This window comes from Mauremys reevesii, linkage group 12 (assembly GCF_016161935.1).
Source record: "Mauremys reevesii isolate NIE-2019 linkage group 12, ASM1616193v1, whole genome shotgun sequence".
Classification (NCBI taxonomy): domain Eukaryota; kingdom Metazoa; phylum Chordata; order Testudines; family Geoemydidae; genus Mauremys; species Mauremys reevesii.
In genome coordinates, this window is record NC_052634.1 from 24,110,924 (window position 1) to 24,170,854 (window position 59,931).

Consider the following 59,931-nt stretch of genomic DNA (forward strand, 5'->3'; position numbering starts at 1 on the left):
TCCCCTCCCAAAACCAGGAGCAGTGTCGGGGTGTGTTTGGGGCGGGGGCAGAAGAGGGGGATGGGCGGCACTGGGGAGGGGAGCTTGGGGGTGTTGGGGCGGGGGCAGAAGAGGGGATGGGCGGCATCGGGGAGGGAGCTCGGGGGTTGGGCACGGGGCAGAGAGGGGATGGGTGGCACTGGGGATTGGGTTCTCGGGGGTGTTTCGGGCGAGGGTAGAGAGGGGATGGGCGGCACTGGGGGAGGGGAGCTCGTGGGGTGTTTAGGGGCGGGGCAGAGGGGATGGGCGGCACTGGGGAGGGGAGCTCGGGGTTGGGCACGGGAGCAGAGAGGGGATGGGCGGCACTGGGGAGGGGAGCCTGGGGGTGTTGGGGCAGGGGCAGAAGAGGGGATGGGCGGCATCGGGAGCTCGGGGGTGTTTGGGGCGGGGCAGAAGAGGGGATGGGCGGCACTGGGGAGGAATCCTGGGGTGTTTGGGGCTGGAGCAGAAGAGGGGATGGGCGGCACTGGGGAGGGGTCCTCGGGGATGATGGGGCGGGGCAGAGAGGGGAAAGGGAGGTCGGGAGGTGTTGCGGCGGGGCAGAGAGGGGATGGGCGGCACTGGGGAGGGGAGCTGGGGGTGTTTGAGTGCGGAGCAGAAGAGGGGAGGCGGCACTGGGGAGGGGAGCTGGGGGTGTTGGGGTCGGGGTCAGAAGAGGGGATAGGCGGCACTAGGGGAGGGAGCTGGGGGTGTTTGGGGCGGGGGCAGAAGAGGGGATGGGCGGCACTGGGGAGGGGGAGCTGGGGGTGTTTTGGGGCGGGGGCAGAAGAGGGGATGGGCGGCACCGGGAGGGGAGCTCGGGGGTTGGGCACGGGGCAGAGAGGGGATGGGTGGCACTGGGGATTGGGTTCTCGGGGGTGTTTCGGGCGAGGGTAGAGAGGGGATGGGCGGCACTGGGGAGGGAGCTCGGGAGTGTTTGGGGACGGGGGCAGAGGGGGGATGGGCGGCACTGGGGGAGGGGGAGCTCGGGGGGGGTTGGGCACGGGGGCAGAGAGGGGGATGGGCGGCACTGGGGGAGGGGGAGCTCGGGGGTGTGTTTGGGGCGGGGTAGAGAGGGGATGGGCGGCACTGGGGAGGGGAGCTCAGGGGGTGTTGGGGCAGGGGCAGAAGAGGGGATGGGCGGCATCGGGAGCTCGGGGGTGTTTGGGGCGGGGGCAGAAGAGGGGATGGGCGGCACTGGGGAGGAATCCTCAGGGGTGTTTGGGGCTGGGGCAGAAGAGGGGATGGGCGGCACTGGGGTGGGGTCCTCGTGGGGATGATGGGGGCGGGGCAGAGAGGGGAAAGGGAGGTCGGGGAGGTGTTGGGGCGGGGGCAGAGAGGGGATGGGCGGCACTGGGGAGGGGAAGCTCGGGGGTATTTGGGGGATGAAGAGGGGATGGGCGGCACTGGGGAGGGGAGCTCAGGGGGTGTTTGGGGGTGGGGGCAGAAGAGGGGATGGGCGGCACTGGGGAGGGAGCTCGGGGGTGTTTGAGTCCGGGAGCAGAAGAGGGGAGGGGCGGCACTGGGGAGGGGAGCTCGGGGGTGTTGGGGTCGGGGGCAGAAGAGGGGAGGGCGGCACTGGGGAGGGGAGCTCGGGGTTGTTTGGGGCGGGGTCAGAGAGGGGAGGGGCGGCACTGGGGAGAGGGGAGCTGAGGGGTGTTTGGGGCAGGGGCAGAAGAGGGGATAGGCGGCATTGGGGAGGGGAGCTGGGGGTGTTTGGGGCGGGGCAGAAGAGGGGATGGGCGGCACCGGGAGGGGAGCTCAGGGGTGTTTGGGGCGGGGTCAGAGAGGGGAGGCGGCACAGGGGAGGGGGAGCTGGGGGTGTTTGGGGTGGGGGCAGAAGAGGGGATAGGCGGCACTGGGGAGGGGAGCTGGGGTGTTTGGGGCGGGGGCAGAAGAGGGGATGGCGGCACTGGGGAGGGAGCTGGGGTGTTTTGGGGCGGGGCAGAAGAGGGGATGGGCGGCACCGGGGAGGGGAGCTCGGGGGTGTTGGGGCGGGGTCAGAGAGGGGATGGGCGGCACTGGGGAGGGGAGCTCAGGGGTATTTGGGGATGAAGAGGGGATGGGTGGCACTGGGGTAGGGGAGCCTGGGGGTGTTGGGGGCGGGGCAGAGAGGAGATGGGCGGCAGTGGGGAGGAGCTCTGGGGGTTGGGGCGGGGCAGAGAGGGGATGGGCGGCACTGGAGGAGGGGGAGCTCGGGGGTGTTGGGGCAGGGGCAGAAGAGGGGATGGCCGGCAGTGGCGGAGGGAGCTCGGGGTTGGGGGCGGGGCAGAGATGGGGATGGGCGGCAGTGGGGAGGGGAGCTCAGGGGGTTGGGGGCGGGGGCAGAGAGGGGAGGGGCGGTAGTGGGGAGGGGAGCTCGGGGGATGGGGGCGGGGGTAGAGAGGGGATGGGCGGCACTGGGGAGGGGAGCTCGGGGCGGTTGGGGGGCAGGGAGGGGATGGGCGGCAGTGTGGGAGGGGAGCTCAGGGGGTGTTGGGGGCGGGGCAGAGAGGGGATGGGCGGCACTGGGGAGGGGAGCTCAGGGGTGGGGGCGGGGCAGAGAGGGGATGGGTGGGGTGGGGAGCTCAGGGGGTTGGGGGCGGGGCAGAGAGGAGGAGGGCGGCACTGGGGAGGGGAGCTCAGGGGTTGGGGGCGGGGCAGAGAGGGGATGGGCGGCAGTGGGGAGGAGCTGGGGGTTGGGGGCGGGGCAGGGAGGGGGATGGGCGGCAGTGGGGAGGGAGCTCGGGGTTGGGTTGCTCAGGAGCCGCCTCGCGAACGCTTCAAGGCCACGTGACGCCCTCTCGGAAACTCCGCCTCTCCCGAGACAGCCAATAGGAAGAGGAGGCAGAGCCCTGACCAATGGGAGCGCGAGAAGAAACCTTCCCGCCCAGTTCCAGTGTGAGGTTGGGGCTGCAGTGACCAGAGCCCCAGCAGGGTGCATGGGGCTGCAGTGACCAGAGCCCCAGCAGGGTGCATGGGGCTGCAGTGACCAGAGCCCCAGGAGGGTGCATCGGGGTGCTGCAGTGACCAGAGCCCCAGCAGGGTGCATCGGGGGCTGCAGTGACCAGAGCCCCAGCAGGGTGCATCGGGGGCTGCAGTGACCAGAGCCCCAGCAGTGTGCATCGGGGCTGCAGTGACCAGAGCCCCAGCAGGGTGCATCGGGGCTGCAGTGACCAGAGCCCCAGCAGGGTGCATCGGGGGCTGCAGTGACCAGAGCCCCAGCAGGGTGCATCGGGGGGGGGCTGCAGTGACCAGAGCCCCCAGCAGGGTGCATCGGGGGCTGCAGTGACCAGAGCCCCAGCAGGATGCAGCGGGGGCGGCAGTGACCAGAGCCCCCAGCAGTGTGCATCGGGGGCTGCAGTGACCAGACCCCCAGCAGGGTGCATCGGGGGCTGCAGTGACTAGACCCCAGCAGGGTGCATCAGGGGCTGCAGTGACCAGAGCCCCAGCAGGGTGCATTGGGGGCTGCATTGACCAGAGCCCCCAGCAGGGTGCAGCGGGGGGGGGCTGCAGTGACCAGAGCTCCGAGCAGTGTGCATCGGGGCTGCAGTGACCAGAGCCCCAGCAGGGTGCATCAGGGGCTGCAGGGACCAGCGCCCCCAGCAGTGTGCATCGGGGGCTGCAGTGACCAGAGCCCCAGCAGGGTGCATTGGGGGCTGCAGTGACCAGAGCCCCAGCAGGATGCAGGGGCTGCAGTGACCAGAGCCCCCAGCAGTGTGCATCGGGGCTGCAGTGACCAGACCCCCCCAGCAGGGTGCATGGGGGGGGGGCTGCAGTGACTAGACCCCCCAGCAGGGTGCAGCGGGGGGGCTGCAGTGACCACAGCCCCCAGCAGGGTGCATCGGGGGGGGGCTGCAGTGACCAGAGCCCCCAGCAGTGTGCATCGGGGGGGGGGCTGCAGTGACCAGAGCCCCCAGCAGGGTGCATCGGGGGGGGGCTGCAGTGACTAGACCCCCCAGCAGGGTGAATCGGGGGAGGGGCTGCACTGACCAGACCCCCCAGCAGGGGCGCTGCCGGCCGTGGGGTTCCCTGCAGTCTGGTGCCATTCACAGGGAGACCCGCAATAGCCTGACCCCCCACCCCTGTCCGAGCTCCCGCCCTGCCCCCCAGCCCACTGCCTCTTGAGCAGCCCCTCCTGCGGTGTCACCACTACCCCCCCGGCTGTGTCCCCCCCTCAGCTTCCCAGCCCCCCAGCTCCCCTCCGGTGGCCCCCCCACACTTCCTCCCTGCAGCCTGCCCCATTCCCCCCCTGAGTCCCAGCTTCACCCCCCGACATCTCTCCAACCCACCTCCCCCCATCGCAGCCTCTGCCCCCCAGTGCCCCGGCCCTGCTCCCCGGGGGGCTTGAGAGGCCCCCACCCCCCGGCCGCTCCACTCCCCACAATGGGCAGCTGCTGGCGCTGAGGAAGGGGGGTCTGGGCCAGGCCAGGTGCTGGGCCGATCCTGGTGAAAGAGAGACGAGCCGGCAAGGCTGAGAGGCCCCTCCCTTGTCTGGGGGGGGGGACAGGGGCTCCCACAATTTGGCCAGTGTCACCCTCCCCCATCCAGAGGAGACGTCCGCTCCCAGCAGGCCGTGCTCCATCTCCACCCCGCAGGGGGGAGCCCCCAGTCCAGCAGTGCCCCACCCCGCCCCATCAGCAGCCAAGCCGAACCTGCCCTTCTCCCCTGCGAGGGCTGCAGGACTCCCTGCCCCGCAGCACCAGCCTCCCCATGTCCCCGGGGTGGGGTGGGGGGGTGGGGGATTCCTTCTTCCCATTGCCCAGATCCCACCCCCACCCCGGGCTGCCCAGACGGGAGCCAGGGGCTGCAGCAGTTGGCTGCTTCCCCAGGGCTACCAAGGAGCCGCCAGGAGAAGGGACGAGATTCTCCACGGCGCTGCAGCCATTCACACTGGGACCCGTCTCACACGGGGGAAACTGAGGCACCAGGGAGGGCGAGATGGGCTGCACCAGCTCAGATTGGGAGTCTGTGGGAGAGTCAGGAACAGAACCCAGGAGTCCTGGCTCCATGGGCAGCTTGGGACTCCTCCACTTGGGGAGGCTGGGCGGGCCCGGACTGTGGCCCTGCCCCAAGGCCTGCTGCCACTCAGCCTCCTCCTGCCAAAGCCCCGCCCACACGCCCCCTCCACCCCGCCCACACTCCCCCTTCAGCCCCGCCCACACGCCCCTTCAGCCCCGCCCACACGCCCCCCTCAGGACCCCTTTGTTCCACTTCCCTGACCCCCCCTGCCCACCTCTCACGTCTCTTCCCTGAGGCCCTGCCACTTGTGCCTCTTCGCCCCCACCCCAAGGCCCCCCCGCCTGCCTCTCTGCCGTTTGCACCCCCGGCCTCTCCCCCCACGGCCCCATGTGGCCGGATGGAGCTTGGGAAAGGGCGAAGTGAGGATGGGGCCTTGCGGGGGAGAGGACGAGTGGGAGCAGGGCCTCTGGGTGGAGCACGGGCCAGGTGCCTCCCCGGGCCCCTTATACCCACCGCCCCTGCCTGGCTCCCGGCCTCCCCGGCTCTAACCACTAGACCCAGCGGCACTGGGACAATTTGTATAGTGGGAGGTGCTGAGAGCCAGTGAACAAACCTGTAAACCCTGCACAGGATGGAAACAACTTCAAGCCAGGGGGCACCACGACTGGCCCCCACTCCCTTCCCAGTGCTAGCGGTGGGACCCGGATACCCTGGCTCCCAACCCCCACTCTAACCACTAGCCTGCACTGCCCTCCCACAGCTGGGGAGAAGAACCAGGAGTCCTGGCTCCCAGCCCGGCCGTGGGTGGAGCAGGACGTACTGGCCATGGGCTCAGCTGGGCATCACTTACCATTAGGCTGGATGGTATCCCAGTGCTGACCTCCAGACCCACAGCTCTGCTGGTGCCCCTCACTCCCGACCCGCAGCCCCTTGGTTCCCCCCAGCACTGACGGTGCCCCTCACTCCCGACCCGCAGCCCCTGCTATCCCAATCCTGATCTCCAGACCCACAGCTCTGCTGGTGCCCCTCACTCCCGACCTGCAGTGACTGGGCTTCCTTCAGCTCTACCGGTGCCCTTCACTCCCGACCCGCAGCCCCCTGGGTTCCCCCCAGCTCTAGTGGTGCCCCTCACTCCTGACCCGCAGCCCCTGCTATCCCAGTCCTGACCTCCACACCCAGAGCTCTGCTGGTGCCCTTCACTCCCGACCCGCAGCCCCCTGGATTTCCCGCTGAGCTCCCCAGTTACTGCGCTGCCAGTGCCCCTCACTCCCGACCCGCAGCTCCTACTATCCCAGTCCTGACCTCCAGACTCACAGCTCTGCCAGTGCCCCCTCACTCCCGACCCGCAGCCCCTGCTATCCCAGTCCTGACCTCCAGACTCACAGCTCTGCTGGTGCTCCTCACTCCCGACCCACAGCCCCCTGCGCTCCCTCCAGCTCTGATGGTGCCCCTCACTCCTGACCCGCAGCCCCTGCTATCCCAGTCCTGACCTCCAGACTCTCAGCTCTGCTGGTGCCCCTCACTCCCGACCCGCATGGGTCACCCCAGGAGCAGGGTAAAGCTGCAGGGTGACAGTGGGGTTGCTGCCCCTGTGAACAGCTGCTGTAGCACCGCCTGGGCAGGACAGGAGAGCCAGTTATACCCCAGCCTGTATCGGGGGATGGGAGCACTCACACCCTGGGCACCCACCCACCTGAGATCTTCTGGGGGGGGACAGTGGCACCCACACACTCAGGATCTTGTAGGGGGGGACAAGGGCATCCACACTCCGGGATCCTCTGCAGAGGGACGGACACCCACACATCCAGGATTCTGTATGGGGGGCAGAGGTACCCGGACACCTGGGCGGGGGATGGGGGCACCGAAACATCCGGGATCTTACATCAGAGGACAGCGGCGCCTGCAGCTCAACATGAGACAGGGGCGGGGGAAGCAGGAGCATTTCCCAGTTCCAGGCTGTCCCCGTCTGGCCAAGGCACAGAGCTCACAAGCAGAGTTTAAAGCTCCAGCTGCCAGACAGCAAAACAAGCTGGGCTCCGTGGCTGGTGCCTGTGATCTAGCACCTGGGGAGACTGAGACCAGTGGATCGCTTGAGCTCAGGAGTTCTGGGCTGCAGGGGGCTGTGCCAATCGGGTGTCTGCACTAAGTTCAGCATCAATATGATGATTCCGGGGAAGCTTGGGGTCCCCAGGTTGCCTAAGAAGGGGTGAACCGGCCCAGGTTGGAAACAGAGCAGGTCAAAACTCCCCTGCTGATCAGTAGTGGGATCACACCTGTGAATAGTCCCTGCAGTGTAGCCTGGGCAAGGCAGTGAGACATGGTGTCTTTTTATACAGACACCCCCCGCAGAGCCTGCAGGGGGGATGGGAGCACCCACATGCTGGGGATTCTGACTTGGGGTGAGGGACACACCCAAGCAACACGGATCTTGAAAAGGGGAACAGAGACACCCACAGATCCCGGCTGGGGGCAGGCAGGGAAACCACACATGGGAGCTAGTTCATGGGGTGGGGGACAGAGACACCCACCGGAGATCCTGGATGGGAGCACCCACATGATGGGGATCTTGAACTGGGAGGAGGGAAGCACCATGTACCAGAGGTTCTGAAGGGGGAACAGGGACACCCACACACCAGGTGTCTTGCAGCAAGAGCTGCGGTCTTCATTTACACCCGGCAGTGATGGGGATTTAACCATTTCCTGCACAGAACTTGTTCCACTAGATAATTAGCCTCACGGTTAAAAAAATGGTAATTTCCAGTTGGCGTTTTGTGACATTGACTGCAAACCAAGGGGGTCGTGTTCAACCTTTGTCTGGTGAATTAAAGAACCCTTTAAAATAAGATATTCCCCCCTCTGGGAATTTTTAAAACTGTGTATTTAAAATCAGTGACTAAATCCCCTCTTAACCTCCAGTCAATGAAATCAATTGAGTTTCTTCACTCTCTCGCTGTAGACAGAAGAGACCAATGCACATTTTCCCTGTTTTTAAAGGCAAAATTCCTGATCTTTCCAAGGGGATCTTCTGCTTCAGATGTCAGTTTGGGGAAGGATTTGGCTTCCTGGGTTATAATCTGCAGGCTCGGTTATAATCTGCGGTCTGAAGGGTCAAATTTAGATGAGGCCGTTAGTGCTGCCCCCGTGTGGCCGGAGAGGGGAGCTCACAAGCAGAGTTGAAAGCTGGAGCTGGAACGGACCTGGCTGGACACGTGGGGCACAAAGGCTCTCACATGGGATCCTCGCTGTGCAGCAGGAGGCGGAGGGAAGCTGGTTGTCAGGGCTCAGGGCTGCACCCTGCCAGGCTGAGCCGGTGTCTGTGCTAAGCTCGGCATCAATCAGGTGATTCTGGGCAGTTTGGGGTCCCCGGGCTCCCACAGGAGGGTGAAGCAGGTCACCCCTGGAGCAGGTTAAAGCTGCAGGGTGACAGTGGGGTTGCTGCCCCTGTGAACAGCTGCTGTAGCCATGGGCGCCGACTTATATGGGCTCCTGGGGCTTTAGCCCCAGGAATATTTACAGTCAGGGGCTCTGCTCCACCAATAGGTGGAGCTAGGTTTCGCCCCTTTTAAATCCCAGCCGTGGCCGGGAGTCAGAGGGCTCTGCGCTGCCTGCAAGCGCGGGGAGCACAGAGCCTTTTAAATCCCAGCCGTGGCCGGGAGTCAGAGGGCTCTGGGCTGCCTGCAAGCGCGGGGAGCCCAGAGCCTTTTAAATCCCAGCCGCCGCCAGGAGTCACAGGGCTCTGGGCTGCCTGCAAGCGCGGGGAGCCCAGAGCCCTTTAAATCCCAGCCGCGGCCGGGAGTCAGAGGGCTCTGCACTGCCCCAGGGCAGGAGCCCAGAGCCCTTTGAATCCCAGCCGCGGAGGCGGCTGGGATTTAAAGGGCTCAGGGCTCCCCGCAGCTGCCAGCAGCCCAGAGCCCTTTGAATCCCAACCCCTGGCCGCTGATTGCCCCCTCCCCAGTCCCTTGCCCCAACTGCCCCCCAGGACCCCCCCCCCTATCTAAGCACCACTGGTCCTTGTCCCCCGATGACCCCCGCCCGTGACCCCTGCCCCTAACTGCCCCTTGGGACTCCAGCCCCTATCTAAGCCTCCCTTCTCCTTGTCCCCAACTGCCCCTCCTGAGACCCCACCCAACTTCCCCCCAGAACCCCTCTACCTGTCCCCTGATAAACCTCTTAGACTCCCATGCCTATCCAATTGCTGCCTGTCCCCTGATTGCCCCTCCGAACCTCTGCCCCAGCCCACCCCTGCTCCTTGTCCCTTGACTGCCCCCGGAACTCCCTACCCTTCTCCAACCCCCAAACCGCTTACTGTGCCACTCAGACCAGCGTATCTGGCTCCATGCAGCTCCAGACAGTTGCTGCCATGCTCCCCCATGGAGCCCACAGCCCTCTCCCACCCCCAGCACCTGCCTTCCAGATTTGAACACCTCAAAATTCAGGTGTGCTCAAGCTCGGTTTGGGCAGCTTTTACTTCATTTCTCCCAAATCAGTTTCCCCTGCAAGGTGCCAACTGAAGGTGTTGGAGAACAGAGAGATCGGGTGGCTTCCTAATGCCTGGAAAAGAGACAAAGGCCGGAGGAGGGAGTGTCAGAGCCTGTGCGGACTTCTGGGAAGTGCACGGTGTGGAAGGGGATGCTGTGATGCTTTGGAACAACTCCATACAAAGCCAGTCAGGACTCTGGGGGAGCCTCCTCTCTGAGCAGACTGTCTCCAGGGCAAGAAGCTTACACCTTCCTGGGTCTGACCTCGGAGCATTCAGCATGTCCTTCCACATCATGCACTTTCCACAGCAAGTCTGCCCAGGCTAGTCCTGGGGCAACCAGAGGTCCCTGCACCCTAACTCCGCAGTCAGATGTGACTCTCAGCCAGACAGTAAAACAGAAGGTTTATTAGATGACGGGAACACAGTTTAAACAGAGCTTGTAGGTACAGAAAACAGAACCCCTCTGTCAGGTCCATCTTGGGGGGTGGGGTGCCCAGAACCAAGTTCTGGGTCTCTCCCCATTTCCCCAGCCAGCTCCAAACTGACACTCCCTCCTCTGGCCTCTGTGTCTCTTCTGGACAAGGAGGCCACCTGATCTCTTTGTCCCCAACACCTTCAGTTGGCATCTTGCAGGGGAAACTGAGGCACCCATACAGTATTCAGAGAAAATATTAAGGACATTCCCACTTCATCACAACAGGTGTAACAAAATATAATACTGTATATTGAAGTAGGCAAGTGCTGCTTCTGACTTTCCACTTTTAATTGACCTTTGTAATCTTGTGGCACTGATGCTTTGTAGCTTCATTTTATATCGGCTTACAGGGCGGGAGGAGTGGGGGGGCACCACCATTTTGGGCCCCACCAAAAATTATACAAACCTGCTGCCTATGGCTGTAGCACCGGCTGGGCAGGACAGGGAGAGCCAGTTATACCCCCCGCTCCCCCAGCCTGTATCGGGGGATGGGAGCACTCACACCCTGGGGACCCACCCACCAGAGATCTGCTGGGGGGGAGAGTGGCACCCACACACCCAGGATCTTGTAGAGGGGGACAAGGGCATCCACACTCCGGGATCCTGTGCAGAGGGACGGACACCCACACATCCAGGATTCTGTATGGGGGGCAGAGGTACCCAGACACCTGGGTGGGGGATGGGGGCACCGAAACATCCGGGATCTTTCCTGGGACGACAGCGGCGCCTGCAGCTCGAGATGAGACGGGGGTGGGGGGAGCAGGAGCATTTCCCAGTTCCAGGCTGTCCCCGTCTGGCCAAGGCACAGAGCTCACAAGCAGAGTTTAAAGCTCCAGCTGCCAGGCAGCAAAACAAGCAGGGCTCCCTGGCTGGTGCCTGTGATCCCAGCTCCTGGGGAGGCTGAGGCCGGCGGATCACTTGAGCTCAGGAGTTCTGGGCTGCAGGGGGTTGTGCCGATTGAGTGTCCGCACTAAGCTCGGCATCAATATGGTGATCCCTGGGAAGCTCAGGGTCTCCAGGTTGCCTAAGGAGGGGTGAACCGGCCCAGGTCGGAAACAGAGCAGGTCAAAACTCCTGTGCCGATCAGTAGTGGGGTTGTGCCTGTGAGTAGCCCCTGCAGCATAGCCTGGGCAAGACAGTGAGACACGGTCTCTTTTAAGACCCCCCCCCCCGCAGAGCCTGGAGGGGGGGGATGGGAGCACCAACACGCTGGGGATTCTGACTTGGGGGGAGGGAACCCCCTGCACACGGATCTTGAAAAGAGGAACAGCGACACCCACACACCACAGAGGCTGGATGGGGGCAGGGGAACCACACACGGGAGCTAGTTCATGGGGTGGGGGACACACCCATATGCTCCATTGCACCATTCTTAATGAGAAGAACGGGGGCATCCGCACAACACGGATCCTTAACGAGCTGGGGAGACACCCACACACTCCACTATTAACCAGGAGGGACAGGGGCACCAGACACCCCCGGTAGTGTGGAGAACACCCACATCAAATGGATCCCTCATGGGGGGTAAGACAGAGGGTATTATAATGGGGCCCAGCGCACCCACACACCGGGGATTGTTAAGGGTTGAAGGGACAGGGACACCCACACACACTGAGATCACGTCCTTGGAGGAACACAAACCCTCCACAGAAGGACCTGGTCTGTTCCATGATGGCAGCCCAGCCTGGGTGAGTCAAATTCTCCTTTTATACAGGCACGTCCCAGAGATCCTGACTAGGGGGAGAGAGACCCATAATGGTCTAGGGTGCACCCACACACCAGGGATTCTTATGGGTGGGAGGAATGGAGACAGCCAGACACACTGAGATCACTTCCTCCCAGGAGCCGGGCCAGACAGGGAGACACAGTCCCCCTTTACATATCTGCCATACAACCTTCCTCCCACTCCCTCCACACAATGTTCTTATTTCGAGGTGAAGCCAGGGAAACCACATGGAGGATTCTTATCTGGGGAACTGGGGGGACCCACTTACCACCAGAGATTCTTAAGGGCAGGAGGAACAGGGACTCTCACCTCTGCAGCATGGGGGTGGGTCGCCTGCTGGGATCATCTGGGCATATTTCACCTCGTCAGCTCCCTGCCATTGCCTTGGGGGCCCCTTGTTCGCTGCCTCTGGCACCCAGTTTAGCCTCCTTCCTGAGGGCTGAAACGCTTTGATCTATCTAAGATCTGTGGGATCAATACGTGTCATGGTGTAATTCTGTGTTATTCAGGGGTCAGACTAGCTGAGCTAATGGCCCCTTCTGCCCTTAAACACCATGAAAACATTTCCCTGGTTTCTCCTTGTGCCTGACAGACACCACGGTGAGGGGCCTAAGAGAAGATCCTGCACACAGCGCTCTGGCTCTTACTTTACTTGGGGACATCAGCGCTTTCCTAGCAAAGCTGCTGCTAAAGCGCTAGATTTGGGGAACGGTTCGGCTCCGATTCAGAGATCTGCCTGCGGGGTGTGAACCTGCCACGAGGAGTGGGAAACGCTACCAGCAACGGGAGGCGTTGGCTGAGCTCCATGCTGCCCCCGTGTAGCCAAAGATTAGAACTGAGCAGCGGAGTTTAAAGCTGGCGCTGGGAGGGACCTGAACACGCGGGGCATGAAGGCTCCTGCTTGTAACGCTTGTTGGGTGGGCAGCTGAGTGTAGCTGATTGCTGGAGTTCAGGGCTGCACCCCGGGGTGCTGAGCAGGTGTCTGTGCTCAGGTTGGCCTCGCTATGATGGTTCCTCGGAAGTTTGGGGTCACCAGTCTCCTAAAGAGAGAGGCCAGGTCAGCCCACGAAAGGAGGCCGGCAAAACTCTGGTACCAATAGACAGTGGGACTGCCCCTGTGAAGAGCCACTGCAGCCCCGCCAGGGAGACCCGGTCTCTATTTATGCAGCCCCGCCCCCCCCCACTCACCCATTCCTCAGGACAAGGGTTGTGCTCAAAGATCTGTGCCCCGTGTTTTTACCTCTGTGTGAAGTGTGCAGTGCAAATAACCCTCAGCGCAAAAGGTAAGTTCAAGGCTCCACTTCCACCGGCTCAGGCAAGATGGTGCAGAGGCGCCCCTGGATGGCTGTGGGCCTGGGGAGGATGGCTTTTGATTTTTCGGCCTGACCGCTACGGGCAGCCAGGCCAAAAGTCAGATGGCCGGCTCTCCCGGCCACCCAAATGGACCCGACGCCGGATCATGCTCCCCAGCCCAAGCCACAGAGGAAGGCTTAATCCTCGGCACCCCAACCTAGGGGAGAGGCTTCACACTCCGCCGGCGCAGGGTGACCTTTGGGACTTCCCTGGACACCATCCTCCCACCGCCCACAGCCAGACCCCCCAAGCCCACACTCGAGCCCACACCTCCGACAGGAAGGAGCAGGAGGACCACTCCGCCCAGGGACACCACCACTCAAAGTCAGCTTCACTTGCTTCCTCTTCTACCCCTTTCCTCCCAAGTTATGCGCGCCTCACGGGAGCCGGCCCTGGGAAGACGCAGGCACGGCACTCTGACTGGCGCAAGCCAAACGCCCACACCGAGAGTTTAGCACGGGCTCTTGAGGCACTGGAGGAACCCCATGCAGACGCACTGAAGGAGCTAAGCTTTACGGCCAAGGGCCCTACCTGTGCAGAAAGCCAACTTGCTTGTGAAAAAGACGCCTCTTTAGGCTCCCCTTCCAAACTTCCAAATGCCTCCAAATGGGAAAACACACACACTGAAATACCCAAACAGTCCTAAGGCTGGGGCCAGGTGAAAAAGAAAAGCAAGGAAAAGATTTCTAAATGGCCACCCTGCCAGAGTCGTACAGCTCATAAGTGAAACCAGTGGGAGGACATTACACAGAAAAGGGAATGGAAAGCTGCCCAAATTGAGATGCTGTGAAAGCTACAGCCCCATCGCTACTCCTACTCTGCACACTTCTTGCAACAGCTGATGAACGGCCAGGTGGTTTTCGCATCCAAGCCCACACCAGGGAAAGACCTTGAGAAGCTTCCCGTGGCTTGCCTGGTTCAGCTGGTCAGAGTGTGGCACTCGTGGAGGCAAGATGTTGCAGAGGAGCCCCTGGGTGGCTGTGGGCCTGGGGAGGATGGCTTTTGATTTTTCGGCCTGACCACTACGGGCAGCCAGGCCAAAGTCAGATGGCCGGCTCTCCCGTCCACCACGCTCATCAGGAGCCCTTAGTCGACAGGCTCGGAGAATGCGGGCATCGCCCCACTACCTCTCGCATGCAAGCGAGCGCTCTGCCGCTTGAGCTAATTCCCGCAGCTGGCCTGACTCTCAGGCACCGGGCAAAAGGCAAGGGCTCTGTGGCCTTAAGCTGGACACAGCCTGAAATGGGGAGGGGCTTGCTACCCAGAGCTGGGGAAGGGGTCCGAGTCCCAGCCACGCTCCTCGGCACAAACACCAACGCTCCCTCCTGGAGTGTGTCTGGGCTGAGAGTTAGCCCTGAAACAAGCACCAAGCTTCAGAAGACAACACAGGGATAGATCACTTGACGATTGCCTGCTCTGGCCATTGACTCTGAAGCGCCTGGCATTGGTTACTGTCAGAAGACGTGATAGTGGCCTAGATGGACCATCGGTCTCACCCAGGAGGGCCGTTCTTATCTTCACCACTTTCCTCTAACCCAAGCAAAGCCAGAAGCAGGCCCAGCTCAGCAACTCTAGCAGACTCCTGGCCTCTGGCCCAGCATACAGCAAAACGACCCTGCCTCCGCCAGGATAGACAGCCACCGACTCCCTCTTCCAGACCAACGCAGCCCTTCCCCGCTTTGGCTGTCTCCAAGCTGTCTGCGTGCTCTGCTCTGCTCCACGGCTGCCATGCTGCCTGAGACCAGGAGGCTGCGAGGTCTCACGGTCTCAGCTGAGCTGGTATCGCGTGCCACCCCGCCCATCTCCTCATTCTCTTCATGGACCCCTGGGATGTGAGTAATTCTGTATTTGAGTGGCTCTCCCTCCCGGCCAATGAGCTTGGCGTAGACTAGCAGGGAGGGAGGAGGAAAGGGATTGTGCTCCAGTGAGAGCTCAGAAAGAAAGGTGCAGGTCCCCCACTAGAGCCCAGCACAGCAGAGCAAAGCAGAGCAGAGCAGGCTGGAGAATGTGTGTCTGGGTCTGACTACTTCTCCCATACTCTTCCATTTGAGCTAACTTCCCCCAGCTGTCGCCAACCTCCCAGTCAGCGCAAGGGGGAGAAGGGCCGGGGTGGAAGAGCTTTGTGCTCCGCAAGGGCTGGCCTTTTGGGAGGCCAAGCGGGGAGAGGGATGGAGGCCACTGGAGGAGCTGAGCCCGCTGACTGTCCATGGCTACTAAAAGAAGGGCAAGAGAAGGTCCCGGGGCTGCCTTGCCGCTGGAGAATGCGGGCATTGATCCCGCTACCTCTCACATGCGAAGCGAGCGCTCTACCACTTGAGCTAATTCCCCTACCTTGGCAGGTGGTGTCTCGATCCATCCATTCGATAACGGAGGCCACATCATTCCCCGCGCCAGCCGGTGACTCCTTCCAAAAGGGTCAGGCAAGAGCAGGCACCCCATAGGCCGGCTAGCTCAGCTGGTTAGAGCGTGGTGCTAATAATGCCAAGGTCATGGGTTCAAGCCCTATGCTGGCCACTCGGGGTGCAGGAGGGAGAGGGTGGCTTCTGGTCTTTTGGCTGACTGCTAGGGGTGGCAGAGGCCAAAACCAGGTGGGCCGGGAGCAGGCAAGAGCCCTGCTGGGCGCGGGCGCAGGCGCCGGGCAGGAGGAGGCTCCGGACACCTCCTTGGGCTCTCCTCCCTGGGCTCCTTGCTCCACCTGCTGCCTGAAAGGAACTTGGGCCCGGGGAGGAGACTGGTGAGCCCGGCCGGCTGCCTTCCAGGCTCATAGGAGGCCAGGCTTGAGCTGCCCGGCCCGCGAAGCCAAAATCGCAGGCCTGCCGGCTCACCCCCATTTCCACACAGGGTTGACCTGATGGCCGAATTCTTGCCGGCTGCCAGCTCCACCCAAATGGACCCGACGCCGGATCATGCTCCCCAGCCCAAGCCACAGAGGAAGGCTTAATCCTCGGCACCCCAACCTAGGGGAGAGGCTTCACACTCCGCCGGCGCAGGGTGACCTTTGGGACTTCCCTGGACACCATCCTCCCACCGCCCACAGCCAGACCCCCCAAGCCCACACTCGAGCCCACACCTCCGACAGGAAGGAGCAGGAGGACCACTCCGCCCAGGGACACCACCACTCAAAGTCAGCTTCACTTGCTTCCTCTTCTACCCCTTTCCTCCCAAGTTATGCGCGCCTCACGGGAGCCGGCCCTGGGAAGACGCAGGCACGGCACTCTGACTGGCGCAAGCCAAACGCCCACACCGAGAGTTTAGCACGGGCTCTTGAGGCACTGGAGGAACCCCATGCAGACGCACTGACGGAGCTAAGCTTTCTGGCCAAGGGCCCTACCTGTGCAGAAAGCCAACTTGCTTGTGAAAAAGACGCCTCTTTAGGCTCCCCTTCCAAACTTCCAAATGCCTCCAAATGGGAAAACACACACACTGAAATACCCAAACAGTCCTAAGGCTGGGGCCAGGTGAAAAAGAACAGCAAGGAAAAGATTTCTAAATGGCCACCCTGCCAGAGTCGTACAGCTCCGCAAGTGAAACCAGTGGGAGGGACATTACACAGAAAAGGGGAATGGAAAGCTGCCCAAATTGAGATGCTGTGGAAAGCTACAGCCCCATCGCTACTCCTACTCTGCACACTTCTTGCAACAGCTGATGAACGGCCAGGTGCTTTTCGCATCCAAGCCCACACCAGGGAAAGACCTTGAGAAGCTTCCCGTGGCTTGCCTGGTTCAGCTGGTCAGAGTGTGGCACTCGTGGAGGCAAGATGGTGCAGAGGAGCCCTGGGTGGCTGTGGGCCTGGGGAGGATGGCTTTGATTTTTCGGCCTGACCACTACGGGCAGCCAGGCCAAAAGTCAGATGGCCGGCTCTCCCGTCCACCACGCTCATCAGGAGCCCTTAGTCGACAGGCTCGGAGAATGCGGGCATCGCCCCCCACTACCTCTCGCATGCAAAGCGAGCGCTCTGCCGCTTGAGCTAATTCCCCGCAGCTGGCCTGACTCTCAGGCACCGGGCAAAAAAAGGCAAGGGCTCTGTGGCCTTAAGCTGGACACAGCCTGAAATGGGGGGGAGGGGGGCTTGCTACCCAGAGCTGGGGAAGGGGGTCCGAGTCCCAGCCACGCTCCTCGGCACAAACACCAACGCTCCCTCCCTGGAGTGTGTCTGGGCTGAGAGTTAGCCCCTGAAACAAGCACCAAGCTTCAGAAGACAACACAGGGATAGATCACTTGACGATTGCCTGCTCTGGCCATTGACTCTGAAGCGCCTGGCATTGGTTACTGTCAGAAGACGTGATAGTGGCCTAGATGGACCATCGGTCTCACCCAGGAGGGCCGTTCTTATCTTCACCACTTTCCTCTAACCCAAGCAAAGCCAGAAGCAGGCCCAGCTCAGCAACTCTAGCAGACTCCCTGGCCTCTGGCCCAGCATACAGCAAAACGACCCTGCCTCCGCCAGGATAGACAGCCACCGACTCCCTCTTCCAGACCAACGCAGCCCTTCCCCGCTTTGGCTGTCTCCAAGCTGTCTGCGTGCTCTGCTCTGCTCCACGGCTGCCATGCTGCCTGAGATCAGGAGGCTGCGAGGTCTCACGGTCTCAGCTGAGCTGGTATCGCGTGCCACCCCGCCCATCTCCTCATTCTCTTCATGGACCCCTGGGATGTGAGTAATTCTGTATTTGAGTGGCTCTCCCTCCCGGCCAATGAGCTTGGCGTAGACTAGCAGGGAGGGAGGAGGAAAGGGATTGTGCTCCAGTGAGAGCTCAGAAAGAAAGGTGCAGGTCCCCCACTAGAGCCCAGCACAGCAGAGCAAAGCAGAGCAGAGCAGAGCAGGCTGGAGAATGTGTGTATGGGTCTGACTACTTCTCCCATGCTCTTCCATTTGAGCTAACTTCCCCCAGCTGTCGCCAGCCTCCCAGTCAGCGCAAGGGGGAGAAGGGCCCGGTGGAAGAGCTTTGTGCTCGCAAGGGCTGGCCTTTGGGAGGCCAAGCGGGGAGAGGATGGAGGCCACTGGAGGAGCTGAGCCCGCTGACTGTCCATGGCTACTAAAAGAAGGGCAAGAGAAGGTCCGGGCTGCCTTGCCGCTGGAGAATGCGGGCATTGATCCCGCTACCTCTCACATGCGAAGCGAGCGCTCTACCACTTGAGCTAATTCCCCTACCTTGGCAGGTGGTGTCTCGATCCATCCATTCGATAACGGAGGCCACATCATTCCCCGCGCCAGCCGGTGACTCCTTCCAAAAGGGTCAGGCAGAGCAGGCACCCCGTGAGGCCGGCTAGCTCAGCTGGTTAGAGCGTGGTGCTAATAACGCCAAGGTCATGGGTTCAAGCCCCATGCTGGCCACTCGGGTGCAGGAGGAGAGGGTGGCTTCTGGTCTTTTGGCTGACTGCTAGGGGTGGCAGAGGCCAAAACCAGGTGGGCCGGGAGCAGGCAAGAGCCCTGCTGGGCGCAGGCGCCGGGCAGGAGGAGGCTCCGGACACCTCCTTGGGCTCTCCTCCCTGGGCTCCTTGCTCCACCTGCTGCCTGAAAGGAACTTGGGCCCGGGGAGGAGACTGGTGAGCCCGGCCGGCTGCCTTCCAGGCTCATAGGAGGCCAGGCTTGAGCTGCCCGGCCCGCGGCCAAAATCGCAGGCCTGCCGGCTCACCCCCATTTCCACACAGGGTTGACCTGATGGCCCGAATTCTTGCCGGCTGCCAGCTCCACCCAAATGGACCCGACGCCGGATCATGCTCCCCAGCCCAAGCCACAGAGGAAGGCTTAATCCTCGGCACCCCAACCTAGGGGAGAGGCTTCACACTCCGCCGGCGCAGGGTGACCTTTGGGACTTCCCTGGACACCATCCTCCCACCGCCCACAGCCAGACCCCCCAAGCCCACACTCGAGCCCACACCTCCGACAGGAAGGAGCAGGAGGACCACTCCGCCCAGGGACACCACCACTCAAAGTCAGCTTCACTTGCTTCCTCTTCTACCCCTTTCCTCCCAAGTTATGCGCGCCTCACGGGAGCCGGCCCTGGGAAGACGCAGGCACGGCACTCTGACTGGCGCAAGCCAAACGCCCACACCGAGAGTTTAGCACGGGCTCTTGAGGCACTGGAGGAACCCCATGCAGACGCACTGAAGGAGCTAAGCTTTACGGCCAAGGGCCCTACCTGTGCAGAAAGCCAACTTGCTTGTGAAAAAGACGCCTCTTTAGGCTCCCCTTCCAAACTCCAAATGCCTCCAAATGGGAAAACACACACACTGAAATACCCAAACAGTCCTAAGGCTGGGGCCAGGTGAAAAAGAAAAGCAAGGAAAAGATTTCTAAATGGCCACCCTGCCAGAGTCGTACAGCTCCGCAAGTGAAACCAGTGGGAGGGACATTACACAGAAAAGGGGAATGGAAAGCTGCCCAAATTGAGATGCTGTGGAAAGCTACAGCCCCATCGCTACTCCTACTCTGCACACTTCTTGCAACAGCTGATGAACGGCCAGGTGCTTTTCGCATCCAAGCCCACACCAGGGAAAGACCTTGAGAAGCTTCCCGTGGCTTGCCTGGTTCAGCTGGTCAGAGTGTGGCACTCGTGGAGGCAAGATGGTGCAGAGGAGCCCCTGGGTGGCTGTGGGCCTGGGGAGGATGGCTTTTGATTTTTCGGCCTGACCACTACGGGCAGCCAGGCCAAAAGTCAGATGGCCGGCTCTCCCGTCCACCACGCTCATCAGGAGCCCTTAGTCGACAGGCTCGGAGAATGCGGGCATCGCCCCCCACTACCTCTCGCATGCAAAGCGAGCGCTCTGCCGCTTGAGCTAATTCCCCGCAGCTGGCCTGACTCTCAGGCACCGGGCAAAAAAAGGCAAGGGCTCTGTGGCCTTAAGCTGGACACAGCCTGAAATGGGGGGGAGGGGGGCTTGCTACCCAGAGCTGGGGAAGGGGGTCCGAGTCCCAGCCACGCTCCTCGGCACAAACACCAACGCTCCCTCCTGGAGTGTGTCTGGGCTGAGAGTTAGCCCTGAAACAAGCACCAAGCTTCAGAAGACAACACAGGGATAGATCACTTGACGATTGCCTGCTCTGGCCATTGACTCTGAAGCGCCTGGCATTGGTTACTGTCAGAAGACGTGATAGTGGCCTAGATGGACCATCGGTCTCACCCAGGAGGGCCGTTCTTATCTTCACCACTTTCCTCTAACCCAAGCAAAGCCAGAAGCAGGCCCAGCTCAGCAACTCTAGCAGACTCCTGGCCTCTGGCCCAGCATACAGCAAAACGACCCTGCCTCCGCCAGGATAGACAGCCACCGACTCCTCTTCCAGACCAACGCAGCCCTTCCCGCTTTGGCTGTCTCCAAGCTGTCTGCGTGCTCTGCTCTGCTCCACGGCTGCCATGCTGCCTGAGATCAGGAGGCTGCGAGGTCTCACGGTCTCAGCTGAGCTGGTATCGCGTGCCACCCCGCCCATCTCCTCATTCTCTTCATGGACCCCTGGGATGTGAGTAATTCTGTATTTGAGTGGCTCTCCCTCCCGGCCAATGAGCTTGGCGTAGACTAGCAGGGAGGGAGGAGGAAAGGGATTGTGCTCCAGTGAGAGCTCAGAAAGAAAGGTGCAGGTCCCCCACTAGAGCCCAGCACAGCAGAGCAAAGCAGAGCAGAGCAGGCTGGAGAATGTGTGTATGGGTCTGACTACTTCTCCCATGCTCTTCCATTTGAGCTAACTTCCCCCAGCTGTCGCCAGCCTCCCAGTCAGCGCAAGGGGAGAAGGGCCCGGGTGGAAGAGCTTTGTGCTCGCAAGGGCTGGCCTTTTGGGAGGCCAAGCGGGAGAGGATGGAGGCCACTGGAGGAGCTGAGCCCGCTGACTGTCCATGGCTACTAAAAGAAGGGCAAGAGAAGGTCCCGGGGCTGCCTTGCCGCTGGAGAATGCGGGCATTGATCCCGCTACCTCTCACATGCGAAGCGAGCGCTCTACCACTTGAGCTAATTCCCCTACCTTGGCAGGTGGTGTCTCGATCCATCCATTCGATAACGGAGGCCACATCATTCCCCGCGCCAGCCGGTGACTCCTTCCAAAAGGGTCAGGCAAGAAGGCACCCGTGGGCCGGCTAGCTCAGCTGGTTAGAGCGTGGTGCTAATAACGCCAAGGTCATGGGTTCAAGCCCCATGCTGGCCACTCGGGGTGCAGGAGGGAGAGGGTGGCTTCTGGTCTTTTGGCTGACTGCTAGGGGTGGCAGAGGCCAAAACCAGGTGGGCCGGGAGCAGGCAAGAGCCCTGCTGGGCGCAGGCGCCGGGCAGGAGGAGGCTCCGGACACCTCCTTGGGCTCTCCTCCTGGGCTCCTTGCTCCACCTGCTGCCTGAAAGGAACTTGGGCCCGGGAGGAGACTGGTGAGCCCGGCCGGCTGCCTTCCAGGCTCATAGGAGGCCAGGCTTGAGCTGCCCGGCCCGCGGCCAAAATCGCAGGCCTGCCGGCTCACCCCATTTCCACACAGGGTTGACCTGATGGCCGAATTCTTGCCGGCTGCCAGCTCCACCCAAATGGACCCGGCCGGATCATGCTCCCAGCCCAAGCCACAGAGGAAGGCTTAATCCTCGGCACCCCAACCTAGGGGAGAGGCTTCACACTCCGCCGGCGCAGGGTGACCTTTGGGACTTCCCTGGACACCATCCTCCCACCGCCCACAGCCAGACCCCCCAAGCCCACACTCGAGCCCACACCTCCGACAGGAAGGAGCAGGAGGACCACTCCGCCCAGGGACACCACCACTCAAAGTCAGCTTCACTTGCTTCCTCTTCTACCCCTTTCCTCCCAAGTTATGCGCCTCACGGAGCCGGCCCTGGGAAGACGCAGGCACGGCACTCTGACTGGCGCAAGCCAAACGCCCACACCGAGAGTTTAGCACGGGCTCTTGAGGCACTGGAGGAACCCCATGCAGACGCACTGACGGAGCTAAGCTTTACGGCCAAGGGCCCTACCTGTGCAGAAAGCCAACTTGCTTGTGAAAAAGACGCCTCTTTAGGCTCCCCTTCCAAACTTCCAAATGCCTCCAAATGGGAAAACACACACACTGAAATACCCAAACAGTCCTAAGGCTGGGGCCAGGTGAAAAAGAACAGCAAGGAAAAGATTTCTAAATGGCCACCCTGCCAGAGTCGTACAGCTCCGCAAGTGAAACCAGTGGGAGGGACATTACACAGAAAAGGGGAATGGAAAGCTGCCCAAATTGAGATGCTGTGGAAAGCTACAGCCCCATCGCTACTCCTACTCTGCACACTTCTTGCAACAGCTGATGAACGGCCAGGTGCTTTTCGCATCCAAGCCCACACCAGGGAAAGACCTTGAGAAGCTTCCCGTGGCTTGCCTGGTTCAGCTGGTCAGAGTGTGGCACTCGTGGAGGCAAGATGGTGCAGAGGAGCCCCTGGGTGGCTGTGGGCCTGGGGAGGATGGCTTTTGATTTTTCGGCCTGACCACTACGGGCAGCCAGGCCAAAAGTCAGATGGCCGGCTCTCCCGTCCACCACGCTCATCAGGAGCCCTTAGTCGACAGGCTCGGAGAATGCGGGCATCGCCCCCCACTACCTCTCGCATGCAAAGCGAGCGCTCTGCCGCTTGAGCTAATTCCCCGCAGCTGGCCTGACTCTCAGGCACCGGGCAAAAAAAGGCAAGGGCTCTGTGGCCTTAAGCTGGACACAGCCTGAAATGGGGGGGAGGGGGGCTTGCTACCCAGAGCTGGGAAGGGGTCCGAGTCCCAGCCACGCTCCTCGGCACAAACACCAACGCTCCCTCGCTGGAGTGTGTCTGGGCTGAGAGTTAGCCCCTGAAACAAGCACCAAGCTTCAGAAGACAACACAGGGATAGATCACTTGACGATTGCCTGCTCTGGCCATTGACTCTGAAGCGCCTGGCATTGGTTACTGTCAGAAGACGTGATAGTGGCCTAGATGGACCATCGGTCTCACCCAGGAGGGCCGTTCTTATCTTCACCACTTTCCTCTAACCCAAGCAAAGCCAGAAGCAGGCCCAGCTCAGCAACTCTAGCAGACTCCCTGGCCTCTGGCCCAGCATACAGCAAAACGACCCTGCCTCCGCCAGGATAGACAGCCACCGACTCCCTCTTCCAGACCAACGCAGCCCTTCCCCGCTTTGGCTGTCTCCAAGCTGTCTGCGTGCTCTGCTCTGCTCCACGGCTGCCATGCTGCCTGAGATCAGGAGGCTGCGAGGTCTCACGGTCTCAGCTGAGCTGGTATCGCGTGCCACCCCGCCCATCTCCTCATTCTCTTCATGGACCCCTGGGATGTGAGTAATTCTGTATTTGAGTGGCTCTCCCTCCCGGCCAATGAGCTTGGCGTAGACTAGCAGGGAGGGAGGAGGAAAGGGATTGTGCTCCAGTGAGAGCTCAGAAAGAAAGGTGCAGGTCCCCCACTAGAGCCCAGCACAGCAGAGCAAAGCAGAGCAGAGCAGGCTGGAGAATGTGTGTATGGGTCTGACTACTTCTCCCATGCTCTTCCATTTGAGCTAACTTCCCCCAGCTGTCGCCAGCCTCCCAGTCAGCGCAAGGGGGAGAAGGGCCCGGGGTGGAAGAGCTTTGTGCTCCGCAAGGGCTGGCCTTTTGGGAGGCCAAGCGGGGAGAGGGATGGAGGCCACTGGAGGAGCTGAGCCCGCTGACTGTCCATGGCTACTAAAAGAAGGGCAAGAGAAGGTCCCGGGGCTGCCTTGCCGCTGGAGAATGCGGGCATTGATCCCGCTACCTCTCACATGCGGCGGCGCTCTACCACTTGAGCTAATTCCCCTACCTTGGCAGGTGGTGTCTCGATCCATCCATTCGATAACGGAGGCCACATCATTCCCCGCGCCAGCCGGTGACTCCTTCCAAAAGGGTCAGGCAAGAGCAGGCACCCCGTAGGCCGGCTAGCTCAGCTGGTTAGAGCGTGGTGCTAATAACGCCAAGGTCATGGGTTCAAGCCCCATGCTGGCCACTCGGGGTGCAGGAGGGAGAGGGTGGCTTCTGGTCTTTTGGCTGACTGCTAGGGGTGGCAGAGGCCAAAACCAGGTGGGCCGGGAGCAGGCAAGAGCCCTGCTGGGCGCAGGCGCCGGGCAGGAGGAGGCTCCGGACACCTCCTTGGGCTCTCCTCCCTGGGCTCCTTGCTCCACCTGCTGCCTGAAAGGAACTTGGGCCCGGGGAGGAGACTGGTGAGCCCGGCCGGCTGCCTTCCAGGCTCATAGGAGGCCAGGCTTGAGCTGCCCGGCCCGCGAAGCCAAAATCGCAGGCCTGCCGGCTCACCCCCATTTCCACACAGGGTTGACCTGATGGCCCGAATTCTTGCCGGCTGCCAGCTCCACCCAAATGGACCCGACGCCGGATCATGCTCCCCAGCCTAAGCCACAGAGGAAGGCTTAATCCTCGGCACCCCAACCTAGGGGAGAGGCTTCACACTCCGCCGGCGCAGGGTGACCTTTGGGACTTCCCTGGACACCATCCTCCCACCGCCCACAGCCAGACCCCCCAAGCCCACACTCGAGCCCACACCTCCGACAGGAAGGAGCAGGAGGACCACTCCGCCCAGGGACACCACCACTCAAAGTCAGCTTCACTTGCTTCCTCTTCTACCCTTTCCTCCCAAGTTATGCGCCTCACGGGAGCCGGCCCTGGGAAGACGCAGGCACGGCACTCTGACTGGCGCAAGCCAAACGCCCACACCGAGAGTTTAGCACGGGCTCTTGAGGCACTGGAGGAACCCCATGCAGACGCACTGAAGGAGCTAAGCTTTACGGCCAAGGGCCCTACCTGTGCAGAAAGCCAACTTGCTTGTGAAAAAGACGCCTCTTTAGGCTCCCCTTCCAAACTCCAAATGCCTCCAAATGGGAAAACACACACACTGAAATACCCAAACAGTCCTAAGGCTGGGGCCAGGTGAAAAAGAAAAGCAAGGAAAAGATTTCTAAATGGCCACCCTGCCAGAGTCGTACAGCTCCGCAAGTGAAACCAGTGGGAGGGACATTACACAGAAAAGGGGAATGGAAAGCTGCCCAAATTGAGATGCTGTGGAAAGCTACAGCCCCATCGCTACTCCTACTCTGCACACTTCTTGCAACAGCTGATGAACGGCCAGGTGCTTTTCGCATCCAAGCCCACACCAGGGAAAGACCTTGAGAAGCTTCCCGTGGCTTGCCTGGTTCAGCTGGTCAGAGTGTGGCACTCGTGGAGGCAAGATGTTGCAGAGGAGCCCCTGGGTGGCTGTGGGCCTGGGGAGGATGGCTTTTGATTTTTCGGCCTGACCACTACGGGCAGCCAGGCCAAAAGTCAGATGGCCGGCTCTCCCGTCCACCACGCTCATCAGGAGCCCTTAGTCGACAGGCTCGGAGAATGCGGGCATCGCCCCCCACTACCTCTCGCATGCAAAGCGAGCGCTCTGCCGCTTGAGCTAATTCCCCGCAGCTGGCCTGACTCTCAGGCACCGGGCAAAAAAAGGCAAGGGCTCTGTGGCCTTAAGCTGGACACAGCCTGAAATGGGGGGGAGGGGGGCTTGCTACCCAGAGCTGGGGAAGGGGGTCCGAGTCCCAGCCACGCTCCTCGGCACAAACACCAACGCTCCCTCCCTGGAGTGTGTCTGGGCTGAGAGTTAGCCCCTGAAACAAGCACCAAGCTTCAGAAGACAACACAGGGATAGATCACTTGACGATTGCCTGCTCTGGCCATTGACTCTGAAGCGCCTGGCATTGGTTACTGTCAGAAGACGTGATAGTGGCCTAGATGGACCATCGGTCTCACCCAGGAGGGCCGTTCTTATCTTCACCACTTTCCTCTAACCCAAGCAAAGCCAGAAGCAGGCCCAGCTCATCAACTCTAGCATAATCCATGGCCTCTGGCCCAGAATACAGCAAAACGACCCTGCCTCCGACAGTATAGACACACACCGACTACCTCTTCCAGACCAACGCAGCCCTTCCCCGCTTTGGCTGTCTCCAAGCTGTCTGCGTGCTCTGCTCTGCTCCACGGCTGCCATGCTGCCTGAGATCAGGAGGCTGCGAGGTCTCACGGTCTCAGCTGAGCTGGTATCGCGTGCCACCCCGCCCATCTCCTCATTCTCTTCATGGACCCCTGGGATGTGAGTAATTCTGTATTTGAGTGGCTCTCCCTCCCGGCCAATGAGCTTGGCGTAGACTAGCAGGGAGGGAGGAGGAAAGGGATTGTGCTCCAGTGAGAGCTCAGAAAGAAAGGTGCAGGTCCCCCACTAGAGCCCAGCACAGCAGAGCAAAGCAGAGCAGAGCAGGCTGGAGAATGTGTGTATGGGTCTGACTACTTCTCCCATGCTCTTCCATTTGAGCTAACTTCCCCCAGCTGTCGCCAGCCTCCCAGTCAGCGCAAGGGGGAGAAGGGCCCGGGGTGGAAGAGCTTTGTGCTCCGCAAGGGCTGGCCTTTTGGGAGGCCAAGCGGGGAGAGGGATGGAGGCCACTGGAGGAGCTGAGCCCGCTGACTGTCCATGGCTACTAAAAGAAGGGCAAGAGAAGGTCCCGGGGCTGCCTTGCCGCTGGAGAATGCGGGCATTGATCCCGCTACCTCTCACATGCGAAGCGAGCGCTCTACCACTTGAGCTAATTCCCCTACCTTGGCAGGTGGTGTCTCGATCCATCCATTCGATAACGGAGGCCACATCATTCCCCGCGCCAGCCGGTGACTCCTTCCAAAGGGTCAGGCAAGAGAAGGCACCCCGTAGGCCGGCTAGCTCAGCTGGTTAGAGCGTGGTGCTAATAACGCCAAGGTCATGGGTTCAAGCCCCATGCTGGCCACTCGGGGTGCAGGAGGGAGAGGGTGGCTTCTGGTCTTTTGGCTGACTGCTAGGGGTGGCAGAGGCCAAAACCAGGTGGGCCGGGAGCAGGCAAGAGCCCTGCTGGGCGCAGGCGCCGGGCAGGAGGAGGCTCCGGACACCTCCTTGGGCTCTCCTCCCTGGGCTCCTTGCTCCACCTGCTGCCTGAAAGGAACTTGGGCCCGGGGAGGAGACTGGTGAGCCCGGCCGGCTGCCTTCCAGGCTCATAGGAGGCCAGGCTTGAGCTGCCCGGCCCGCGGCCAAAATCGCAGGCCTGCCGGCTCACCCCCATTTCCACACAGGGTTGACCTGATGGCCCGAATTCTTGCCGGCTGCCAGCTCCACCCAAATGGACCCGACGCCGGATCATGCTCCCCAGCCCAAGCCACAGAGGAAGGCTTAATCCTCGGCACCCCAACCTAGGGGAGAGGCTTCACACTCCGCCGGCGCAGGGTGACCTTTGGGACTTCCCTGGACACCATCCTCCCACCGCCCACAGCCAGACCCCCCAAGCCCACACTCGAGCCCACACCTCCGACAGGAAGGAGCAGGAGGACCACTCCGCCCAGGGACACCACCACTCAAAGTCAGCTTCACTTGCTTCCTCTTCTACCCCTTTCCTCCCAAGTTATGCGCCTCACGGGAGCCGGCCCTGGGAAGACGCAGGCACGGCACTCTGACTGGCGCAAGCCAAACGCCCACACCGAGAGTTTAGCACGGGCTCTTGAGGCACTGGAGGAACCCCATGCAGACGCACTGAAGGAGCTAAGCTTTACGGCCAAGGGCCCTACCTGTGCAGAAAGCCAACTTGCTTGTGAAAAGACGCCTCTTTAGGCTCCTTCCAAACTTCGAATGCCTCCAAATGGGAAAACACACACACTGAAATACCCAAACAGTCCTAAGGCTGGGGCCAGGTGAAAAGAAAAGCAAGGAAAAGATTTCTAAATGGCCACCCTGCCAGAGTCGTACAGCTCGCAAGTGAAACCAGTGGGAGGGACATTACACAGAAAAGGGAATGGAAAGCTGCCCAAATTGAGATGCTGTGGAAAGCTACAGCCCCATCGCTACTCCTACTCTGCACACTTCTTGCAACAGCTGATGAACGGCCAGGTGCTTTTCGCATCCAAGCCCACACCAGGGAAAGACCTTGAGAAGCTTCCCGTGGCTTGCCTGGTTCAGCTGGTCAGAGTGTGGCACTCGTGGAGGCAAGATGGTGCAGAGGAGCCCCTGGGTGGCTGTGGGCCTGGGATGATGGCTTTTGATTTTCGGCCTGACCACTACGGGCAGCCAGGCCAAAAGTCAGATGGCCGGCTCTCCCGTCCACCACGCTCATCAGGAGCCCTTAGTCGACAGGCTCGGAGAATGCGGGCATCGCCCCCCACTACCTCTCGCATGCAAAGCGAGCGCTCTGCCGCTTGAGCTAATTCCCCGCAGCTGGCCTGACTCTCAGGCACCGGGCAAAAAAAGGCAAGGGCTCTGTGGCCTTAAGCTGGACACAGCCTGAAATGGGGGGGAGGGGGGCTTGCTACCCAGAGCTGGGGAAGGGGGTCCGAGTCCCAGCCACGCTCCTCGGCACAAACACCAACGCTCCCTCCTGGAGTGTGTCTGGGCTGAGAGTTAGCCCCTGAAACAAGCACCAAGCTTCAGAAGACAACACAGGGATAGATCACTTGACGATTGCCTGCTCTGGCCATTGACTCTGAAGCGCCTGGCATTGGTTACTGTCAGAAGACGTGATAGTGGCCTAGATGGACCATCGGTCTCACCCAGGAGGGCCGTTCTTATCTTCACCACTTTCCTCTAACCCAAGCAAAGCCAGAAGCAGGCCCAGCTCAGCAACTCTAGCAGACTCCCTGGCCTCTGGCCCAGCATACAGCAAAACGACCCTGCCTCCGCCAGGATAGACAGCCACCGACTCCCTCTTCCAGACCAACGCAGCCCTTCCCCGCTTTGGCTGTCTCCAAGCTGTCTGCGTGCTCTGCTCTGCTCCACGGCTGCCATGCTGCCTGAGATCAGGAGGCTGCGAGGTCTCACGGTCTCAGCTGAGCTGGTATCGCGTGCCACCCCGCCCATCTCCTCATTCTCTTCATGGACCCCTGGGATGTGAGTAATTCTGTATTTGAGTGGCTCTCCCTCCCGGCCAATGAGCTTGGCGTAGACTAGCAGGGAGGGAGGAGGAAAGGGATTGTGCTCCAGTGAGAGCTCAGAAAGAAAGGTGCAGGTCCCCCACTAGAGCCCAGCACAGCAGAGCAAAGCAGAGCAGAGCAGGTCGGAGAATGTGTGTATGGGTCTGACTACTTCTCCCATGCTCTTCCATTTGAGCTAACTTCCCCCAGCTGTCGCCAGCCTCCCAGTCAGCGCAAGGGGGAGAAGGGCCCGGTGGAAGAGCGTTGTGCTCGCAAGGGCTGGCCTTTGGGAGGCCAAGCGGGAGAGGATGGAGGCCACTGGAGGAGCTGAGCCCGCTGACTGTCCATGGCTACTAAAAGAAGGGCAAGAGAAGGTCCCGGGGCTGCCTTGCCGCTGGAGAATGCGGGCATTGATCCCGCTGCCTCTCGCATGCGAAGCGAGCGCTCTACCACTTGAGCTAATTCCCCTACCTTGGCAGGTGGTGTCTCGATCCATCCATTCGATAACGGAGGCCACATCATTCCCCGCGCCAGCCGGTGACTCCTTCCAAAAGGGTCAGGCAAGAGAGGGCACCCCGTAGGCCGGCTAGCTCAGCTGGTTAGAGCGTGGTGCTAATAACGCCAAGGTCATGGGTTCAAGCCCCATGCTGGCCACTCGGGGTGCAGGAGGGAGAGGGTGGCTTCTGGTCTTTTGGCTGACTGCTAGGGGTGGCAGAGGCCAAAACCAGGTGGGCCGGGAGCAGGCAAGAGCCCTGCTGGGCGCGGGCGCAGGCGCCGGGCAGGAGGAGGCTCCGGACACCTCCTTGGGCTCTCCTCCCTGGGCTCCTTGCTCCACCTGCTGCCTGAAAGGAACTTGGGCCCGGGGAGGAGACTGGTGAGCCCGGCCGGCTGCCTTCCAGGCTCATAGGAGGCCAGGCTTGAGCTGCCCGGCCCGCGAAGCCAAAATCGCAGGCCTGCCGGCTCACCCCCATTTCCACACAGGGTTGACCTGATGGCCCGAATTCTTGCCGGCTGCCAGCTCCACCCAAATGGACCCGACGCCGGATCATGCTCCCCAGCCCAAGCCACAGAGGAAGGCTTAATCCTCGGCACCCCAACCTAGGGGAGAGGCTTCACACTCCGCCGGCGCAGGGTGACCTTTGGGACTTCCCTGGACACCATCCTCCCACCGCCCACAGCCAGACCCCCCAAGCCCACACTCGAGCCCACACCTCCGACAGGAAGGAGCAGGAGGACCACTCCGCCCAGGGACACCACCACTCAAAGTCAGCTTCACTTGCTTCCTCTTCTACCCCTTTCCTCCCAAGTTATGCGCCTCACGGGAGCCGGCCCTGGGAAGACGCAGGCACGGCACTCTGACTGGCGCAAGCCAAACGCCCACACCGAGAGTTTAGCACGGGCTCTTGAGGCACTGGAGGAACCCCATGCAGATGCACTGACGGAGCTAAGCTTTACGGCCAAGGGCCCTACCTGTGCAGAAAGCCAACTTGCTTGTGAAAAAGACGCCTCTTTAGGCTCCCCTTCCAAACTTCCAAATGCCTCCAAATGGGAAAACACACACACTGAAATACCCAAACAGTCCTAAGGCTGGGGCCAGGTGAAAAAGAAAAGCAAGGAAAAGATTTCTAAATGGCCACCCTGCCAGAGTCGTACAGCTCCGCAAGTGAAACCAGTGGGAGGGACATTACACAGAAAAGGGGAATGGAAAGCTGCCCAAATTGAGATGCTGTGGAAAGCTACAGCCCCATCGCTACTCCTACTCTGCACACTTCTTGCAACAGCTGATGAACGGCCAGGTGCTTTTCGCATCCAAGCCCACACCAGGGGAAGACCTTGAGAAGCTTCTCGTGGCTTGCCTGGTTCAGCTGGTCAGAGTGCAGCACTCGTGGAGGCCATGGTCACCAACTTATATGGGCTCCTGGGGCTAAAGCCCCAGGAATATGCACAGTCAGGGGTTCTGCTCCACCAATATTTGGAGCTAGGTTTCTCCCCTGCTTGGAGCGCCCCCGCCTCTCATTTCCCCCGCCGCCGCCGCCACCAGGGCTGGAGCTTCCCCCCGCCCTGGAGCTTCCCTGCCTGAATGTAAAGAGCGTGCAGCGCGCGTCTCTCTCCCTTGCTGCTGCTGCCGCCGCCGCCTAAGGGCTACAGCATAACAGTAGTGCAAGCTGCTGGTGCTATAGCACCTCAGGAGCGGGAGGGGAGTGGAGGGGGCCGTGCCGTGCTTGGCAGCCCTCCCCTCCCCTGCCCCTACCTGGAGGAGACGCGAAGGGGACTTCCGGCCAGGAGACGGACCTCACTCACCTTAGCAGCTGCTGGGGCTTCCGTGAGTGTTTGACCCTATGATTCCCCCCCTGCCCCCACCCCAGCCCCAGCCCCCACTCCTGCCCAACACTGGGGAAGGGGGGGCAGCCCCATCCCCGCCCCCCGGCCCCCCGGGAGGCGGGGGTGTGGGGCAGCAGGCTGCCGCAGGGGTCGGGGCGGCAGGGCGCCCCATGTGAAGGCCGTGCCCCTCCCACCACAGGGAGATGGGGAGGGGTTCAGAGACCTACCTGAGCAGCTGGGGCTTGGGTGTATTTTGTGACAACTTGCTCTCCCTGTCCCCCCCCCAGCCACCACCCTGCAGCCCCTTCACTCCTGCCCCACGCTGGGGACGGGGAACCCCCATCCCCTACCCCCAGTGAGGCGCAGCAGGCTGCACAGTGGAGGCAGGAAGACACAAGTGAAGGCAATGACCCCTCCCCCAGCACCCACCAACCCACCCGCCACAGGGGGGATGGGATTGGGAGGCTTCCTAGATATAAGCATCTGGGGATTGGGTGAATTTTATGACACCCTGCTCCCCCCCCCCCCGCCATAGCCACCACCCTGCCTACCCCACTTCTGCCCCATGCTGGGCAAGGGGCAGCCCCATCCCCCATCCACAGTGAAGTTATGGTGAGGGGCAGCAACATGGAAGGCCACCTGTGATGGCAACCCCCACCCCCACCCAGTACCCATCGTAGGGGAGGAGAGTGAGCTTTCTGGACCTGAGAGGGGCTCTAGGAGCATGTGCAGAGTGTGTGTGCCGTGGGGGGCAGGAGGGGTCCCTCCCCTGGAGCTTGCTGCTGCCAGTGGTGGTGGGGAGTCCTCTGGCCCTAGCCCTGGGGCAGCCTGTCTGCACCCCAAGTTCCTCATCCTCAGCCCTGCCTCACCCCAAAGCCTGCACCCCCAGCACCGAGCACGCTCCTGCACTGTGAACCCCTCATCCCCAGCCCCACCCCAGAACCCTCACCTGAGGGGAAAAACATGCAACTTAAATTTGGTGGTCAGTTTGGAGTATCATTGTATTTAGCACAATATTTGATTATTTTACACCCTTCAAAGTATGTAACTGGTCATATACAGGTGTTACGAAGTGGGAATGTGCTTAATGTTTTCTCTGAATACTGTCTGTGTGCCTCAGTTTCCCCTATGCATTTCTCAAGGCTCTAGATGGTGGGATAAGGGGTGTGATTGTTGTAGAGCCCGAGAGGGACTGTGTGATGCCGTCTGCACAGAGAATGTCCGACACCCTGTCTCCAGGCAACAGATGGCCTGGGCCTCCCCTGCAAAGGTGCCAGCTGAAGGTGTTGGTGCGCTCCCTCCAGCTCTGACGGTGCCCCTCACTCCCGACCCACAGCCCCTGCTATCCCAGCCCTGACCTCCAGACTCACAGTTCTGCTGGTGCCCCTCACTCCCGACCTGCAGCCCCCTGCGCTCCCTCCAGCTCTGTCGGTGCCCCTCACTCCCGACCCGCAGCCCCTGCTATCCTATTCCTGACCTGTGATGTTATGAGTGTAATATAATATTTCATTGAAAGGTGACAGGGCCAGAAAGAGTTAATTAACTCACCTCACCCACTGACCTGCCCCATGGGTGAACCTTAAGGACTGGTTAGGAAGATCTGTAAATGAATAGAGCTTTGAAATGCAAGTCTGCATTGTTAGAGGTAGAAGGGGAGATGTTTGCTCAGGGCTTGTGATGTCAGCAAACAAGTCTTGTCTATTGCTGTAGTTTTAATTCAAAGATCAGAAAAGGAATATTAATATTTATGATGATACTTGAGTCAAATAGTATTATTTTCTTTGTGTCTCTTTGAAGGTTGTGCTAACCTGGATCTGAACTGTTTAATGGGTAAATTACCCTGTGCTAATTGCCAGGATGTTTGGGAGAAGGAGTTACGCCTATAGTTTTCTCAGGCCGAAAGGCTGCTGGAAATGTATAAGAACCCTGGGACATGATCCTGCTTCATCTCAGATCTGCTTTCAGTTTCAAGAGAGGGAACTCTTAAGCCATAAGGATTGAGATCCCGAGTCACTGACTGGAGTCACCCTGAATATGGACATTGGACTATCACCTCTGGACTATTTCTAAAAGGACTTTTGGCAACTACAAGCTCATCTCTGCTATGCATCTGAACCTCAAGAATTGAATTCAAGTCTGTCTGTATATTGATCTTTTAACCAAAACTCTCTCTCTTTTCTTTTTTAATAAATTTTAGCTTAGTTAATAAGAATTGGCTGTAGCGTGTATTTTGGGTAAGATCTAAGTTATAATTGAACCTGGGTATGTGGCTGATCCTTTGGGATTGGAAGAACCTTTTCTTTTATATAATGAGATCAGATTTTCAGGAATCATCATCATATCTGACGTGTGTGTCTGGATGGAGGCCTGAGGCTGGGCACTTTAAGGGAACTGCGTGGTTTGGACTTCTGAGTAACCAGTGAGGTGCTACAGAAGCTGTTTTGTGCTGGTTGGTAAATCTAAATATTGGAATAACCACCAGCGTTTGGGGTTTGTCTGCCCCATTCTGTTTGCAGTTCACCCTGATTGAGTGACCTCAGCTTGCTCCCACGGGCAGCACCGTCACACTGCTCCTTTCTAGTCACACTTTCTACACATCTAACATTAGTATATAATGTAATACAGATCTATCCCAACACCTGCCGGAGGGCCTCTGGTAAGGCGGATTCGGCGGCATGCCTGCGGGAGGTCTGCCGGTCCCGTGCCTTCGGCGTAACCACCGCCGAATTGCCACTGAAGCCGTGGGACTGGCAGAGCTCCCGCAGGCATGCCGCCTAATCCGCATTACCAGGGGACCTCCTGCAGGTTTGTCACAGCGATTGGCAGGCCGCCCTCCGCAGCTTGCTGCTCTGGTGCCTGGAGCCGCCCCTGTCCCTGACCCAGGGCAGAGGATATTGGAAGCTGAACATCCAGAGCTTGCAAGATAAAGGAGCAGGGGGGTGAAGCCTGGCGGTGTTGGCAGAACGGGAAAGCATCAGAGGGTCCTATGGCAACCAGGGGGATTGGTGGGAGTTGGTGAGGGAGTTGGCGGCTTTGTTCCGGCGGTCGGGCAAACACCACAACATTAAAGAAACCAGCAGTGCCAAGTCCTGCAGTGTCACCTGTGGGATTTCCACAAGAGCATCCAGGCTGGGGAGCCGGTCAGCCTGTGACTGTACGACTGGATGAAGCGACAGCTGCCCGAGTTCCAGGAGATGAGGCTGCAGCTGGCCGATATAAGCGGGAGCACCGAGTGAAGGGAGGGGTGGCCTCCCCTGACATTTTTGCAGCCTACAGGGAATGGAGACACAGCAGGGGGATGCAGGGACTCAGGGCAGGACCCGCGGATCCGGTAGAGCAGGACCACAGTCGCTGGAGGAGGAGAGAGAGTCCTGCGAGAGGAAGCCGCTGGTGGGAAGCAATAAGTGCAGAGTGCAAACCAGCCAGGTGAGAGTCACAGGGGTCTAGAAAACAAAACAGCAGCAGGTCCCATGGTGTAATGGGCAGCACTCAGGACTTTGAATCCTGGAATCTGAGTTCAAATCTCAGTGGGACCTGTGGCAGGTATGTTGGTTTGCTGCAAAGCCCTGGAGCTCAAGGTGCTTGGCTACTCTCTCCCTGGCTGAACTAGAGTGATTTTTTTTTCTCCTCCTCCTGGGTCACTGATGCCCACTGGAGATAGGTCTCTGGTCCAGCTGGGCCGCTAGAGGTTGGGGTCCTAGAACTTAACAGTCTGGCTAGAGATTCCTGCGGGTTGACCTGATGGTTGGGTTTCTTGCTGCTTCACCTGATGTCCACAACTTTGGTCCCTGTAGCTGCAGCTGCCACCCTCTTCCTCTTGCCCACATGGCATGTAAAGGAAGCAGGGCCGGGGCCAGGCTTCCCAGGCTGGAGCCCAGCACCTCTCCTCCTCTGGGCACCTAGAGCAGAGGCGGCTGGTGCTGACGGATCCAAGGGAAGGCTTAAAAGCCACAGAGTAACCGAGGGCAGGGCCAGAGGAGGGCAGGACCATGCCTATGTGTGGCCTTCAGATGGGCACAAAAACACTCAGCCAGCCTGCTCCCTGCCATGCCAAACCCCCACTGAAGGCCACCCACAGCGGAGCATGTGGGGTGGCTGCTGATGCTCTGTGGCCATTATCGAAGACGGTAGGAAAGCAGGGCCAGTCCCCCTGGTGGCGCCTCTTACTGTTCCCACTCTCTGTGCTCACTTTGGCAGTGGGGCAGGAGATTTTACCCCAAGAGGCTTTTCCCCAGCGGGCGAGAAGCAGAGAAACACCCAGGCTCCCAAGGGGCTATGTAGCAAGTACCCTCCAGCACAGGGACAGGGGCACACTTGGAAGAGGGAAACTGCTCCACACTCTAGCCCGGGCAGCCGCCCATTTTCTTTGGCAAGTCAGGAAGGGCAAAGGCGAGACTGGAAGCACCTGGGGCTCATGCCCCAGCCTTTGTGACACCCAACCCCCAACTCCTTCCCGGGGCTCTAGCTGAAGCCAGAGCATTGGCCTGAGCGGCTAAGAAGAGGTTCCAGCCCTGAAGGGAGCAGGACGTTCAGCCCAAAGGTAAAATTGCACAACCACGAAGGGACTCGAACCCTCAATCGCCTGATCCGAAGTCAGACGCCTTATCCATTAGGCCACGTGGTCACACAGTAAAAAGCCCTCCAGGCACTTCTTTGGAAAAGGCCGACACTGACGCATCCGACGAAGTGGGGATTCACCCACGAAAGCTCATGCTCCAATACGTCTGTTAGTCTATAAGGTGCCACACGACTCTTTGCTGCTTTTGCAGACACTGTGTTTCTCAGGTCAGCTACTGAGGGGGGCTGAGACTCTCTGGGCACAAGAAGTCGAGTTCCCAGCGACACGTGAGACTTAATTCTTTGGAGCCAGGTGCAGGGCTCTGGCAGGGAGGCTCAGGCATGGGGGATTGGGGTGCAGCGGACTGTCGAGGTGCGGAGATTTAGTCTCACTGAGGAGGAGGAGGAGGAGGAATCCTGCTGACAGGCAGTGGCCAGGGCCGGTGCAACCACTAGGCGAACTAGTCGGCTGCCCAGGGTGCCAAGTGGTTGGGAGCACCAAAAAGCACACTCAGGGGGGGCGGGGAGTGGAGGTGAGCTGGGGCAGGGGGCTGGGAGGTGCGGGGGGAGGGCTGCCCACAGCAAGTAACGGGGGCGGGGCCTGCAGGGGACCCGCTCCCTGTCCCAGCTCACCTCTGCCCGTCTTCTCCCTGAGCACACCGCCCCTGCTCTGATTCTCCTCCTCCCAGGCTTGCACTAAACAGCTGATTGGCACCGCAAGCGTGGGTGGCGGGTGTCGTGGAGCGGCGCCGGCGAGCTCCGGGGAGAAGGCGGAGCGGTGGTGAGCTGGGGTGGGGAGCTGCTGCAAGGGGGGCTGCCCGGCTCTTCCTCATGGCCCCCGCCCCTGCTCTGCCCCCGCCCCCCCCCCCCCCCCCGCCCCTGCACTCACTGCATGGTAAGTGGAGTGACCCAGCCCCAGCCTGGTCCACTCCTGGCTCCCAGCCACGCCGCCAGCAAGTGCTGTGGGCGGTTCCCCAAGTTTGGGAGCCAGGGGAGCAGAGCAGGCTGGGGCCCCAGGCTTCCATGGGGGGAAGCAGAAGGGGGCTGGCCCCAGGCCATCGTGGGACATGGGGGGCCGGCTAATTCCTGCGGGAAGTGGAGTGACCCGGCCCCAGCCTGCTCTGCTCCCCTGGCTCCCAGGCTTGTGTTGGTGTTGGCTGGATTTGTGCGGGTGTTTGTGTGTATGTGTCTGGATTCATGCATGTGTTCGTGTATATTTGCAATTGTGTGCATGTGTATGCTCTGCTGCCTTCTGCCGGCGCGACAACCGTTTCTCCGTATGTCACAGCCCCCATACCGTCGACCCCGATGGTGATTTCCCCATCTTACAAGTGCTGGCTGGCCTGACCCTTCTCCCCTTTGCGGAGTGTGGCGGGGGCTGCAGCTCACCCCCTGTGGGGCAGGAGGGCCAAGGTGCGGGGTGCTGGGCTCCAATGCACCTGGAGAGCAGCTCAGGTGAGGCAGGGCAGGGTGTGTGGTGTCCATTCTGCATTGTCTGGTGCTGGGCCATTGCACAATCCCCAGCCACGCCGCACAGCGCGCCCCGAGAGGGGGCAGGGGGCCAAGCAGATGATCCAGCATGAGGGGATCATTCTCATTGGTAGCCGTCCAGTGGCAGTGAGTTCCACAGGCCTTGGCACATGCTGTGTGGGGCAGGAGGTCCTTGTATTTGGAGCAGTGGGAGTGAACTGCATGCAGTTGTGTCTCTGAGCATGATTGTGAATATTATGGTGTGTGGGGAGGTGATTGTGAGTGTGGCTCATGGATGGAGGAGTTTGGGGAGCTGTGGGGGCCCCTGAAGAACTAGCTCAGCATGTGAATGAGTGACTGGGATGTATGTGGGGGCCGGACTGTGGGTTGGGGTGTCCAGGAGAACCCAAGGGAAGGGACTAGGGGGATTAGGGATAGAGGAAGGTGGGGATACCAAGGTGCATTGTGGGAATGTGGGATTTAGAGAGCCCAGAGTGGATGGGTGGGGGCGGGTTGGAGGACCCCACAGTGGCTGAAAAGGGGAACCCGGCAGGTTTGGGGGTAGCAGAGATTGGAGATGAGGAACCCCCCACCCTGGGGATGGACTGGGGCTGTGGGGGGATGGGAGAGTGGGGCCCAGCAATGGAGAAATGGGTTGGAATCAATTAGGGGCAGGGCACTGAGGACGGGGTGGGGCAGGAGGAAGGGGGATGGGGCACTGAGGACAGGGGAGGAGGAGGACAAGGTCATCGGGGTGGGGCAAGAGGAGGAGGTCGGCGTCGGGCACTGATGATGGGGAGGAGGAGGAGGAGGAGGGCAGCGAAGAGAAAGGCCAGGCAGAGTGTACAGGATGGGGGAGGGGACGCTGGGGGCTGAGGGATCCCCACAGATGGGGGTGGGGCTGGCGAGAGGGTCACAACAGAAGGGGAGACACGGGGGCAGGTTGGGGGCTTGAAGGGGCTGTCGGGGCCCTACAGAGGGGAGGAGGGTGGGAGTGCTGAGGATGGGGATGGGGGGAGGAGGAGGAAGTGGGGCGGGGTGCTGAGGACAGGAGGAGGAGGTCAGGGTGCTGAGGACAGGGATGGGGAGGAGGAGGAAGGGGGTGGGGTGCTGAGGACGGGGAGGGGATGTCAGGGGTGGGGCGGGAGGAGGCGGTCGGGGCGCAGAGGGGGAGGAGGTGGGGGCGGGGTGCTGAGGACAGGGATGGGGAGGAGGAGGAAGGGGTGGGGTGCTGAGGACGGGAGGGGGATGTCGGGGTGGGGCGGGAGGAGGCGGTCGGGCGCTGAGGGGAGGAGGTGGGGGCGGGGTGCTGAGGACAGGGATGGGGAGGAGGAGGGAGGGGGCGGGGCTCTGGGGCGGAGGAAGGGGGTGGGGTGCTGAGGACAGGGATGGGGAGGAGGAAGGGGGTGGGGTGCTGAGGACGGGGAGGAGGATGTCGGGGTGGGGCGGGAGGAGGAGGTCGGGGCTCTGGGGGAGGAGGCGGGGGCAGGGTGCTGAGGACGGGGGGGAGGAGGATGTTGGGGTGGGGTGGGGCGGGAGGAGGAGGTTGGGGCACTGAGGGGAGGAGGTGGGGGTGGGGTGCTGAGGACAGGGATGGGGGGAGGAGGATGTTGGGGTGGGGCGGGAGGAGGGTGGGGTGCTGGGGGAGGGTGCTGAGGACAGGGATGGGGAGGAGGGCGGGGGTCGGGGCGCTGAGGAAGGGGGTGAAGGGAAAGGCCGGGCAGAGCGGACAGGGATGGGGAGGAGGAGGCGGGGGGCGGGAGGAGGAGGTCGGGGCGCTGAGGGGGAGGAGGCGGGGGGCGGGGTGCTGAGGACGGGGCTGGGGGAGGGGGAGGAAGAGCAGGGGGGGGTCGGGGCGCTGAGGAGCAGGGCGGGGGCGAAGGACAGGCCGGGCAGAGCAGACAGGGTGGGGAGGGGACGCCGGGGGCGGGGCTGGCGGGAGGGTCACAGCGGGGACACTGCGGGGGCAGGTTGGGGGGGGGCTGAGGGGCCCCGCGGCCCCAGGCTGCCGCTTGTGGGGCTGCTCCCCGGCAGCTCAGCCCCCCCCCGCTGCTGCCCCCCAGCCCGGATCCCACGGGCCCGGGGCAGGGCCTGGCGCCTGGAACTGGGGGTCTGAGCCCCCGGCCCCCCCGTGCGGAGCCGCCAATCACCGCCCCGTCCCGCCCACCGGCTGCCACCGAGCCGCGCAGCCCCCCCGGCCGCGAGCGGGATTCGAATCCCAACGGCCGCAGCGCGCGCCCGGGGGGGGGGGGGCAGCGAAGCCTCGGGGCGAGGGAACCGGGGCCTCCCCCCACGCGCCGAGTCTCTGTCCCGCGCTCTCTCCGCCAATCAGGGAGCGGGGAGGGGCGCGGCGAAGTGACGAGTTACGGCCCCTCCTCCCATAGAGGCCGCGCGTGAGAGAGAGAGAACTACGCTTCCCAGTGTGCACCGGGAGGGGGGCGTTGCCTGAGCATCTGGCCGTCACTTCCGCTCTGAGACGAGCCAGGAACTACAACTCCCAGCCTGCCCCGGGGCGCCTCCGTCCTCTCCAGCCCAGGTGAGGGTGGGTCCCTGGGTCAACCTGACACCTCCCCCCCCAACGCAACTCCTCATCCCGCCCCGCCCCCCTTCAGCTCCTGACGGTAACTCGCGTGTCCCGGGGTCCCGGCCCTGCCCCCCCCCGCAGCGCGGTGCCCCCAGCGCCCCCCCCCCCCAGCCTGCTTCACCCGTGGCCTCGTCTCTCCCCACTCAGGGGCAGGGCTGGGAGCCAGGACTCCTGTGGTTTGTGGGGGTTTCTTTGCAACCATGAGTGGGATTGTTGTGGGTGCAACTAGACTCCCCCCTTCTCTGGTGGGCGGGGCTTCTACTGCCTGCCTGGGAGAGGGGGGGTTTCCATGATGTCACAGCCCATGGTGGGGGGGAGGTTGAAACATGTTTCTGAAGCGGGAGAGCAACTTCCCCCGCTCCCACTCACTCTCCACTAGGGGGCTGGGCTGGGATCTCTAGGGAGGGGAGCACAGGTAAAAACAGTCTCCCCAATGGAACCCAGGAGTCCTGGCTCCCAGTCCCCCTGCTCTAGACCCCCTCCACTCCCAGAGCCAGAGATAGAACCCAGGGGTCCTGGTGCCCAGCCCCCTCCCTGCTCTGACCACTAGACCCCACTCCCCTCCCAGGGGGGTGCAGGGGTCACTGGGTCTGTGTCCCAGCTCTGCTAAGGGCCGTGACTGATTTTCCCAAAGTGCTTCCTTCTGAATCCAGCACATCTGGCCCCCCGCACTCCGCCCAGTCACTGCCCACCCCCGTGTGGGGGCACCAGCACTGTGCCGGGTCGTGATGGGAAATTGTCCAAGCTGGCCCAGGAGAAACGTGTGTGTCCCTGCTGCCCCCTGCTGGTGGGGCTGAGCCCCACTGTGTGTGTGTGTGTGTGTGTGTGTGTGTGTGTGTGTGTGTGTGGTGGCTTTGCAGGATTTTGTATCCTGCAGCAAGTGACACACACACACACATTGACGCAAAGGACTCTCAGTCCCAAGAACACTCACACACAACACACCCAGAGGGGCATGCTAGCCCAACCCCAAAGAGAGAAACAATCACACCCCCAGCCACACTCACACTCACACACACACCAGAATATTCGCAATTGTGCTCAGAGACACAACCGCACACAGTTCACTCCCACTGCTCCCAACACAAGGCCTCCTGCCCCACACAGCCTGTGCCGAGGCCTGTGGAACTCACTGCCACTGGACAGCTACCAATGAGAATGGACCTTTCCAGGAGACCAATAGACATGGCCATGGCGACAGAGGGGGCTGGGCTCCCAGGGTCTGACCCGAGCTGAGACTGGTTCTGACCTAGAGGGGTCTATCCAGCAGGGGGCAGCGTGACCCACACACAGACCCACCAGAAGCGCCTTTCTTAGCAGGTCTCCCAGGCCATCCCCCACCCTGCCCCGGTTGGGTAACAAAGGGGCAGTACGGGACTCTGGGCTGTGTCACAACCCGGCCCCAGCCCCTCGCTCCCACACGCTGGTGAGTTGGGTAACTGCTGAGGGATTGCACAAGAGAGAGTCAGAGCCAGGGAGAGAACCCAGGAGTCCTGGCTCCCCCCCGACACACACCCTAACCACTGGCTCCCACTCCCCTCCCAGGGCTGGAGATAGAACCCAGGAATTCTGACCAGCAACCCCCCTCCCCCGTTCTGACCACTAGACCCCACACTCCCCTTTTAGATTTTAGTCCCGCTGCCTCTTCTATCCACCCATCCCACCTGTCCATCCCTTTGCTGCAGGTTTCTGGGGTGTCACCCCTGCTCTGCACTCCCCCAGTGCAGCCCAAGGCTTTTCCTCCCCCCAATGACATATCCTCACCCCCCTTGTGCTGGATCGTCTGCTTGGCCCCTGCCCCCTCGGGGTGCGCCAGCGGCGTGGCTGGGGATTGTGCAATGGCCCAGCACCAGGCAACCCAGAACGGACACCACCCGCCCTGCCCTGCCTCACCTGAGCTTCTCTCCAGGTGCATCGGAGCCCAGTGCCCCACACCTGGGCCCTCCTGCCCCACAGGGGGTGAGCTGCAGCCCCTGCCACACTCCACAGAGGGATTAAGTGTCAGGCCAGCCAGCCCTTGTAAGATGGGGAAATCACCACCGGGGTCGACGGTATGGGGGCTTTGCATGAATGAATCCAGCCACACACACACACAATTGCTAATATACACAAACACCCACATAAATCCAGCTAACATCAACACAACTACTAACAGATGCAAACACATGCACAAATCCAGCCACATGAACACACACACATTTGCGCAGCCACAAACACAACCCCCAGAGCTGTGATCACACCCCCCCGCGCACAAGACCCTTGCCGACAACCGCGCAAGCACGTGGCGAAATCACTTCATCCATCCATCCACCCACCCACACCTACACCATCCCCATTCTGTGCACACACCTTTGGTCACTGTGACACTGAAGACTTCAGTTGGATCTGGGGCCCAGCACCATGTGTCTTTGCTAGCATGGTTCAGCAATTCCCCATGTGTGGTCTTATGCTGGTGATTGCTGATTCCCCCAACTTTCAGCCAGTGGTGAGCTCCAACCAGTTCACACCCATTCACAGGAACCGGTTGTTAATTTAGAAGCCTTTAGAACCAGTGGTTCCAGGACAACTGGTTCTAAAAAGCTTTTAAATTTAACAAAGGCTCAGGCAGCTGTCTGCCCAGCCCCAGCTCACCTCCCCCTCTCCCCTGAATGCTCCACCCTCCTTCTCCTCTGCTTCCCCTGCTTCCCGCAAATCAACTGTGCATGGGAACCCAGAAAAAAGCAGCAGGCAGGTAAGCTGGGCACAGGGGCGGAATGGCTCCCTCTGGCTCTGGCCGAGTGCCCCAGCCCAGTTCCAGCCAAGCACCCCCAGCTCGGGCCCGGCCCAGGGAGTCGGGCCCTACGGCTGCGGCCCCGGTGCCGGCGGAGCGGCTCTGGCCCCGGTGCCGGCCCGGCCCGGGAGTCGGGCCCCACGGCCCGGCCCCGGTGCCGGGCGGAGTGGCTCTGGCCCCGTGCCGGCCCGGCCCGGGAGTCGGGCCTCGCAGAGCCGGTTGAGGTCCCGGGCGGAGTGGACCCGGTCCTGGCCCCAGGCAGTGTGGTAAGGGGGCAGGGAGCAGGGAGGGTATTTGGTTGGTTGTGGGGGTGGATAGGGGTCAGGGCGGTCAGAGGGCAGGGAACAGGGGATTGAATGGGGGCAAGGATCCCGGGGCAATCAGGAAGGAGCAGGGGTTGGATGAGGTGCTGGGGGCACTCAGGGACAGAGAGAAGGGGTGGTTGGATGGGGCAGGGGTCCCGGGGGGCCATCAAGAATGAGAGGAGGAGTTGGATGGGGCTGCAAAGGGCAGTCAGGGGACAGGGAAAGGGGGGGATGGGTCAGGGGTCCTGGGGGGGTGTCAAAAACATGGGGGGTTGGATGGGGCATGACCTCCCGGGGGGCACGACCCCCTCGTGAGGTGAGAAGGAGGGAACCGGTTGTTAATATTTTGGCAGCTCATCACTGCTTACAGCATAGTGACAACCATACTACACAATTCTCATAACTTCATATGCGTGAATGGTGTACATCTATGGGTAGAGAAATGACTTTCAGCAGATCATATCCTTTCCCCTGATACCTTACAAGTCATGCTCTATATGTAAGATCACGATTATATGAAAATGAGGAATATGGGGGTTACAGCCGCTCCCCCAAAGGTCTAGAATGTCACACTAAGATTCTATTTTCATTTACGTAACCAACTTTGACCTCTCTGCCTAACACTTATAATCACTTACAATCTATCTTTCTGTAGTTAATAAACTTATTTTAATGTTTTATACTTACTTGTGAAATTGTCCAAAGTGCTTGGGAAAGCTGCTCAGATTAAAAAGGCTGGTGCATGTTCACTTTCTTTTTGAGGAAGGGGTGAATTAATTAATGAGCTTGCACTTTTCAAGAGGTTTTGAGCAGTGTAAGACGGTACATTTCTGAGGTGCAAGGCTGAGGGCTGGGGAGATATGCTGGTGTCTCTATGTATAATTGAGGAGTGGCTTATAGAGCATTCATGCAACTTAGTTGGGTGCATTGCTGCATGTTGTTGGCTGAGTGATCACAGCACATGGAGGGGGTTTTGCTGTTTGTCACTAGTGCAGCATTGTAAGACACAGCCCAGGCTGGAGAGAGAAGAGGACAGAGCAGTTCCACAGTTTGGGATTGTACCCCGCGGATCCCACCACACAGAGATCCTGCTGTGACCAGCCGTGGTAATACTGTGCTTAGTGCCCTGCCTTGTAGCTTCAACAGCTGCACATGCAAGATGAGTTACAGTGACCTTGACCTTGTTTCCATGTTTATCCAAAGCCTCCTTTTGACAGTTGTCAGCCAAAAGCCCCGTTTCTTTTGCAAGCATTTGCATGGCTAGCCAGAGTCGGGCTTCTCCGTTAACAAAAAAGATTGATCAAAAAGGGACAAGAGGAGGCACGTTCAGCAAGGCAGCACTGGATGCTGGATCCTGAATCTGCTCTTTATCCAGCAGCTCTCTTGGCAAGCTCTGCCATGGTGCCACGCTCTGGGACTTCTCCCCGAACTGCTCCATTTTTCATCAACAATAACATGAAAAGTGAAAGGACAGTAATTCTCCATTTCCTGCAAGCCCTGCAGAGAACCCTCTAGAAGGGGCTCTGTGCACAGATATCCCCAGTGAATTGCATGGCCGCACAACACAGGGTCTCCTGTCACAGCAAATTGCAGCGGAAGCAACCTCCTTGCCAATGCCAATAGCCTTTTCATCAACTCCAGACTGAGGATTTGATTCTCTCCAATGCTCCGTTGGAAAGAAGCCTTTTCCTTCACAAGCAATTACTTGGATTGTCAAGGGAGGTCTCTTCTGTTTCCTAGGAAGACACAGGAAAATGTGAGCAGAGGAGACCAAAGCTATAGAACAAGGCACCACTGGGAGTTGAACCCAGGATCTCCTGTTTACTAGACAGGTGCTTTAGCCTACTAAGCCATGGTGCCTTCCCCAGCAAGCTGATTGCAACCACTCCACTTGATGGTCCAAGACTACACCTTCAAATTCCAAAGTAAAAATGTGCCCCATTTCCCTCAAGACTTGCAGACCTTGAGCAGGCTGGCTCAGTGCACAGAAAGCCACAGCTGAGCTGACAGAGGGCTTCTAACATGCGCTTCTCCCAGCAGCTGCTGTGATCAGATACTGATTAGTGCTCTGTGTTTCAGTCACAGCAGCTTCAGCTCAACTCTGAGTCATGGTAACCTTTCCATCAGCTCCAGATTTACAACTTAACACTTTCCAAGACTTAGCTGCAAGGAAGGGTCTTTGTGTCTTGAACAAGCACTTACAAGGATTGTGCAGTGAGGTCTTTTCTTTTCTTTTCATTAGAAGAAATAAAAGAAAGGCGCCTGACAGACAAACTAGGTTCAGCAAGGAAGAACTGTCAGGCCAAGCCAGGATCTCCTGGTGAGTAGGAAGGCTCTTCAGCCAGCTCTGCCCAAAGGCCACTATCCAGAGGCCACTTCCCACAGAGTCCAGTTATGGTTACAGACCCATCCTGAAATTAGAGCAGGATATTTTAAAGCTTATTCTCACAGTAAAGTAACACAATTCAGCCATGTTGGCACAGAGGAGAAAACACTCCATCATTTCATAGTTATTGCTACTGATCTCACTGACAAACTTTCTTTTCTCGGGGCTGCTCCCAGCACTTTAGGGAGCTTTTCCTCTTCTCCCTTCCAGCTGTGGTGATGGGACTGCAGCAGCTCCCCGGATGGCCAGTTTTGCTCTTTCCCTTACATCTTCACTGCTTTGGCTGAAGCTGTGTTTGCCACCAGTTTAATCCGTAGCTGAGACCTCAGGTACCAGCAGCTAGTTACAAAGGCTCAATTCCCATCACCAGCAGTGGGAGGTTATCCTGGGCTGCAGGATTTGGCCCATGGACAGTCAAGGTGCTACAGCAGCTACATTCTTACGTGGTCAGTCCTGCAGCCTATTACCAAACTGCTCTGCCATAGTCTGTAGGGGGCCTGACTTGCTGAGAATCTGGCAGAAGAGAGACCCTGGAGCAGAGAAGGAAAATGTCCTCAGCAGTCACAGCTGGCAGGAGCAGCAAAGACTGAGTATCAGACACACTTTTTCACCAGGGCAGTAAATGTGCACAACCCCCTGATATATTCTCAATTCACGCCCCCTCCCAAGGAAGCCCTATTCTGCTCTATTACACTCTCATGGGAGGAGAGGGAAGGTCGTCTCATGGATAAATAACTAGTTACAAGGTAGGAATAAATGGTCAGTTTTCAAAATGCAGAGAGGTCAATAGTGGTGTCCCCCAGGGGGTCTGGGACAAGTGCTATTCAACATATTCTTAAATGATCTGGAAAAAGGGGTAAACAGCGAGGTGGCTAAATGTGCAGATGATCCAAAACTACTCAGGAAATTTAAGTCCAAAGCAGCCTGCAAAGAGTTACAAAAAGAGCTCACAAAACTGGGTGAAAGGGCAACAAAATGGTAGATTTGTTGATAAATGCAAAGTGATGAACATTGGAAAACATAATCCCAATTATACATATAAAATGTCGAGGCCAAAAATAGCTGTTGCCACTCAAGAGAGATCTTGGAGTCACTGGGGATAGTTCTCTGAAAACTCAGTGTGCAACGACGGTCAAAAAAGCAAAGAGAATCTTGGGGATCATTAAGAAAGGGCTAGAGAATAAGACAGAAAATATCATATTGCTTATGGCCGACCACATGCATTGGCCTCCCCTCAGACAGGGGACTTATAGGCCGTTCTGCCAGTTGGCGTTGGCAGCAGCAAGGGCTGGGTTCAATGTCTAGGAGAGGAGAGCAGCAGAGACGCAGGAGGAGAGAGAGTCCTGAGAGAGAAGCAATGAGAGCAGAGTGCAAACCAACCAGCTGAGGGTTTCACAGGAGTCCTGAAATAACAGTAGCTCCAGGTCCCATCAGGGCCACCCAGGGGGGAGGGTAAGTGGAGCAATTTGCCTTGGGCCCAGCAGGGGCCCCCACAAGAGTTTTTTGGGGTTCCTGGAGTGGGGTCCTTCACTAACTCTGGGGGCCCCGGAAAACTCTCGTGGGACCCGGGCCCCCGGAGATTCTTCCGCTTTGGCAGCAATTCGGCAGCGGGGGGGTCCTTCCGCTCTGGGACCCGCCGCCGAAGTGCCCCAAAGTTATTTTATTTGAATTTCCTGAATCGAGTTCATACATTCAATGTTATGTGTCCCCACTAAAGCGTGTGAATTCGGGGGAGTGCGTCCACAGTACCGAGGCTGCATCGAGTGGCAGAGCATTGCACTGTGGTAGCTATCCCACAATTCCCGCAGTCTCTGCCACCCATTGGAATTGTGGGTTAAGCTCCCAGTACATGATGGGGCAAAAATATTCTCACAGGTGTTTCTGGGTGTGTGCCGTCACTCACTCCTCCCTCCGTGAAAGCTACGGCAGACGCCATGTTGCCAGCATACGGTGCAGCACAGTGCACCAACTGTCTCCTGGTATGTTGAATCCACTTCAAATGTCCTCTCCTCTTTCTATCTACATTTTCATCTAATCATTTTGCACCATTTCTCGGTCATCGTGAACAGAGCCTCACAGCTTCCAACACTTTCTCCAGATTGTCTGTGCTGGGCTCCCGTGGAAGCTACAGAAGGCAACAATTCCCCGCCATCTCTTGGCCATCATGAACAGAGCCGCACAGCTTCCGCAGCAAAATCTGCAGGTCCAAATCAAGTCTCTGGAGTACATCCATAGCTGGGATGGGTCATTCAGTCCTTTGTAGAGCTTCAGTTTGTAGCAAAGTCCCTCCAGCGGTATTTGCCTTCTCTCAATGGGTCAATTGTGTAGCTGATGGTCCTTAATGGGCCATCAAGCAGGCTAGGCAGAACTGACACCAACTTGTATGCCTGGGGTGTTACCCAGAAGCAGAGCACAAGTTTGAAATACGGGCAGCATAGAGCCAATAACTCCACCAGAGAGGTCCTTTGGGGCCATCTGCCTGTCCCAAGTCAGGGTAAAGGAGGAGGGTTGGGCGTGGGGCTAGCAACTCCACCCCGTAAAAATCAGCTTGCTACAGAAACGCCAACAATAGAGTTAACAGAGACTTTTAGCCTGGAAAAAGAAGGGTCTTCAACTCGAAGACGCATGACGCTGGGTGGTGAAAGCCGTGAGGAAGCCACTAAGCCGATCACCCTTCTTACAACCAGGAGGATTACCATCGGCACATGGAACGTGAGGACCATGTACGAGTCAGGAAAGACGGCGCAGGTTGCAGCAGAGATGAGGAGCAACAACCTGACCCTACTAGGCTCCAGATCCGCTGGCCAGACACAGAGGAAGAAATTAGAAGGAGAAGGTGGGGCTGGATAGGACATACACTACGCAAGCAGCCAACCAACATCACCAGACAGGCACTGCGGTGGAACCCCCAAGGCAAGCGGAAAAGAGGCCGCCCAAGAAATACCTGGCGACGCGACCTTCAGGTTGATAGCAAAAAAATGGGCTATACCTGGAACCAGCTAGAGCGAATGGCCCAGGATAGAAGACTCTGGAGATCTGTGGTTGGCGGCCCATACCCCGGTTGGGGTGACGGGCATGAATGAATGATGATGATAGAGCCAATATTCATAACGTCAACTACAAAAATGATACACATCTAGAGATAGCATCATTATAATCAGCCAATCAGAACCTCTCCATAGACCCCTTACACAACAACCTTTCTACAATATTGGCTGCAAATATAGAACAGTGGTTGCAACGGTGATCTATACAGTTACAGATTATGTCAATAATGTCACAGGAGGTGACACGCCATCAGTGAGATGGAAAAAGATGTTGTGAAACTGGAGCTGGGGCAGCAAAGAGCCACCAAATGTTCTGAGGGCTGGAGAAAAATGTCTTCTAGGGAGCTATTGAAAGACCTCAACCTGTTTAGCATATCAAAAGAAGATTGAAAGGTGACTTCATTGAAGTGTTGAAGGGCCTTAATGGAGAGAAAAGATTGGCTATTAAAGGGCTCTTGAATTTAGCAGGAGAAAGACATAACAAGACCCAATGGCTGGAAGGTGAAAAGAGAAAAATTCATATTACAACTAAGACACAAAAATTCAACAGCGAGGATGTTTCACCACAGGAACAAGCTACCAAGGAAAGAGGTGGATTCACCATCTCTTGATATCATTTAATGAAGACTAGATGCCTTTCTGGGATGTGTTTGCCCCAAAAGTAGCTCTTGTGTCATACAGGAGGCCTGTGATATGCAGGGGGTCAGATTAGATGCTCTAATGGTCTCTTCTGGCCATAAAGTCGACTAATTTCTGAAAAAACTGAGTGTAGTATTGGGAGCAGCGTCTGATGTTTTCCTGTCTAGCCGGCTTGCTTCCTAGAACGAACGCTCCTTGAGTGGGGTGAGCCACAGGGAGTAGCTCAAACCTCCAAAGTGCCTGGCCAGGGGCAGGACATTAGCACAGCAAGGGAGGGGTGTGGCAGTGACATCACAAAGGCCTTTTGCAGGGGCTCAGACTATTGGTCAAAGGTGGTGGGGAGGTGGTGACCTCACAGAGAGATGCTGACATCAGCCAGGCAGGACAGGGGTGAGGGGCCAGGGAAACCTCAGAGACCCCTGTGGCTTTGCTTCAGCAAGTCTCCTTCTCCAGGTCTCTCTTTGAGGACTGAGAGAGTATTCGGGTTCACGGACGTGAGCGCCAGGAGGAACCTCTTTTGAGTTTTCTCCTTCCCTTTTCCTGATTTTACTAGAAAACAGACGTCCCTATTTAGACGGTAAGAGCCTCCTTGAGAGAAGTGGTGTCATGGGGGTGTCACTTTCAGATGCCGGTGCCCCTCCCCGCTTTGTAAGGAAGTTCCCACCACCCTGCTCTGTGTTTGCAGGGTGGGAGAGAGCAGCATCCACAGCAGTGATTTGCTCCTGGCTGCCGGAGCAGAGCAGCAGGCTCAGCTGTCAGAACTTCCCAGAGCGATGAAAGGGGAGGGGCCCATCGCAAGATAATGTAAGACAGAGTGAATTGTGTGAAAGTTATTACGACCTTGCAATATGCAGTCTTGCAGTCTTGTTTTTCTAGTGAGATAGCAGAAAAGCTTATGTATAAACAAAATGTATTTGTTGCTTTTTACTGTCTGTATTATTGCTAGAAATTGTCTGAAACAATGGTATAAAGGCTTGATGTAATTGTTTACCAGTTGAGAGACCTGTCCAGGACCCTTCCACACTCCTAAGTGCCCAACTAAACATCTCTTCAAATCCAAGGGAGTGGAGATCAGTCAATGTTCAGAGTTATCCCACATAAAAGAACCATGTTGTGGTACATACTGGCCCCATCATGTGGCCATTGCTTTTCCCTCCTCCTCCAGAGTCAGAATGTGATCAGCTCCCACTGAGGGGGTGCAACACCCCTCCCTTGGTCTCTGTGCCAGAGCTCCTATCAGCTCAGTGTCCTTCCTGCAAGAGTCGGCTGCTGAGAGGGTTGCGATGGGATAAATGAAGGCAGAGGAGGATTGTTCCTGATGGGGTTTCTTTGTGTTGCTTTGTGATCCTGCTGGAGGAAGCATGATTTGAGTTTGTTTCAGTGGCTTGGGTTGGTCTCAGGTTGTGACCCTGAGTACAGGGATTCCTGCACTTTCTGCTCTTAGCCCTTCAGGGAATGGACAATGGAGCAGCTTCAGAAATTGGATAGAAAGTAGCCTAAGAAAGTGTAACATAAGTGAGAAGAAAAACAGCATCATCACCTCCCTAGTGGTCTAGTGGTTAGGATTTGGTACTTTCACTGCCACGACCTGGGTTCAATTCCCAGTCAGGGAAAAGTGACTTTAAACTAAAACTGCTTCAATTATTCTTCACTTACAACATAAACAAATCCCTGGTATTTTCCTGATTCCCCCCATCTTCCCAGTGTCTCCATGGCAGGGCTGGCTCCAGGCACCAGCACAGCAAGCAGGTCTGTGGGGTGGTCAACGGAAAGGGGAGGCTTCAGCTGCAATTGGTCCCTCTCAGAGGGAAGGACTTGAGGCCAAAAGCCGCAGAGGTAGAGCTGCAGTTGATTGCAGCTTTTTTATTTTTTTTTCCACTTGGGGTGCCAAAAACACTGGATCTGGCCCTGCTCCATGGAAGACAATTTGTTAAATCCCAGATGAGTGGAGTTCTATCAGTTCTCAGTGACCCTAAGAACCAGCAACCTCCAGGACAGCAGGTTTGGCCCTCAGAGGAGGGAATGTGTCCCCCATGCTGCTCTTAGGCCACTGGATGCTCTGGGAATAGGACAGCTCTGAGTGTAACCAGCAGCCCAGCTGGGGATGTAGTGCAGCAGTAGAGCACAAGCTTTCCATGTGTGAGGTCCTGGGTTCAATCCCCAGCATCTCCATCTTCTTCTTTTCACCCTGCTACTTTGCTCATGCCCAGAGGGGATGTGGCCCAGCAGTCTCTCTGCAGGAGTTTCAGTCCTGCTCAGTGAGGGGCAAGTGCCAATTGCATGGAAGGTTCGGGGGGGGTTCTGCTCCTAAGTCACCTCAGTACATGTAAGATTCCCACCTGCTGTGCTGCTTGGGACAAGGGTAGATGAGAAGGGCGAATCCTCCAGCACTGGAGGGAAAGGTCCCATCTGCACAGACTGAGAGGCAAGGAAACAGAGGGGCAGTCAGTGCTCAGAGAGGAGAGAGGTCAGTGATTTACACCCACCAGGGGACACTGTCTTTTTGAGTACCACAGGGGTAGCTGTGTTAGTCTGGATCTGTAAAAAGCGACAGAGTCCTGTGGCACCTTATAGACTAACAGACGTACAGGAGCATAAGCTTTCGTGGGTGAATCCCCACTTCGTCAGATGAATGGAGTGAGAATTCTGTGCCCGGCTAGCCAACTACAAAAGCAATTTCTCCTCCCTTGGTGTTCGCACCTCAGCTGCTAGAAGAGGGCCTCATCCTCCCTGATTGAACTAACCGCCTTATCTCTAGACTGATTCTTACCTGCATATTTATACCTGCCCCTGGAAATTTCCATGACATTCATCTGACAAAGTGGGGATTCACCCAAGAAAGCTCATGCTCCAATATGTCTGTTACTCTGTAAGGTGCCACAGGACTCTTTGTCTTTTTGAGGTGAGTGCAGCTTGCTTGGGATGGTGCTGACGATGGATAGAAAAAAGGCTGGAGTCAATGACTGATGAGACCACAGAAGGGGAAGGGGAATGGCAGCCCCACAGAAGGTCCTGGGTGCTCAGATGCCCCAGTTATTGCACCCTGGCCTGTCACAGAGAGAGAAAAGACACCGAGGGACCCAGCCCCCCTACAGTGATCCCATGGACAAGAACCTGGCTGGGAGTGGGGTGAAGGTTCCCTCTGGGCAAAGGGGAGCTGAAATCCCTCGGTGTCCTGGAATTTAAGCAATGGAAGCTTCCAAACCCTGCGCGGGTGTGGGCTGAGGTGCATCAGCAGAAGGTTGGGCTGGACAGGGGCGGCAGGTTTGTATAATTTTTGGTCATTCCCAGAATGGGACCAAGTCCTGCCCCACCCCACACACCTGCCTAAGTCTCTGGGGGGGGGGGTGTTTGGGTGTGGGAGGGAGAGGGATTGGGCTCTGGGAGAGAGTTTGGGTGCAGGGTCTGAGCTCAGTCAGGGGGTTGTGCTGCAGCAGGATGTGTGGGGGGCAGGGTCTTGGAGAGAGTTTGGGTGCAGGTGTGGGGTCTGGGTTGGGGGTGCAGGAGAGGGTGAGGGGTGCAGCATTTACCTCGGGCATCTCCCGAAAGCAACCCGCACCCCCCTCTGGCAGCAGCCCCTAACCAGGAGGGCCGGGGGCATCTCTGAGCACGGCTGCCCGCAGACTCCACCCCTGCAGTTCCCATTGCCACAGTTCTCCAAGTTGGTTCTCAGGGCGGGGGCAGCACGTGGAGATCCCCCCACCCCCACCCCAGGGGCCGCAGGGACGTGCCAGCCGCTTCCGGAAGTGGTGTGCCACATGGAGCGAGGGTGGGCAGGAAACCGCCTTAGCCCCCTTGTGCTGGTGGTGGTGCTGGCAGGGGTCCTCAGGCTCTTTTAACTTGACTGGGGCAGCAGGTGGGACCAGGGGAGACACTCCCAAGGGCCTAACGTTGCTTTGCACAACAATAAATCTTGGAACAGGACAGAAATGAAATGGCAGCAGAACCTAAGGAATTAAAAGCCTCTGGATTCTTGTGTGTGCACTGACTCCGAATGGAAACTGTAATTTGACTCGCTTTGTGTCTGCGGCTGGTTTAAAATATCAAAGCAAAATTATTTCAGTGATTGTGACCCTGGGTTTGAGGAGGCTTTGGTCTTATTAAAATGTAACTAGCATGTTACACTTGTGTTTTTAAGGTGGCTTCCCCATGCAATCCCAAGTTGTTCTTCCCACAGCTGACTGATGGTGGGCAGCAGGGGATCTCCCCAATCTGGGGGAATCTCTCTGGGTCCAACTGTTAGTTCTCCATCCATTCTCCCCCTAATCACAGACACCCCTCCCCTCCCCATTATCAGTGTTTTGGAGCGACCCCTCCCTCCCTTTATGGGATACAGACTCTGTGACAGATACTGGCTGGGGCTCCTCTCTGCACAGCCCCAGTGGGGAAGGAAAGAGACGGGGTGGGGCAGGGCAGGGAGGTGGGGGGAGAAGATGGGCAGGAGTCAAATGGGACTAAACCAGAATCGAGGAGATTTTCTTCCTGTTAAAATGTCCTGGAGTCTCATCAATGAAAAGCCGCATCTTGAGTTAGGTTTGATGCATCAGCCTTTCAATTACCAGGCAAAGGTGTGAACCACAGAGACTGATAACTGCCTGCTTCCCAGCTCTCTCTGAAAAGCACCGGCAGTGGTGCAACTTGTTGGTATAAAGGGGGGCTACTGCTGGGGTTATGAGTTCAAGCCTTGTCTGAAGTACTGGTTTTTGTTACCCATGTAGCTTCCCCAACTTGCTTTGCCCAATGCACAGGGAAAGTGCGCTGCTAGGGAAAGGAGATTGAGTTCTAACATGTGGCAGTGGGTGCACAGCTTGGAAACATCCACCCTGTGCTGCCATTAGCTCCAGTACATTATTCACTGGCAGGGAGAATTGGTGTATTTGCTCCTGTGAAAGCCGCCAGGACAGGTCGGTGGGCACCAGATCTCCCTGCTTTTTCCAGCACACCCCTGGCTCCTTCCCAGGCCCAGTCACTGCTGTAGGAGGATCCTATATGTACTGAGCCTAAACATTTCACTGGGCCTTCTTAGCACAGTTGGCAGCATGTCAGTCTCATAATTTGAAGATCTCGGAGCTCAAGCCTCAGAGAAGACAATGGTTCTGTTTCCTGCTTTGGATTTTCTAAAGGAATTCAGAGAGAAGAAAGTAGAGGAGAGTGGTTTTTAGACACCCTCCCACCCATCTAACACAGAGAGGCTTTTCCAAGGCATTAATTTTTCCTTCTCTGTGCAGTTTGTATTCTCCATAGAGCAAAATAAACCAAAAACATGCAAGTCTAAGCCTAATACAGTACAAAACTCAGTACAGATAAAATCTCACCCTCAGAGATCTTCCAATAAGCTTCTTTTGCAGACTAGACTTATTTCTTGTCTGGGCCCAATATTTTCACCTGGTACAGTCCTTGTTCCAGCTCAGGTGGTAGCTAGGGGATTTCTCATGACTGCAGCCACCTTTCTTCTGTTCCACCCCTTATATAGCTTTGGTACAAGGCAGGAATCTTATGTCTCTCTCCTGGGGAAAAGCCCCAGGTTTAAGATGGATTCCTGTACCAGGTGACATGGTCACATGTCCTGTGAGACCCCCAAGCCTTCATTCTTCCTGACCTGACTCACAGATGGTGCAGGACAAAGCTATCTCCAGTCAATTGTCCTGGTTAATGGGAGCCATCAAGAGTCCAAACCACTATTAATGGCCCACACTTTGCATCATTACAACAGGACCTCAGAGTTATAGTTCATATTTCTAGTTTCAGATACAAGAATGATTGAATCATACAAATAGGATGAACACACACAATAGATAATAAGCTTTGTAATGATACTGTACGAGACCTTTTCCATGAAGCATGTTCCAGTTACATTATATTCACAGGTTTCAGAGTAGCAGCTGTGTTGGTCTGTATCCACAAAAAGAACAGGAGTACTTGTGGCACCTTAGAGAATAACAAATTTATTTCAGCATAAGCTTTCATGGGCTACAGCTCAATTCTTCAGATGCATTCCTAGCCTCGGTTTGTCAGAGGGTGGAGATGGATGGCAGGAGAGAGATCACTTGAACATTACCTGTTAGGTTCAGTCCCTCTGGGGCACTTGGAATTGGCAGGTGTTGGCAGATAGGATGTGGGGTTGGATGGACCTTTAGTCTGACCCAGTATGGCCATTCTTATGTTCTTATGAAGGGAGGGGCAGAGCCCTGTAACAGAGTTTCTGTAGTGTAGTGGTTATATTGTTTGCCTCACTCGCAAAAGGTCCCTGGTTCAGAAACATGCTGTCTTAATTTTCCCAGCTCCTGCTGTTGTAGGAGCAGCAGTGATTTCTATGCTTAAAAGGTCTGTTATACTTCCCCTGCTCCCACTTTTGTCTCCTCTCCCTCTCTGAATGCCTGTGAAGTGGCTTTTCCCCCTCCCGCTCCCCCCTGGAATGCTTGTGGGATGAATGGGCTGGTTGAAGAGCAGAAGAGCTTCCAGGTAGACAAGGTGTCTGGGACGCTAATTAGGCAGCGATCACACACCCAGAGCATGGACACTGCCTAAGGTGGAGTGTGACCAACCAGATGCAGCCAAGTCATCTCTAGTCGCAGGCCATGAGGTGCAGGTCCTTAAAAGGGGGAGGGGCCCTGTGCTCAGGAGAGCACTCACAAGCTTGTACCTCCAGTGAATGCCCTTCGCCCGGACTGCCTGGCCAGTGGTTCACAGCGTTGCATTTCACTGTGCCTCGGGAAGACTCACCTTCATCACACCATCCGTAGCTGCGCTGTGGGACACTTACCTTGCAGAATCTTGACATCTCCAGTGCCGTGCCTGTCCTGAGAGTGTGAGTGTGCGAGTGTGACTCCCCCACACCCCCTGCTTATTTTGAGCTTAGCTGTCAGTATTATAAATGTGCTACTTTCTGCCAAACTCTGGTGGGTCATTAGTCCTCCCTACGCTTACTAGCTGGCCCAATTTTGGGTAACACCTGCGATAAACTCAACCCCTGCAGGACAGAGGGTGGTGAAATGAGCTTAGAAAAATCCTTGGCATCAGCAGGGGAAAGCTAGAGGATCTGGGCCAGTCATCTTTTGAAGCCTTGTGGAGATTGGCCTATGGCGGCCGGCTCTTCTGCGTGACTTGCCAAAGGAGGGAGTGAGGCGGGAATGGGGCAAAAGAGGAAAGTCGAGCTGAGGAAGGCAGGGCAGAAGCTAAGCGCCTCAGTGTGGCTAAGTGGGGTTAGTAGAGCACCACCTTAGGCTTGCCCAATGAGGCTAGACCAGCATTGAGGAGCTTTTCTCTCTGTTAAAATGTACTGGATTATCATCACTAAAAAAAAACACCTCCATCTTCACTTGGGTTTGAACCATCAGCCTTTCAATTAGCCACCAAAGTTCTTAATCACAGGGTGTGTCTACACTACGGGATTATTCTGATTTTACAGAAACTGGTTGTGGCCTCTCTCCCCCATAATTCAGCAGCTGGAAACACACCTGGAGGACAAAGACTGAACTGAACTGATTAGGAAACGAGAAGAGAATAATAACAATAATACTTCCAAACCAAAGTCCCCAAACAGACTAGTATTGGTTTGTCAGCAGAAAATTTTCAGATCGGGGAATTTTGTTTTCTCAGTCAAACCTTGCCAAGGGAAGCAGGGAGAAAATGTTTGAGTTGCCTCCTTCAGAACAGCTTGGCCTAGACACTAGCTCTGGTTCACTGCTCTGGCCTTGCTCAGGATAGGAGCACTTTAATTATTTGGGAAAGTCCCATAGTGTTTAGGGGAGAAGATGAGGATGTTCCCTTTTGAGATAAAAACTAAGAAATACAGGACTAGAGAATTTTTTTTTTTTTAGAAATCTGGGATTTAGACATTTAATTTAAAACAAGGGAGGGGGTCTGTGTTTGCCCCAAAAGTAGCTATTGTGTCATACAGGAGGCCTGTGATATGCAGGGGGTCAGATTAGATGCTCTAATGGTCTCTTCTGGCCATAAAGTTGACTAATTTCTGAAAAACTGAGTGTAGCACTGGGAGCAGCCTCTGATGTTTTCCTGTCTAGCCGGCTTGCTTCCTAGAACGAACGCTCCTTGAGTGGGGTGATCCACAGGGAGTAGCTCAAACCTCCAAAGTGCCTGGTCAGGGGCAGGACATTAGCACAGCAAGGGAGGGGTGTGGCAGTGACATCACAAAGGCTTTTTGCAGGACCTCAGACTATTGGTCAAAGGTGGTGGGGAGGTGGTGACCTCACAGAGAGATGCTGACATCAGCCAGGCAGGACAGGGGCGAGGGGCCAGGGAAACCTCAGAGACCCCTGTGGCTTTGCTTCAGCAAGTCTCCTTCTCCAGGTCTCTCTTTGAGAACTGAGAAAGTATTCGGGTTCAGGTACGTGTGTGCCAGGAGGAACCTCTTTCGAGTTTTCTCCTTCCCTTTTAGTGATTTTACTAGAAAACAGCCGTCCCTGTTTAGAAGGTAAGAGCCTCCTCGAGATTTGAAACCTGTTCAGTCTGATCCATCAGGTGACAGTTGAATTCTAGGCATGGAAAACACGAGCTTAAGGAGGCAGAATTTTATTCCGAACCTGGGATTTTGTCCCTTAGAATCACTGGGGACATTAGGGTTTGTCCTTTTTGTTTCACCTTTTCCTCCCTCCCTCCCTCCCTCCTTTCTCTTTGTCTCTTGCTTCTTTTGTCCATCCTCCTGTTCCCCTCCCAACACCAGGAGGTAGGTGTGTGTGTGTGTGTGTGTGTGTGTGTGTGTGTGTTGCAGGGAAGTGCTCTGCAGCTCCCACTGTGGGAGGTCCACCCAAAAATGTGGGGCTGAAATAGTGCTCGGGCAGTGATCCCCATCAGTGACCTGGGCCATCCTTTGGGCTCTCTGGTGAGAATCCTCAGCCTCCCGTCCTCAGTCTCTACCCTGATTGGCTGAGCAGGGGGTTATTGACAGGGAGGACACTCAGGTCCTTGTTCTTCTCTCTTAAGACTAAGTAAATAAGTCATAACCACTCATATGTTTGACAAATTTTGCTGCTTCCCTGCATTAATTGTCTCTGAGCAGTTCATGATTCTCTCTAACATTGCAGTTCTCCTCAAATACTTGCTGAATAATTACTGTGCACTGTTGTTGGTCTGGAGCTCATCTGAGAGCACTTTACTCAGGTCATTCAATGTAGGAAATTCAAGATCCGATGGTTAGTTTGAAAATCAGGGCTCTTGGGTCCTATTCCCAACTCTGCCACTGCCTGCCTGTGTGACCTAAAACAAGTGAATTCTCCTTTCTCAGCCTTAGCTTCTCCCTCTTTCAAATAGGGATAATAATGATCCGCTCCTACCTACCTCAACACACTCACTCTTCCCCAACATACACGTTATCTCTCCCCCCCACACACACACAGTCTCCACACTGCAGTTGAAAGGCAACTGGCAATCTAGTAGGATGCCCATTGAGCAATGGGGTAGGGAAACCGGCTGGCGTTAGACTTGTTGGGGCCTGAGGCTGAAGTCAAAAGTCTGAGCCCCACCACCCAGGGCTGAATCCCTCAAGCTCTGGTTTTGCCCTTCCCCCACTTGGGCGGAGCTCAGGCTTTGGCTCCCCCCTGCCCTGTGCGGGAGGGGCTTGGTCCCTCTTTCCAGGGCCATGCAGTAAGTTTTTTTGGCAGAAGGTGGTTGCAGTGAAAAGAAGTTTGAGAAAACCTGGCATAGAGCATCTCCATTACTGAGCTGCAGCAGCAATGTTGCGGGGGAGTTTGAAATGTTGACTTGTCTTTAGCCTCTGAACACGTCTAGACTTGGCTCCCTGTGGCACCCTGGGTGATCAGACACTGAAAGTACAGCCATGGAGACACCACACAGCCTAGCTGGCAAGAATCAAACTGCCACAGAAAGACACCTCTGGTTTCCTAGCCCAGCTCCCTAAGCCCTCAGCCACAACCACTTAACACAGGGGCTTTTCTACACGCTGGTTCTGTTCTCACTGAAGGGTCATTTCCAATAGTTTGCTCAGACCAGCTTCCCCAGCACACTCACTGCTGTGCAGCTCTGTACGTGTGGCCATGGCTGAGCAGCAAGAATTCCTGCCCATTTCCCCAGTGGCTGGAGCATGGCTAGAGTGTGTCTGTGGTTAATGATGTTGCTGTAGATTGTTCGTTTCCTGCCTTGGCAATTCAGACAGTCCCTTTTCCCAACATATCTCCAGCACATCAGTAATTCCAATAACGGGCAGGTTTTCTCTGGGGCACTGAGATTTTTCAGGGAGTTGGTGGCTCCTTTCTTTCCTCACCCTGGAGTAAACTCAGCTTTTTATTCTGTGGTTCATGTTTTATGGACTAACAGCAGCAGCTTGAAGAAAGAGAAGAGTGAATATCTCACTGTCAGGGCTGAAGGTGGTCACGTCCTCTCTGTCTGACCATCGCCACTGCAGGAGAGAAGGTTTCAATGGATTCGAATGCCCTGGCTCAGACAAGAGATACAGGGAGGTTTTGCTGTTCATGGATCTGTGCAAAGGAAATTGTGTCTCTGTGTGAAACTGAGGAGGGAAATGAAATGCCCACCGGGTGGCGCAATGCCCTAAGCTAAGGCAGGAGGGGGAAGGACTAGAGCTGAGGAATGACTGAAGTGGACTCACGTGGGATTGAAATGACATTTGTTTCTGTCAGGTAGTGAGAAATGTGACATTAATTCAGATGCGGGGTTGAGGCTTCCTTAGCTCCTTGTAAAAACTTGAACTTGATTTCCCAGAATGGGACGCTGAGGGGGAGGAGGAGGGTGGAGTGGTGAGGAGGAGGTCGGGGCAATAAAGGTAATAATTGGAGATATACCAAACTCCTAGAGCTGGAAGGGACCTTGAAAGGTCATTGAGTCCAGCCCCCCGCCTTCACTAGCAGGACCAATTTTTGCCCCAGATCCCTAAGGGGCCTTCTCAAGGATTGAACTCAGAACCTGGGGTTTAGCAGGCCAATGCTCAAACCACTGAGCTCTCCCTCCCCCCAGGGAACTGGGGAGTGGGGGGTGA

General features: G+C 57.9%; 11 non-coding genes across 11 annotated transcripts; 8 read left to right on the top strand and 3 right to left on the bottom strand.

Moving 5' to 3' along the window:
- The first annotated feature begins 15,433 nt into the window (after positions 1–15,433).
- Positions 15,434–15,507, top strand: TRNAI-AAU. The gene has a single exon. It is a non-coding gene; the product is annotated as a tRNA-Ile (tRNA).
- Positions 15,508–18,251: 2,744 nt separating this feature from the next.
- Positions 18,252–18,325, top strand: TRNAI-AAU. The gene has a single exon. It is a non-coding gene; the product is annotated as a tRNA-Ile (tRNA).
- A 2,725-nt stretch (positions 18,326–21,050) lies between these two features.
- Positions 21,051–21,124, top strand: TRNAI-AAU. The gene has a single exon. It is a non-coding gene; the product is annotated as a tRNA-Ile (tRNA).
- Positions 21,125–23,850: 2,726 nt separating this feature from the next.
- On the top strand, positions 23,851–23,924 carry TRNAI-AAU. Its single transcript has one exon. It is a non-coding gene; the product is annotated as a tRNA-Ile (tRNA).
- A 2,738-nt stretch (positions 23,925–26,662) lies between these two features.
- On the top strand, positions 26,663–26,736 carry TRNAI-AAU. The gene has a single exon. It is a non-coding gene; the product is annotated as a tRNA-Ile (tRNA).
- A 2,538-nt stretch (positions 26,737–29,274) lies between these two features.
- TRNAA-CGC lies at positions 29,275–29,347 on the bottom strand. The gene has a single exon. It is a non-coding gene; the product is annotated as a tRNA-Ala (tRNA).
- A 112-nt stretch (positions 29,348–29,459) lies between these two features.
- Positions 29,460–29,533, top strand: TRNAI-AAU. The gene has a single exon. It is a non-coding gene; the product is annotated as a tRNA-Ile (tRNA).
- A 5,132-nt stretch (positions 29,534–34,665) lies between these two features.
- TRNAQ-UUG lies at positions 34,666–34,737 on the top strand. The gene has a single exon. It is a non-coding gene; the product is annotated as a tRNA-Gln (tRNA).
- A 1,015-nt stretch (positions 34,738–35,752) lies between these two features.
- On the bottom strand, positions 35,753–35,825 carry TRNAR-UCG. Its single transcript has one exon. It is a non-coding gene; the product is annotated as a tRNA-Arg (tRNA).
- Positions 35,826–44,673: 8,848 nt separating this feature from the next.
- On the bottom strand, positions 44,674–44,747 carry TRNAT-AGU. Its single transcript has one exon. It is a non-coding gene; the product is annotated as a tRNA-Thr (tRNA).
- A 5,753-nt stretch (positions 44,748–50,500) lies between these two features.
- Positions 50,501–50,572, top strand: TRNAE-UUC. The gene has a single exon. It is a non-coding gene; the product is annotated as a tRNA-Glu (tRNA).
- The last annotated feature ends 9,359 nt before the right edge of the window (positions 50,573–59,931 follow it).